This window comes from Phascolarctos cinereus, unplaced genomic scaffold, assembly GCF_003287225.1.
Source record: "Phascolarctos cinereus isolate Bilbo 61053 unplaced genomic scaffold, phaCin_HiC Scaffold_4;HRSCAF=312, whole genome shotgun sequence".
In the NCBI taxonomy this organism is placed as follows: Eukaryota; Metazoa; Chordata; class Mammalia; order Diprotodontia; family Phascolarctidae; genus Phascolarctos; species Phascolarctos cinereus.
In genome coordinates, this window is record NW_027555847.1 from 120,362,932 (window position 1) to 120,435,020 (window position 72,089).

Consider the following 72,089-nt stretch of genomic DNA (forward strand, 5'->3'; position numbering starts at 1 on the left):
GGGTCCTTCTCACTTTAAGCAATGGTTGCATGACCATTTGTGCTCTTTTTCTTTGGATTAACTGCTCTATCAACTAGATCATTTGTCCTCACTGACATGGAAAACATGCCCAAATCTGCATAAAATATACAACTCTGCCTACAGAGAAATCTCTTAGTAAGGATTCTCATGGGACAGACTATATGGCTGAAATAGAGTAATGACCAAACTAAATTAGGCATGCAGAGCATAGATCTAGAAGAGACCTCAGAGACCATCTAGTTCAATCCAATCCGTTTACAAATGAGGAAATTAAAACCTAGTAAGGTTGAGCAAGTTATTGCAAATCAAGGAGGTGGTGTCAGAGGAATAATTGGGGCCCATGTCCTCTGACTCTAGAACCTGCATTCTTTCCATTAGAAATCAATCGTGTATGCTGCCTCCTTGATTCTAGCTGTTGGAATAGCCCAGTCCCACTCAATGTGTTGGCCAATGAGCTTGGTAAGAGGTGATCTGCTGGGACCTTGACTGGAAATTGGTTCTAACCCCAGAGCTGAGAAGGAGGTGGAGGAGGAAGTACTGAACAAGAAGAAAGGAGTACAAAGGTATCCCCAAGGCAGTCTTAGTTGGAAGGGACCTTAGAGGTCATCTAGTTCAACTCCCTCATTTTATGGACAAGGGAGATCAGGACTTGAACCCATGACCTATGATTCTAAATCTAGCTTTCTTTTTATTGAGCCAAAAATCTTTAGCCACTTCAAAATTTTATCAAGGGCTGGCAAGAGGCTGCCTTGCTTAAAACTCTCCTTGAGTAGAGCACCAAAGAAAAGCCAGCTATAAGTGGTACAGCTGGATAAATACGTAGTGTGTAGGACTTGGAGTCAGGAAGACCTGAGTTTAAATCTTATCTCAGACATTTACTAACAGGGGCATCCTGGGCAAGTTACTTAACCTTTCTCTGCCTCAGTTTCTTCGTCTAAAATTAGGATAATAATGGCACCTATTTCACAGGATTGTTGGGAGGATCAAATCAGATAACATATGTAAAGCACTTTATAAACCTCCCAGGTGCAGCCATGAACCAGATTAAAATATAATTAGGAAAATGTTTGACAAAATAAATGAAAATACAATACAACATAGATAATGTTAATGTGTAATTTTTAAGGTCAAGATGTATCCTACAAAGATGTGTTTCTATTTGAGTTTGATACCACTGCCTTAAAACACTGTATAAATGCTAGTTGTTATTCTTAATAAAGTTGTTATTATTAATATATGATCTTTCTAAAGGACAAATCTGACCATGTTATACCCCTCCCCCACACAATAAACTTGGTGGCTTCCTATTACCTCCAGGATTAAATATAAAATCCTCCATTTGGCTTTTAAAGCCCTTTATAACCTTGAATCTTCCTATTTTTCAGTCCTTTTATACTTGACCACTCTCTAGGTATTCAATGATATAGTGACCCTGGCCTCCTTGCCTTGCCTCCCACAACTGGCTATCCCCATGCTTGGAATGATTCCCCTTTTCTCCTCTTCCTCCCGGCTTCCTTCAAGCCTCAGCTAAAACCCTACCTTCTCTGAGAAGCCTCTCCTGATTCCCCTTAATGCTAATACCTTCCCTCTAAGATTGCTTTTCACCCTCCCTGTAGGCATCTTACATGCACTTGGTTGTTTGAATATTGTCCACCCCATTAGAAGGTGCGCTCCTTGAGAATAGAGGCTATTTTTTCATTTCTTTGTATCTGCAGCACTTAGCACAATTCCTGGAACATAGCAAGTGCTTAATAAATGCTTATTGGCTGACTAAGCAGGAGAAAAAACTGTTCTAAGCAAGTACTAATTGGCAGAGAAAAACAGGAAAAACCTAACTTAGCAGGAATTTCATCTAGCCTCAGGGCAGTTGGTGGTGGAGTATGGGGTCTGGAGTCACGAAGACCTGAGTTCAATGTCAGCTTCAGACACTTAACTAGCTGTGTGACCCTGGGCAAGTCACTTACCCCTGTTTGCCTCTGTTTCCTCATCAGTAAAATGAGATGTAGAAGGAAATGGCAAACCACTCCAGTATCTTTGCCAAGAAAACCCCAAGTGGAGTCACAAAGAGACAGACATGACTGAACAGCTCAACAACAACAACCACAACAATTTAACCTCTGTTGATGTTTCATACAGTGATGTGGATCCCAGAGGAGTTAATGGGAAACATCAGCGGGACTGGAAATGGCTGAAGACCATTGTTAATTTTCTTTGTATCTTCCTTTCTCCCCACCCCCACAATACTTTATACATGATAAGTAATTAGTAAATGGTTGGTGAATGAATGAATGAACCTCATACATACACATAATCCAAATGTAAGGATTATAGCATATATACATATACCATAACTTGTCAGCCATTTCCTCCACTTGATGGGTACCCCCTCAGTTTCCAGTTCTTTACCACTGTGAAAAGAGCTGCCATAAATATTTTTGTACATGTAGGTCTTTTTCCTCTTTCTTTGACTTCTGGGGCATAGGCCTAGTAGTGTTATTACTGGGTCAAAGGACATTCACAGTTTAATAGCTTTTGGGATGTGGTTCCAAGTTGCTTTCCAGGATGGCTATACCAGTTAGTTCTGTATGGTGTGAACTTTTTAGTGAAAACTTGTTCACTCTGAGTAAATGTCACAGTTTATTTTAAAGTCCTATAGAAGTCCACTTAGATATATGTTTAAAAATATACCACATACTTAGTGACACCTACTGACCAAAAAGGTCTGGTAGCTGTTGTACATGCTTGTGTCTCCTCATTTAGTAAATACACCAGCTTTCCTACCCACCTACTTCTTTCATGTGTATATTTACCAGCAAAACCTCTCCAGACTTTCCACTTACTGTTTAATAGGATCTCAAAGCATTTGACTACTCTCTTCTGATATCAAGCATCATTGCAATTGTTTTACACTAAAATGTCATTTTTGGTCTGACAGAGAATTATAGAGTATTAAGAAGGAAATTTTTAATGCTAAAAAGTAGAGAGCTAACCTCTAAGTGACCCAGTCACCTATTCAAAGTAGTCCTGCTTCCTTGAATTAAGATTACTATCTGGAAGCTACAGGAACTATTGGATACTCTAGAATCAGTCACTAAGTTCTGAGTGACTACTATAAAGCTGTATGGAGCAGCTAGGTGGCAGAATGGATAGAGTACTGGACTTAGAATCAGGAAGACTCATCTTCCTGAGTTCAAATCTGGCTGCAGACACTTCCTAGCTGTGTGACCCTGGGCATGTCACTTAATCCTGCTTGCCTCAGTCTCTTCATCTGTGAAATGAGCTGGAGAAGGAAATGGCAGACTACACCACTATCCTTGCCAAGAAAACCTCAGATAGGGTCACAAAGAATCAGACATGACTGAGAACAACTGAACAAACAAAACATAAAGTTGTAGACCCTTTAAAGATAGGCTAGGTTACTCAGCATATGCCTGTCTACTACAAAGCTATTGGCTCATGTTTCTCTCTTCTTTTTTGACCATCATTCCTTTTGAGGAAGGGCAGTGGGAAGCCTTTAATAGTCTTCAATAATAGTCTGTTGCCAACAGTCTGATCACTTGCCAAGAATTTTGTAAAGAAGGGTGTTTATTCAGGTATGGATTGGACTAGATGGTCCTTGAGACTCTGTGAAATACATGAAAGAATAAGATCACAGGTGTCCGAAGGGCAGCCATGGCTTAAGTCAAGAAGTATGTAATCAACCCATGGTAGGGTAAGTGCATCCCACTTTCTTAGCAACAGTCAATTATTGTGGGATCTGTCTCCAAAACAGCAACATCTTTTCTTATTCCCCAACATTCCCCTCCTCAGTGTTATTCTCTGCTGGGCAATCTCTCAACTGCCCTGCTTCTGAGAAGGGTACTGACTGCTGAGAAATTATGACTTAACCTCTATCCATGAACTCACAGTAGTAGCTTTACAAGTGCCATTGGGAAAATTCCTTGCCCCACATTCCAAATCTTACCCACTCCCTTTCCCACAGATCACCTCTGGTCTGAGGCAAGACTCCTCAGAGAATGGGCTTTGTGTTTCTGGGTAACGAATTAGAGACCTCCTCCTCTCTTTGCATGTTGAGTTTCCTAGGTTGAACAATTAGGGATGGCTTGTGATCTGCATTGCAGATCTCATCACATTATCTTTCCACTCAAATCCACCACTCTTCTAAACTTCCCTGTTACTGTAAAGGGGACAACTACCTTTTCAGTCATCAGGCTCACAACCTTGGGGTCATCCTCAACTCTTTCCTCTCTTTCACCCCATATATTCAAACAGTTGCCAATTCTTACTGCTTCTACTCCCACAACATTTAGCACATCTGTTCCCTTCTCTTCACTCACACAGCCACCACTGTACCTTAGGCCCTTGTTATTTCTGCACTTGGACTATTACCTCAGAATTGAGGCCTCTCTGACTCAAGTCCCTCCCCCTCCAATTTATCCTCCCAACAGCTGCTAAAGTGATTTTCCTTAAGTGAAAATCTAACCATATCACTCTCTTCTCCAATAAACTCCAGGGACTCTCTGTTGACTCTAGTATCAAATGTTATTTTTTCTTTACCTTTTTTATTTCTACTTTGGTAAATATACAAAATTAACAGCATAGTAATATTTGTATATAATTTACAAATAAGTAACTATATTCATGTAAAAGCAGTGGATTTGGAAGCAGAAAGCCTGGGTTCAAATATTGACTCCCCTGTATAACTGTGGATAAATCTTAATTTTCTTCATTCTCGTCATGTGGAAAATGAGGAGGTTGATATATATGTATCTGTACATACATGCATATATATATATGATATATAGTATATATTTATATATCATATATAAGATATACACACATATACATACTGTGTGTGTATATTATATGTGTATAAAATGCTGATTAAGTCAGCTACATGCAGAACACCATGGTAAGCTCTGAGGGAACTATAAAATGTAGGATAAGACATGGTCCCTGCTCTCCAGAATCTTGTAGTAGTAGACAAAAGAGCCCATCAGTTGGGTTCTGACCAAACAAATTGTGGTTATGAGTGTAATGGAATACTATTATAACATGTATAACCTATAACATTGAGAGGAATAGTTTTAGAGAAATGTGGGAAGACTTGTATCAACTGATACAGAGTTAAGTGAGCAAAACTAGGAGAAAAAAATTACACAGTAACAGCAACACTGAAAATGGAGAACTTTGAAAGACTTAAGAACTCTGATCAACATGATGATCAGCTATGACTCAGAGGACCAATGATGAAAAATGCTACCTATGTCCTGATATGACAGAGAGGTGATGATCTGAATAAATACATAGAATGAGATGCACATTTTTGGATATGGATGATATGGGGAATTTGTTTTGCTTAATTAGCATATTTGTTGTAAGGGTTTTGTTTTTTTTGGGGGAAGGGGCAGCTGGAAAGAAGGGAAAATAAATAAATACTAATTTAAAATAATTTTTACAAAGTAGAGTAAAGGAATAAACACTTCATATTTCCCTCAGTATTCTGTATATAGCAGATGGTGAGTTTTTCAATCAAAGATTGGATGATCACTTGCCTAGTTATCATAGTGGAGATTCCTTTCAAGTATGAGTTGAAATAGAAGGCCTAGGAGATCCCCTTCACCTCTCCAATTCTCTGATTGTGGGACAGTTTACTTGAAATAGCTTAGCTCAGTTCTCTTTTGAAGGAATGTGAGAAGTCTCTTGGTCAGTCTTTAGGCAGGAACTCTCCTTAATTTCAGACTCCTAAAAGCTCTCTCTGTTAGTTATTCCAATATTTGCCAACTCTTATGGGAAAGATTTGAGATTCAACTCTAATTACTAGGAAATTTTTCCTCTTATGCTATCTAATCTATAATATTTTTCAATTACATGTAAAAAATCAATTCTGTAAATTCATTTAAAAAAATTGAGTTCCAAATTCTCTCCCTCTCTTCCTCCCTTCTCCTTCTCCTCTCATTGATAAGACAGGTAATTTGATATAGGATATACATGTGCAGTCATTATGTTATCTAATTTAAACTAAGCACTATGATGGAAAAAGTAGGCCTCTGGAGTCAGTAGATATTCGTATTTCTCCTCTGACATTTAGTTATATGACTGAGGCCCTTAATTGCTTTGACCCTCAGTTTTCTCATCTGTAAAATGGGGAATAATGTATAGTAAGTACCTGTAGTACTTATCACACACTTGTCATGAGGATCAAGTGAAATTTGATAGATAGACAGACAGACAGACACATGCATACAAAAAGTGCTTTGTGAACTTTAAAGTGCCATGTAAATGCCAATTATTATGTTTATGTTTATTGTTGATACTTCATTATATTATTGCTTTTATTATTGTTTCTCTTCATGCTGCAGATTAATGTTGTTTCTTCTTCATCTACACAAAAACTTTGCTGGTAAGTGAAGTGAGCAGAATCAGGAGAATATTGTACACAGTAACAGCAATACTGTATGCTGATCAACTGTGAATGATTTAGGTATTCTCAGCAATACAGTGATCCAAGATAATTAAAAGGACTTATGGTAAAAAAAAATACTATCTGCTTCCAGCGAAAGAGATTATGGAATCTGAATATAAATCAACACATACTATTTTTCACTTTTTGTACTTTTTTAGTGGATTGTTTTGCTTTTATTTTTTGGTCTGTGTTTTCTTTCAGAACATGAGACCAATGTGGAAATATGTTTTACATGACTGCTCACATATAACCTATATCAGATTACTTACCATCTCAGGGAGGGGTAAGGGGAGGGAGAGAATTTGGAATTTAAAAATTTTAAAAACAAATATTAAAAATTGTTGTTTTTACATGCAATTTGGGAAAATATTTTTTAAAATGAAGACTTTGCTGATCTTCACAGTTTTAATTCTCTTGCCCCCTTGAAATGACTTTGAATATATTTTATATTTACTTACTTGTATACATATTATATCCCTCCAATAGATTGTACACTCCTAAGAGCAGGGACTAGGCAGTAGGATTTTGGGATTCCCGCCCTTCCCCCGCCCCCCTCCCTCTTCTCTACAGCCAAAGTGTCTTGCATGTGGTAGACACAGTATTTTGTTGAATCAAATCAAACTAAATTTTTCCTTCTTTTTCTGTTTAAAAGAAAATGAAAAGCAGCTGGCTGAGATTATTTTGGTAACCATCCCACATTTATTTAAACACTTGTTAAGTTACCCCTGCCCCTGGGCTTTATATTCTCCCAAAGGAATAAACTTTTCTTTTTTTTTTTCCAACCTTTTAATTGCTCTTATGTTTCTTTTTTGAAATCTCTCCAAAGTTTTTGCATTCCTTTTGAGTTTTGGAAACTAGAACCAGTCTGACCAGTGTAGAGTTGAAGGATTATTCCCAGGGAAGCAATCTGAATCTGCCTTGAACAAAGGACTGTGTTTAAGCAGTCGGAATGCAGGGCCAGCATTCTTTCCACTGTACCAGGCTGCCCCACGTGGTTACTATATTGGGTGTTTTTGCTTAATTGTTTTTCTTGGTCACAAGGGAGGGTTCCATATGGGGGAGGGGTGGCATAATGACTGGAATGTAAAAACAAAAGGCATCAATAAATTATGCATTATTTTGAAAAGGTTATATTTTCTCTGATGGAAATTGTCTCTGTTCTTAGATCATTGCTTCATCTGAGAGTGTTTATTAGGCTTATAGATACGTATCAGTTCCTTTAGATTCTATCTGGTGTATTCATTGCCAATATTTGAGCTAAATACAACTCTTTAATTGTAAAGGGGTACGCAGTGTGCTCCAGTGGAACCGACATTGGATTTAGAGTCAAATGTTCAAATCCAGGCTTTTTCACTTACCATCTATATGACCTTGTATATTTCATGCCATTTTTGTGGTCCTCAGTTTCCTTATCTGTGAAATGAGTGAGTTGAAACCAGGTAAATTCTAATGTCTTTGAGCCTTTAAATATATTATTTATCTTTATTTTTTAGGTATTTTTGGGGGCATAATCTTTTTATCTGTTCAATATCAAATGCATCAATTTTGTCTAATAATTTCTTATGTTTGGTTGATAAAACACTCCTTTTTCCCATGATTCAGACAAATATAGTATTGTAGTCCTTTTTCTTACAGGTATTTATTAGAGTTATTCCATTTAATTTTATTTTACCATTCTTATATTTTCAATCACACTTTCTTATTGTTCGTTATTAACTAAAACTTAACAAAACTGATCTAAATTCAATTCAATCCAGCATGTACTTATTAACTATCTACTATGTACAGGGCAAAAATTAGCAGATTGGCTAAATTGCTATCTACAGAATTAGGAAGACCTGGATTTAAGTCCCAGCTCTGACACCTACTGATTGTATGACCCTTAGCTGTGACTCGAGATCTAAATATACCCCAAATACTCTAAGACTATAAATTGCAGACCAGGTGCCAAATGTATTGGTAGAGGGAACTTCCTTGTGATAATTCCTTATACCAATGAAATCACAGGTCATTTTTTTTCTTCTTCTTAATGTAAGAGGCTAGATGTTGGGGCTTCAAAGACAACAATGGAACACTCTCTGCCCCTAAGGACCTTACTTTCTACTAGACTAGAGAGATTCAACCTGTATACAAATAAGCAAACTGAGGTCAATATTAATAAATATGTAGGTACTTTTAGTTTGAATTTTCCCTTTATCAAAAATAGAAGCTTCACTTGAATGAATAAATGGATGAATAGATGAATGAATGAATGAAAAAAGAATTTAAGCGTTTACTAAATGCTAAGCACTATGCTAAGGATACAAAAACAAGAAAGCAAGACAGCTTCTGTTCTCAAGGAGCCTCCATTCTAAATTGTTATTGTTCAGTCATTTTCAGTGTGGTCCAACTTTTCATGACCCCATTTGGGTTTTTTTTTTTTTGCAAAGATACTGTAGTAGTTTGCCACTTCCTCTTCCAGCTCATTTTACAGATGAGGAAACTGAGGCAAACAGGGTTAAGTGACTTCCCCAGGGTCACTTAGCTAGTAGGTGTCTGAGGCCAGATTTGCACTCAGGTCTTCCTGACTTCAGGCCCGGCACTCTATCCACTGAGCCACCTACCTGCACCTATTCTAATAAAGAAGACAAAATGTAAGGGGGACCTATAGTTAGAAAGATGGGATGATGAAGAAGCATGGCTTGGAAATTGCCAGGAAGTAGTTCAGTAGCCCATTGGCCACTTCCAAGAGTGGTTGTTAATGGTTGGAAACTTACAGGAATGTTATGAGGAAAGAACTTCATAAAATGCTATAGAAATGTCTATAATGAAGCATGTTACCCGCCTCCTAAGATAGAGGGATGGACTTGAAATTCAAAATGCCATATTTTGGAACATGGTCACTGCATATATTTGTTTTACTTTACTATGCTTATTTGTTACAATGGTTATTTTTTCACTCTCATTTTTAAATTTGGAGATGGGGGAAGAGACTAGCAATAATGATGCATATATATATGTGTATATATATGTATGTATGTATGTATACACACACACACACACACACACACACATATATATATATATATATATATATATATATATATATATATATATCAGTACACCAAAAGGAACAGAAGGAAATGAAAAAGGAAGCACAAACAGGAGAGTTCTGAAAGTAGTGTGTAGAATCACAAACTTTTATATTTCCTTTTTTTCCCCTTTAAAGCAAGCAGCATGAACCTGCCTTTTAGACATCTTGAACTGGATGTCCAAGAGACACCTTAATGTCTTGACATCAACCTGTCCAAAACAGAACTCAATTATCTTTCCCTCCAAATCCTCCCCACCTCTTACCTTCTCTATTATTGTAGGAGGCAACACCACCCTCTCAGTCCCTCAGGCTCTCAACCTAGGAGTCATCCTGGATTCCTCACTATCTCTCAGCCTTCATATCTAATATGTTACCAAGGCCTATGGATTTCACCTTTGCAATATCTCTTGAATAAGGCCCCTTCTCTTCTCTGATACCGCTATCACCCTGATGCAGGCCTCACATCTGGACTACAGCAATAGCTTGCTAGTGGGTCTGCCTGCCTCCAGTCTCTCCTTACTCCAATCTATCCTCCTTTCAGCCACCAAAATGATTCTCCTAATATAGAGGTCAGATCATATCACCTCCTCCCCCCAACTCAATAAACTCTAGTGACTCCTTCTTGCTTCAAGGATCACATAAAAATGCTCTCTTTGGCCTTCAAAATCCTTTAAAACCTAGCCCCCTCTTACCTTTCCAGTCTTCTTACACTTTACTCCCTGAAACATATTCTTCAATTGTAGTGACACAGGCCTCCTGGCTATTCCATGAACAAGACATTCCATCTCTCAGCTCTAGATATTTTCTCTGGCTGTTCCCCAATGCCTGGAGCACTCTTCCCTCCTCTTCTCTGACCACTGATATCCCTGGCTTCCTTTAAGTGTCAACTAAAATCCCACCTTCTACCAGAAGCCTTCTCCAGCCCTTCTTAATTCTAGTGCCTTCTCTCAGTTAATTTCCTATTTACCCTATATCTTCCTTTGTATGTATTTATTTACATGTTTTCCCCATTAGATTGCAAGCTTCTTGAGGGCAGGGACTGTCTTTTGCCTATTTTTTGTATCCCAAGCCTGATACACAGTAAGTGCTTAATAATGTTTATTGATTGATGGAACATGGTTTCCTATACCACCATATTTTGTATTCTGTTGTGTTTATGGAAATATTCTTTTTTTTAAAAAAACCCTACTCTTTCCTTATTCTCTTCCTACAATCTGACTGCTCCTTCTCAGTCTTCTTTGCTAGCTCAACATCACTGTCATTCCCCTTAAGTACGAATGTTTCCTAGCAATTTGTTCTGGCCCTCTTTCCTCTCCTCTCTTTTTTCCTCTCCTCTCTCCTCTCCTCTCCTCTCCTCTCCTCTCCTCTCCTCTCCTCTCCTCTCCTCTCCTCTCCTCTCCTCTCCTCTCCTCTCCTCTCCTCTCCTCTCCTCTCCTCTCCTCTCCTCTCCTCTCTTCTCCTCTCCTATTCTTCTCTGTCTCTGCCTTTTTGTAACCTCACCACCTTCAATGGATTTAATTATCATCCATATGAAAACAGATGAATCTTAGATTATACAGGGTGTCCCAAAAGTCCTACTGCAGTTTTAAGCTATTACTCTATGACTTTTGGAATACAACAATTAGCAAAATAAATAGAGGTCTTGATTTTTAACTCTGTATCAGTCAGTACCTCTAGAACAGAAGTTATCATTGTGAAACTCAGAGGCAACTGTTACTCTTTTAAAGTGTAAAGTTCTCTGTATTAGTTGCTCTTTTTAATCTCTTGTATATATTGTTTCATCTTTTGATGCAGCTCCTTCATCTTTTGCATATATTGATACATTTATATTTTTTTCTTTCCTGGTTCTTTTTTTTTTTTAAATCACATTCATCTTGTGTTTTTCTCACTGGAGCTCTTGTTACATCTTTTGCTATATTTCTTGAATGTGTCAGATCATGTCTGCATGTACTTCTTTTTAATCCCTCCCCACAATTGCTAGTGCCTTTCCTTACATTTAACCTCTTCATATTTATTCTGTATATTTTTATATATTTAATCATTGTTTCCTTGGTATAATTCTCTGCCTTGAGAGAAGGAATTGTTTTATTCTTTATATTTTTGTTCAGCACTCAGCACAGTGCCTGGAAGATAGCAGAATGCTTGAGAAAATATTTGTTGGATGATTGATGGATGAAAGAAATACAAAGAAATACTCTGGGTTGTGGTGGGAGAGGACATTACCAGCAGGGAGAATCGGGGAAGATTTCCTGGAGGACCTGGAAAAGACTGGGTAGGGTTTGATGATACAGAATAGTAGAAGGTAATTCCAGGTCTAGGGAGTTGCACAGGCAAAGCTAGAGAGTTGAGAACTTTGTGACTCCCTCGTGTATTTGGAGGACAAATAATCCTTTTTTCCCTCTGGAACACGCCGAGAATAAAAGTATGAGAAATCTGGAAAGCTGAGGTGGTAACATATTGTGGAGGCCTTTATTTGGCATGTCAAGTCCTTGTAGTGACTTTGACCAGTGGAATGATATCAAATGATTTATGTATGCCTAGGGAAGATTATTCAGCAGGGGTGTGAAGGATAGAGTAGAAGTGGGGAGACTATTACTGTTATTAGACTTTCTGTAGCAGTCCCAGCAGGTGGTAATAGACTAGTGCTAGTGGGAACAGAAAAGAGGAGATGAATGCAAGAGACATTACAGAGATAGAAGCCACAGGGCTTGATCACTGTTTCAGGTGTAATCCTTTTGTCAGAGATTTATGACCTAAAAGGCCAATGTACCAAAATCACTTGTAAAGAGTTTCTTGCTTCTCTTGGCTTGTAGCCAAGGAAATTTGGGAAAATGTAAATATAATACATACTAATTCCACCTCAGTAAGCTGAGCCTGACTCCCTACTTGCAAGCAGGCAAACTGCAGATGAAAAGTTTTAGGAAGAATGGAAACAAGCATTTATGAAGTAGCTACTATGTGCCAAGTAATGTGTTAGGTATTTTTTTTTTTTACAGATATCTCTTTTGATCCTCACAACAACCCTGGGAAATAAGTGCTATTATTATCCTCATTTTACAGTTGAGCAAACTGAGGCAAACAGAAGTTAAATGACTTGCCCAGAGTTCTACAGTCAAATTTGAACTCAGGTCTTCCTGCCTCCAAGCCCAGTCCTCTGTCCATTGCACCACATAGCTGCCTCTGCCTTCTTTTTTTTATTAAGAGAAGGAAAAACAAAGTAGAGACTCTTGAATGAGCAGCTACTAGTCTCAAAGATGTATGTATATTCAGGCACAGACCTGAATATGACAATTCCTCTGATGGAGGAATTCCCCTTCTTTACAGGTCTTGTCCACTCTTCCCTGATGGTTGAAGCTTAGGGAGTGCGGTCTCTCCCCTTTTTCTTTTCCCAGTTTCCTTCGGGGCTCAGCCAGCTCTAAGCAGCTTTCTGAATGCAAATGAAACTCTTATAAGGCTTCACAGTGGTGTATATGAGTGGCAGTAAAGTCCTCTTTCTCCTCCTTGTATCCCACACTGTGCACTTTCACCTATTCCCATAATCTCGGCAGCTGTGAGTGACCATAGTGCTGACTCAGCTCTTAATCCTCAACTTCTTCACTGTATTTGGCCAGGGTACTGACCCCTAGTTAGTCCCTTCCATTTTCTGGGGTTCAGTTTCCTCTTCCGTAAAATGAGGGGGTCATGGCATGGCAGAAATTTGGTTGGATTTAGAATCAGAGAGCCTTTGTTCAAATTCTGCCCTGCCACTTACTATGTGACCTGGGCAAATTTCTTAAGGTCTGTGAATCTTAATTTTATCCAAAAAATGAGGGGGTTGGACAGAATGACCTCAAAGATCTCTCTAATTCCAAATCTATGATCCTGTTACTGAATGATCTCAAAGGGCCCTTTCAGCTCTGACATTTTGGAGTTCCATGTTTGGAAAGGGATTAAGATTAAAAAAGAGAAAAGAACATTTTTTTAAAATTCAATGACAGACAATGGAAAGATGTATAGTGGATGGAAGTAGACTGAAGAGAGTACCTTAAGTGTCATAAAAATATTATCCAAGAGATGTATTTTTGTTATGAAACAAGAGGCCACGTGTTGCACACCACATGATTTTAAAAGACTTGAAGGAAGACCTTTCTCCTGTTGGATGGAGCTATTTCTATGAAAGGTGATACACAATAGTTCCACAGGGTAAAACAGCATGGATAGGTTACAGTCTTCACAATTAGAGCAAACATCCAGATTATAGATTCCCCTGGATATATTGAAGGCAGGGGAAAAGAATCACAGACTCACTTAACTTTCAGAGTTGGAGTTTTGTTAGGTTTTTTGGGCAAGGCAATTGGGGTTAAGTGGCTTGCCCAGAGTCACACAGCTAGTATCAAGTATCTGAGGCTAGATTTGAACTAAGGTCCTTCCCACTCGAGGGCTAGTACTCTATCCACTATACCACCTAGCTGCCCTAACTTTGAGAGTTAGAAGAGTCTAAAGAATACTTTGTTGTTGTTTAGCCATTATTTTTTGATTGTATTTGACTTTTTGTGACTCCTGTTGGGGTTTTCTTGGTAAAGATACTGATGTGGTTTGCCATTTTCTTCTCCAGCTCATTTCACAGGTGAGGAATTGAGGCAAACAGGCTTAAGTTTCTTGCCTGGGATCACACAGCTAGTAGTGTCTGAGGCTGGATTTGAACTCAAGAAGAAAAGTCTTCCTGACTCCATGCCAGATACTCTATCCTCTACATCACCTAACTGCTCTCAATGAACACTACCAGAACAATAATCCCCTCTACAACCTACACAGCTGGAGTCTGGCCTTTGCCTGAAGAGCTCCAGTAATGGGGAACTCACTACCTCCCCAGGGAGTCCATTCTATTTCATGATATTTCTGTTAGGAAGTTTTTCTTTTCATTACCCCTAATTTTCTTTGTTGGAATTCCCACCCTTTGCTCCTCCTCATTCAGTCTTACTGGTCCGAGGAAGTCCAATTCCTCTTCTAAATAATAGACAACGAGGGAGAAGAGAGAAAGAATATGTCCTCCCCACATTATGACCGATGCTGAGTTGATAAAGAGAAAAGTCTTTGGTCACATTTTTACCCTGGTAGTTTGGAGTGGAAAGACAATTGGAATTGGAGACAGGATCTGAGTTATAATTCAGCTTTCGCTATTCACTACCTGTTTGACACTGCACAAATTACTTGCCCGCTTTGGGCCTTCATTTTCTCCTGAAAGGGAGGTGAGGGGATTAGACTGGGTGAACTTTAAGGTCCCTTTCAGCTCTGAATGTTAGAAGTGTTTATTCTTATAGGAGACAGAAGGGAAGAAATGGAGGGGAATGCAATTACCAGGAGGCTCTCGGCAACTAGACAGAAAGGAAGCCATTTCCTCCCGGACAAGCCACACCAGCCTACAGTGTGAGCGGAGAAGGCGGGCAGATGAGTGGGGCGGGCACTGGGCGGTGCGGACAGTTCACTTCCGGGAGGCTAACTTAATAGCATCAGAGCCACCCAGACCTCAGCCTGACCTTTCTGCTGCAGTCAGTCATTCCTGCTTGTGCCGAACCCGGCTGTTGAGATGCACCGGAGTGGCTGCTGAACTAGGCTGGCCCACGCAGGGGCTGGCAGAAGAAGCTGGTGCCTGGTTCTCACCGGACTTAACCCAGGGGCTGTGCGTTTAGGCTGATTGGCAGAGATGGGGTCGACAGGGCGCGCTCTCCTGCGGGCCGTGATCATGGGGCCCCCCGGCTCTGGCAAGGGAACCGTGTCCTCTCGCATCATCAAACACTTCGCTCTGAAGCATCTCTCCAGCGGGGACCTGCTTCGGGACAACATGAATAAGGGAACAGGTGGGAGACCCAGGAGGAGCAGATCCTCAGCATTCCTACTACCCTCCCCGCTTCCAGACCCTCCGTTCCACGGGCCCCTATTCCCTGTTTCCCAGGGAAAGAATCTGTACAAAACTCTGCCTGCAACACCCACACCCTGAGCCTGGAGTCTGAGGCTGGGTCTGGGGCAAGATTTTGACTTACAGAACGCTGAACCGTGCCCCTCTCTCCTCTCTCTTGGAGAAGGGTGGCGTATTGTTTCCATCACTGTAAGTCAGCTGAAATACTCAACGCGAGGTATCTCTGTTAACACCTTTTCTTCCAATTAGTTGGTGTATTCTCCGAGGCCAAAGGCCAGATCTGATCTGAACTTTGTATTTTCCCCTACCACACCCCACCCCCTAGCGCTTAGCCTCGGATTCAGCACTCAAGTTGTCCTGAGTGACCTTTGGCCTACCCCATAACGCCTCGGGCGCTCACTTAACACCTCCTCCACAATAAAACGAAACGGAGTTCTCTAAGGTCCCTCCTAGCTCTAAATCTATGGGTCTTACACGTGGGCACACAATCTCTTTGTTTATCACTCTGAGGGATAATAACCTCGCTCTCGAACCAGAGACCGCTTACTTCTCCTAGTCATTTCTGCCTTCCCTCCTAAACTAATGGCCTCCCCTGCTCCCAGGGTGTGTAGCGGATTGGACCGAGTATCGCCTTAGTTTGCAATAATTTACTTTTCCTTGAATCTCTGGCCGGCCACCGCAGCACTGGAAAGCTTCTTTTTCTCTCTTCAACTATCACAAAGAAAACTCCCATTCCCTATATTAGGAGATAAAGGAGTTAGAGGTGGTGTGAAGAAACCTTAGGAGTTTTTTTTTTGTTGTTGTTGTTCAGTCATTTTTCAGTCGGGTCCGATTCTGGGGTTCTCTTGTCAAAGATACTGGGGTGGTTTGCCATTTCCTTCTCTATTTTATGTTACATATCAGAAAACTGAGGCAAACAGTGTTAAGTGGCTTGGCCCAGGGTCGCACAGCTAGTAAGTGTTTGATCCAGGTTTGGAGTTTTAGAAGACGCTTTTTGCTCTCTCCAATAAATTCGAAAACCATTTCCTTGCTATCTTTGAGGAAGTTGTTCAGTTGTTCAGCCGTGACTACCACTCCCGAAGGGGTTAATCTTTCTTGTGCCCTCATTACTGGAAATTCGGGTTATAAAACACGCTAAACTCGTTTTAGTAGATGCGTCTAGCCACCACACCCTCCTTCCCTCCCCCTCTGTTTTTTCCCCATTTATGGCCCTGGGAGCAAACTAGTTTGAATTTCCCCTCAATTTTAGGTTCGGGTGCTTTTGTTTTGATTCACTTGGTTCTTGTTGGGTTTCCCCTCCCCCTCAACATCGTCTTCGCAGTCAAAAACTTGCCTCTGGATTTCCGGGAGGCTTTTTTGATCAAGGGAAGCTGTTTTCCTTGATGCTCTTCCAAAAATAACTTGTTTTGTTCTTGTGGCCAAGTTCTGCAAACAATCGAAAGTTCCTCTAAATGAGTTTTTCCCGAGTGCAGAACTGCAATCCAAGCTTTTTCAGCTGGGTTGTCATTTAGAGGCAGAATCAGACCAACCAGGGTTCCTAGTTCACTTTTGACACTTAAGTTTACTGTCTTGGTAAAGCAGATAGAGTGTTATTTAAAGTCTTGCTGTGTGACCTCAGTAAGTTACTTAATCTCTTTGTCTTTCTGTCCACCTCTAGAACTTACCTCTTGAGGCATAATTTATGTTTATGAGGCTTTGTCCTACCCTAAAGAAATCTTAACTATACAGAGAAAAGGGCCAGGTTTTTTTTTTTTGTTTTTGTTTTTTGGTGAGGCAGTTGGGGTTAAGTGACTTGCCCAGAGTCATACAGCTAGAGAATGTTATGTGTCTGAGGTCGCATTTGAACTCAGGTCCTCCTGACTTAAGGGCCGGTGCTCTATTCCGCTGTGCAACCTAGCTGCCTATAAGGGCCATCTGTCTTGATCTAATTGGTGCGCTTCTGATATTATTCTGACTAATGACTTATATTGATATTTAACACATCAAAGTTTTCAAATAATTTCCTGTAAGTTTTTAAACTGAGATTTAAAATTTTTTTATGCTACCAAAATTTCTCCAAGCATCTCTCTCCCATTTCCTCCAGAGAACTATCTTATATAACAAATAATATTTTTAAAGATAAGAAAAAGAGGAAGAGGAAAAAACCTCAGTAAAACAGCTAATTAATATATATATAAAAAGTCTGACAATACATGCACTATACCATACCTGTGGACCTCTGGTTTCTGTAAAGGAGCGGGGCATTTCTTTGAAGCCATGCTTGTTCTTTGTAATTTTGCAATACTCTCTTTTGATTGTTTTGTGGTTATTCTTTGCTAAATATTTACACTGTTGTCATCATGGATGTTTTCTTGCCTCTGCTTACTTCACTGCATCAGAATCTGCATCAGATTGTGTAAAATCTTTGCATGCTTCTCTGTATTCATCATTTTCATAATTTCTTATGGTGCAGTAATATTCTATGTACCCCAATTTGTTTAGAAATTCCTCAATGAGCATCTACTTGTTTTCAAAGTATTTTCACATATCCAGTCAGGGCCCAGTGTTCTTTGGCCCTCAAATGAATTATCTGCCCTTTTATTCTTCCATATACAGAGTCCCAAAAGTCTTATTGCAGCTCTAAGCCACTAAAATTTGAAACTGCCCTAAGACTTTTGGGACACCCTGTATTTTGCTTTAAAAAACTACTTCTTTTGCGGAGATCGGTTACTTTTTTAATCATGAAATCCTCCAAGTGAATCCAACTCCTCAGAAAAGTTGCTGGTTAGTTGGGTTATTGGTTAATAATGTCAATTGCTTAATTTTTTAATATGATGATTTGAAATAGTTAAGTAACTCTTTAGGGTACTCACTTCAATGAGCTGAGTTGGGTTATAAAGAGCAGGGAAAGAGAGTAGAAAGAAATTTTTAAGAGGCCTCCAGCCTGGAGGCATGATTATAAATGATTGGGGATATGACTTCAGGCAGACTTGAAAAGCTGAAGTGATTGGTTTAGGACCTTTTGTGGTATGGTGCTGTTTTTTTCTTTTAAAAAATTAACAAAATTAGAAATCCAACTGAAATAAGGGGGTTGGGAACAGGTGGCTTAGTAGATAGAATGGCACACCTGGAGTCAGGACCTGAGCTCAAGTCCAGCCTCAGACACTTACCAGCAGTGTGATCCTGGGCAAGTCACTTAACCTTGTTTGCTTCAGTTTCCTCATCTATAAAATGAGTTGGAGAAGGAAATGGCAAATTGCTCCAGTATCTTTGCCAAGAAAACCCCAAATGGGGTCACAAAGAGTGGGACACAACTGAAAATGACTGAACATTTTTACCAGCTTAAGGATACCAGATAGAGTCTTTCCCCTGAAAAAAAATAGGCGGTAGAAAATTATGACCGGTTCTTTCCATGGAAAGACAGATGATAGTATTTGAAGGAGACTTTGTGGTGGCATTATTTCAGATGTTATTATAGGTCATAAATGGTAGGAAAGCTCAATACACACTTGGTGGATAGTTCCATGGTATGACATGAAAACATTGTGTTTATCTTGTTACCAAAGCTTGAACTCACACTAGCCTCTGGGATTTTAGCCATAGCATGGATTTTAGCCAAACCTGGAGAGAGAGAGAGAGAGAGAGAGAGAGAGAGAGAGAGAGAGAGAGAGAGAGAGAGAGAGAGAGAGAGAGAGAGAGAGAGTGTGTGTATGTATTTGTGTATGGGGGATTAACAAACATTTATTGACGTAATAGGTTTATATTTAGGTAATAGGTATATAGGGTGGCTACTCTTACTGGTAGCATCTTATACCTTTGACCTACTCACATGCCTATCTGTTTACTTTCTGGGCTGACTAAATTAATTTGACCTTTGATCATACTAGCAGGTCTGGGTTCCAGGAGAAGAGCCACTGTCAAACCTGTTAACATTCAAATTTGCTCAAATTCTCAGGGGTAATCTCGTTAAAAGGAAATATGCTCCCCACCAATATAGCACACGTGACTCCTTACTAATGAATTTCTATTTTTATATAGGGCGCCACTCAAAATAATGACACTTTTAGGTTTTAAACATAATTATTTGCTTAAAAATAAGGCAAATAAATGGATAATATCACATACTCACATGTTCAAGTAGTGCATAACTAATATATGCATCACAATCCACAGATAAACCTGAGTCACACCCTTCTACCAATGCAGTCAATATCTGGGGGATGTGTGGGCACAAACTTGTAGAAACCTGCCAGGAAAGTATGTGAGTGGGAAAACCCATGTATTCAGAGTAATTCACAACTCTGTACTTATTCCTTCTTAGGAAAACTGTCCCTAAAAATACCTTGATTAATGCATCTTCTGAGTTGAACCTTCTTCTACCTCTTCTTCCCCTAAAATGAGTTGCTGATTAACATTTGACTAGATGAAGCCTAAACCAAACTAGTTGATCCACTGAGTGACTGCTTTGATTTTCTGTTCTTCTGCTCGGGTAGACATATTGCTTGTAACAACTCTGGTATCTATCGCTCCAACTTCAAACTCAGCTGGTGCAGTTCTGAAATCTGTCCTTTTACCTTTCTTAACCTTTCAAATTGGATTTTCTAAAATGACTCACCTTAACATATGATTAATAACAATGATTATATTAAATATTATTATAATTATAATATTCCATATTTTAAACATCATATCCAAAACGGAACTCATCCTTCTCTGCCAACCAGCTACTCTTCCAAACTTCCCTTTTTCTGTCAAGGGCACCATCATCCTTCTAGTAACCCAAGTTCACAAGCTTGGAGCCTTCCTCAATTTTCCTCATACCTCATATCCAGCTGTTTCTCAAGTCTTGTGAGCATAGGTCTGATCATGTCACTCCCATACTCAGTAAATGCCAGTGGCTCCTTATTGCCTCATGGACCCAGTACAAACAACTCTGGTTTATAAAGCCCTTCAATCTACCTGGCTCCAATCTACCTTTCCAGCCTTATGTCCTTTCTTTCCATAACCAGGACCTTCTTTTGGTTTTTATGACCCACTGAGGTATGGTTTCTTTTGTAGAAATGAGGTCAATAATAGGCCAGCCCTGTATTATTATTGTTATCATTACCATTATTGTTACTAATATTTATTATAATTGGGAGAGGAAACCTCCTTTTAGGAAGACTCATTTTGTAAGTAGATGATACTTTTGTAGTAAACATGGCTTTTGTCATCACTTTTTTACTTGCATACTGAGTTAATAAGCATTCTTTGAAGCATTGCTCCTTTAAGTTTGCTTAGCAGACATTGCGTTCAACTCTTTATGGCCTTGTGGGCCACAGCATACCGATATTGGCTGTAGGGTTTTCTTGGCAAAGATACTGGAGTGGTTTGCCATTTCTTTCTCCATTGGATCAAGGCAAACTGAGGTTAAGGGATACAGCTAGTTAAGTGTCTGAGGCTGGATTTGAACTCAGGTCTTTCTATCTCCAGGCCCAGTGCTCCATGTATTGAGCAACCTAGCTTCTTCTGGTAACTAGAACCTGATCACTTCTATGGCTCTTGAAATTAGTCTCAAAGACCTAGGTCACCTTATAAGACACTACTCCCTTTCCCATACTCTGTGCTAAAGCCAAACTGGCCTTCTTCTCACACATGATACTCCATCTACCATCTCTGTGTCTTTGTACTTGACTGTGCCCCCTATGCCTAGAATGCTGTCCATGTTTACCCCTGCCTCTTAGAAAACCTAGCTTCTTTCAAAGCTCACCTTGCATGTTGCCTTCTTTATGAAGCCTTTTATGATCCCCCTAGCTCCTACTGCCTTCTCCTTCCTTTTTATTTATTTTGGTATATAATTATCTGTATATGTGCTGTGCTTCCAAAAGAATATACGCTTCTTGGTGACTGTTTAATTTTTGTCTTTCCATACCCAGTACTAGGCATATGCTAAGTGCTTAATAAATGTTTGATATTAGTCACTGTGGAAGAGATATAAAGCTAAGTATGTAGTCAGTGTGTTACGGTGGAATGAATGGTAGTTGTCTTTAATCCAGGAGAAATGGGTTCTAATTCCAGCTGGAATTAAAAGAAGAAGGCTGAAGTTGGAGCCAAGCTTGCAACACAATCTGTGATTCTGTCTCTCTGGGCTTCAGTTTCTTCATTTGTGAAATGGGGATGTTAATACCTGAATTTTCTATCTCACAGGGGTTTTGTGAGGAAAGTCTTTTGCAAATCTTAAAAGGGAATAAAAATATGAGCTGTTCTAAATTTGAAATTTCTTATAATAATTCTCAAAACTGGGCATCTACCCTCTCTTCTTTCTCTAACTCCACAATATGCATGTTAACTATCTGACACTCCCACTCTCTGTTTTGCTTGTGCTTATAACTGCAAAAAATTAACTTCTTGTGATAGTTAAATTTCAATAACAAAAAATAACAGCAGGTTTGCAAAGCCCTTTGCAAATATTATCTCATTTTATCCGGAGAAGAACCGTAGGAAGTAGGTGCTATTATCCTCATTTTGCAGATGAGGAAACGGAAGCCAACCAAGGTTAAGTGAGTTGCCCAGGGTCGCACAGTTAGTGTCTGAAGCAGTATTTAAATTCAAGGCTTCCCAACTCCTGATCTGACACTCTAGCCACTGTCCCACCAAGCCTCATGAGTTTTAAAAAAAATTTAGGCAGGGGTTACTTATTAACCAATGGGTTATCCTCTCACCCCAATCTATTCATAAATTAAAGAAAAAAAGCAAAATGACATGTATATATTTCTGCTTCCCCCCCCAACCTATTTATTCTAAAAATCATTTCAGATTATAAGTCACCAAGTATTTATTGTGTATGCAATGGCTGGTCTCAAACTTCAAAGGCTTTGAATTCAAGTTGAAAACTTAAAAAAAATGTTTAAGCCATACTTGAAGAAACTCTGATTTCATCGTTGTGGATATTTCTACCACCAAAGCTATTTTCTGATTTGATAAATTGTCTTCAAGAGTTGTTGTGGGGGCAGCTAGGTGGCGCAGTGGATAGAGCACTGGCCCTGGAGTCAGGAGGACCTTAGTCCAAATCTGGACTCAGACACATGATACTCACTAGCTGTGTGACCCTGGGCAAGTCACTTAACCCCAACTGCCTCACAAAAACAAAGAAACATAAAAAAAAAAGAGTTATTGTGACTGAAAAATTCTTCATGCTGCAGCCAACGTGGTGATGATCCTCCCCAGCTAGTGTCTACCTACCCAGGCACTAAGGACAGTACCTGGCATACAGTAAACACTTAATAATGCTTGTTGGCTGTTAGATCATTCTTGCCCACAGTCAGTTGATATGAAATCTATCATTGGGCCCATACTTAAAACCTTTCTAACATCTTAGGGCCTGCCAGAGCTTGTGCAGTGCTGGCATAGCCTTTGACACTTCAGGGAAGGGCTGAGTTCTCTTCCATGAAGTCCTCCTTCTCTACACTTAAGCAAGGCTTGGATCCAATCCTGAGAGGGCCTCTCCCCAGTATAAAGATCACAGGGTTTTTTTTTTTGCATACTGTGCCTCCTTCACCCCTCCCCCCCACCCCACTCAGGAGTGCTTGGGAAAACCTTTTGAGCAACTTAGGGACAGCTAATGTTAAAGATCTCCACTAAAAAAGATTAACAAGATCCCTTCTAGAAAATGTACTCAATGTACAAAGTAGATATTGGGGATGAGGCAGCTATTTATTTCCTACCACAAAAGACATTCTTTAAAAATGTACATAACAAATGCTTTTTTTTTTTTTTTGCTTTTTGGTGAGGCAATCTGGTTAAGTGACTTGCCCAGGGTCACACAGCTAGTCTGAGGTCACCTTTGAACTCAGGTCCTCATGACTCCAGAGCTGGTGCTCTATCCACTGCATCATCATACTGCCCCTTATAACAAATACTTAAAACATGAAGCAATAACCCATTATACTTACTATGATCTCCCAGGAGATGACTTTATAGGAAACTGCTGAACAGATCTATTTTTCTTTTTAAAATTTTTTTTTACCTCTGTCCTGTACTATCTGCACAACTTAAAAGTCCAGATCTGCCAGTGTATGGCACGGGCTTTTTTAATCCTTTTAGCTTTAGTATCCTCCTCTAGGGCAGCTAGGTGGAGCAGTGGATAGATTGCTGAACCTGAAGACTTGAATTCAAATCTGACCTCAGGTACTTAGTAGGTGTTTGACCCTGGGCAAGTCACTTAACCTCTGTCTGCCTCAGTTTCCTCACCTGTAAAATGGTGATAATATCACCTACCTCCCATGATTTTCTTGAGGATAAAGTGAGATAATATTTGTAAAGCACTTGCAAATCTTAAAGCCACATAGCTATTGTCAGAATAAATGTAAATCACTATCTATATCTATATATAATGAATTTAGTCAAATTTTAAGGAATTATGGTTCATTGAATAATTCACTCATAGAGACTCAAAGGAGAGTTGTGATCTCTCATCAGTTAAGGTTATGTATTTTTTAAAACAGATTTTTAAAAACAGTTTTAAGCAAGCTGGCCCAAAACTTCCTAACTCCTCAGAGCAAAGTTTACAAACCACTGTTAAAATGAGGGGTAGATTGTCTCAGGCAATCAAAGCTTTCCATACATGTAAATGTAAAGGAAAATGACAGAAATGAAAATTTGTGGGTATGTTTTTCTGCTGAATTGTGTACTCTGAGGTCTTTCTGAATTAACCCTTTGAAACTCTAACTGAAAAGATTTGTGGGCGTGAGGGGGGGTCTCTTTAAATTCACTTCAGGAATTCATCAAAGAGCAGAGTATTTAGCTGGTTGAAAACTTACTGAATTTGGATACAAGGTCATTTATGTTTCTTCACAAGGTCCTTGCTTTCATGAGTCTTCTTTCTACTGACACAAATTACAATTTTGTGCCTTAGTTTTAAAGTTACTATGACCATGTCATGAGAGAAATTCTGAGAGACAAAATTCCAAACATGATCCATTTGTTAGTAAGGGTAGCACTTATCAATAAATGGGGTCAATGGCATGTCTCGATGACCAAATATCTTGAGTGAGGGCTGACGGGGTCTTTAAAAAAAACAATTAGCAAGATAACAGAGCAAGATTTTAAGCAACATAGGTATTTCTTCTTATTATTGGCTATTCATGACATAGTCAGGATTGAGATTATATCATTTGGACCTCCCCTTCTGAAACCCCACTTGACCACAGCCAAGATGTGTTATTACAAAGACAAAGGTTCCTGGGCTATGAGATTAGTCTGCGGGGTGATGGAAGTTGCTTCAATAGTTTAAAATGATGAGATTTGACTTTCAAGTTAACCAGGTTTCCCTGGAAAGTGGGTGAAGGGTGGAGCTACAAAGGTGGAGATAATTAAAGGACAAAAGCTTGACCTATAGGCAAGTTTCTCTAGGATGTGGGTAATGGGTGAAGTTTACAAGAGGAAGGAACCACTAAAGAGAATATTAAATCTAGCTTGATTAAGTCTTATCAAAATAGAATTAAAATCAGTTTTCAGTTTTATAACCAACAAAGGAAGTCTTCATCTGCTGGCCAATCTTCCTTCAGGTAACAACACTTCTTTCCAAACTTACTTCTCATGATTCCTGGAAGATTGACCCACAGTGTGTTGCCCAGTTATCTTTTGTTTCTAGCTTGGTAGGACCTTCCTGAGCTTTTATTATATTGACATAACCTTTAAGGATATTTTCATACCACACTGAAGCTTGGAGGAAAATGTTGATGGAGGCTGGGATGATGACTACTTATTCAATCTGAATTGTATTATGCAAACTTGCCGTTAGTGCTTTATGGCTACAAAGTGCTTTAGAGGCATTATCTCATTTCATCCATACAACCCTTGGAGGTAGCTAGTATAAGTGTCATTGTCGTTTTTTACAGATGAAGAAACTGAGACTCAGATTAGGTACCTTGCTCAAGGAAGCTGTGAGGATATGAATTCTGGTTTTCTGATTCCAAGACAAGTGCTCTTTCTACTTTTCCATGAATGCCTTGAATTAGAGGACTAGAATATCTCTATACACATATTAAGTAGTACTTAGATTAGGATTGGATTTGTTCTAGCAAATTGAATCTTTTGTGGAGACTAATAATATTAGGCTCTCCCAGAGGCCCTGTCTGTCAAATCAAGCCACTTGTGGCTTTGGAGGGCATCTAAGCAAGCTTTGACTAATTTTAACTGATTCTCTGGTTTATTTCTCCTACAGAAATTGGTGTACTTGCCAAGACCTTCATTGATCAGGGGAAACTCATACCAGATGATGTCATGACCCGGCTGGCCCTCCATGAACTGAAAAATCTAGCTCATTGTAGCTGGTTATTGGATGGTAAGCGAACCCATTGACTAAATTTCACAGGTGCTGTTCAAAACAAGAACCTAAAAGAATGAACATTTTTGAGCAGGCTATTTCAACCTCAATCCTTTTTCATTTCTCCTTTTTTCAATGGAGGGATACAAATGAGTTGGGAGGAAGGGAGGAAGTCCAAGAAGAATCAAATTTGCACATCTATATGGGTCCCTACTGGAGTCAGTAGGCATTTTCATAGGATCATAGAAAGTTACAGCTGGAAGGAATATTAAGAAATGTCCTAGTTCAACACTTTTATTTTAGAGATGAGAAGATCAAGGCCCAGAGAAATGAAGGGATATATCCAAGACTATAGAATGAATTAGCCTTTGGTTCTCTGCTGCTCTAGCTACTAATTCATTCACTATTTAGGTACTTAGAGCTGGAAGAACATTGTGTTAGCTCTTGAAGGGACATAGAGTTTAGGCAAGACATAGTTCATGCCTTCATGTGATGTGGGATAAGGCACAAACACAGATGGCTATAACATATAATATTGTATGATAAGTGCATGAGAGGTGTAAGACAAAGTATTGTGTAATATAATGAGTACCAGGCAAGATAGAAACATTTCCTGAGCAGTCAGCTGCCACAGGAATAACAGAGCAGCATGGAACCTATTGCTAGGAAGTTTAAAGGGAAGGGAATGAATATTATGAAGTAAAATGCAAGTTAGAAATGATTAGAGATACGTGTCTCTACTCTAGCTTATGAGGGAGAATGGAGTATTCCAGGAAAATATTCCACATACTTCAAAAGGGAAACAAAGAAGGAACAAAGACACGGAAGAGGCTGAGGAGTAGCTTACCATGTACCAGAAGATCAGAGAACGGAAGAATGGGACACAAAGGAAGGAAGAACTGCCAAATGTTAAGGTCTGTAACAAATTTGAGGCTCTTTTTGTAGACAGCAAAGTTGGACCATCTGAAAAAGTGGCTTCTTTCTTGTGTCCAAGCAACTGTTGGATGGATCCATAGCTGCCATCATGCGAAAGATTATCCAGTAACAGATTATTCAAAGGCAGAAGGCAAAAGAGTCGTGGTGGTTGATGATTATCTGTTAAGGGGTACTAAGGTGCGGTTAATATGTATCTAGAATATTACAGGGAACTTCCTGAGAGGTGTTAAATCTTCATACTATCACTCATTCCTGATGATTCATGTAGATACTGATGATATTGATAAAAAGAACCTAGACATGATGGATGAAGTCTTGGGCAGGAAACTGTAGACTTTTGGGACATAAGTAAGGTCTTTATACCACTGTCAGTTAAAAGTAGAAATTTTGGAAGAGAGGAGGGTTTGGAAAGCAAACATCTGGTTAAGAACATGGTCACCGAAAATAGGATTTAGAATTCTGACTTACATGTGGCTTGTATATGTCCTATATATATACTTATTTGTGCTTATTATCTTTCAATTAGAATAGACTATAAGTGCCTTGAGGGCAGGAACTGTTTGACTTTTGTCTTTGTATCCTTAGTCATTCATATAAGGCCTACTACATAATAGGTTCTTTTTTTTTTTCAAAGGCAATTGGGATTAAGTGACTTGCCCAGGGTCACACAGCTAGTAAGTGTCAAGTATTTGGTCTCAGGCCACATTTGAACTCAGGTCCTCCTGACTTCAGGGCTGGTGCTCTATCCACTGTGCCACCTAACTGCCCCCACAAAATAGGTTCTTGATACATTCTTGTTGACTGATTGATTTGAAGAGCTAGTAAGAATATATTTGTTTGGAACATTGAAAATCTGGTCAAAAGGGCTTAAAATGAAAATGGAAGAAGAGAAAGAAAACTGTCCACATATATCCACCAAGCTAGATACCACAAAGTGGTATCAACAGAGGGGATCAGTAATTCATAAAAGAAAATATCCAAGAAGAGATCCAACAATAAAACTCAAGTCTTCAGATGCCTACGTGCAGATGCACAAAGTATAGGTAATAAGCAAAGTAAATAGGAGATCTTATCACAAAGAGATAAATTCAACTTCATTGATATCACTGAGATTTGATGAAATGGGATGTAGTCATATTCCAGTCACACCTCATTCAAAAGGAATAAAAGAAATATAGTATTAGAATACAGTTTGTAATGGTATAATACTATATTAATATTATAATATATTATATATGTACATATATACATATATATCTGAAGAAGATAAACTTATGTGACAGAATCTATGATGAGGATCATTCAGAGACAAAAAGAAACATTAGAGCTATAAAAGTGTACTACAGACCACTTGGCCAGAAGAAGGAAAAAGGCAAGGTATTATGAAATCCAGCCATAAACTTTGTATTAGAAATATACAGTATTGATGGATCATAGGATTTTATAGTGAAAGAGGACTTCAGAAGTCACTTAGTCAACCCCTCTCATTTTATAGGTAAGAAAACCAAAGCCCATAAAATTTAGAAAGTTTGCGTAAGGTCTGTTTCATCTCTATCTCTTTTTCTCTCTCTAACACACACACAAATGGAGCCTGGCTTTAAACCCACACAGGGAGCCAGCTAGAACTCATTCTGTGCCAAAAGCAGAGCAATTGATTAATTCTTCAAAAGTCAGAAGACCATCATGAATTATTAAATGGCCACAGCAGTCTAATCCTGGAAGACACAATTAACTTTTAAAAAAATTAATTTATTTTGATTTACCAACAATCACTTCCATAAGCTTTTGAGTTTTAAATTTTTCTTCTCCTCCCTCCCCACATCCCTCCCCAAGATGGTGCACAAACTGATATAGGCTATACAAATACATTCTCATTAAACATACTTTCATATCAGTGATGTTGTAGGTAAGAATTAGAACCAATAGGAGGAACCACAGGAAAGAGGAAACAAGGGGCAGCTAGGTGGCACAGTGGATAGAACACCAGCCCTGAAGTCAGGAGGACCTGAGTTTGAATGTGGCCTCAGACCAAACACTTGACACTTACTAGCTGTGTGACCCTGGGCAAGTCACTTAACCCCAATTGCCAAAAAAACAAAAAAAGGAAACAACACAACAGAAGAAAAAAAAAGCAAAAACGATGCTTCTATCTGCATTCAAATTCCATAGTTCTTTCTTTGGATGTGGATAGCATTTTCCATCATGAGGCCTTTGGAGATGTCTCAGATCCTTATGTTGCTGAAAAGGGCTACGTCTATCAATATTAGTCATCGCACAGCATGGCTGTTACTTTGTACAACATTCTCCTAATTCTGCTCACTTCACTCAGCATCAGACCATACAAGTCTTTCCAGGTTTTTCTGAAGTCTGCCTGTTCATCATTTCTATAGCATAATAATATTCCATTACATTCATATATCACATTCATAGTTATGATTACTATCTATGTCTTTCTCTCCATCCTTCCCCCACTTTATGCTTTTCTTTCTCCTTTCCCTTCCTCACTAGTGTTTTGCTTTGGACCACCGCCTTCCTCAGTCCTGCCTCTCTTCTATTAGCCCCCTCCCTTTCCTTCCCCTTTACCCTTACTACTTCTTCCCTCTCTTCTATCTCCCTTCCCTTTTCTTTCCCCTTTTCCCTCCTACTGCATATAGGGAAAGTTAGATTTCTATACCTAACTGATTATGTTATTCCCTTCTTGAGCCAAATCTGATGAGAGTAAGGTTCAAACAATGCTCATCTCCCTCCCTTCTTTCCCTCTGCTGTAATAGGTCTTTGTGCCTCTTCAAGTGATTTAATTTAATATAATTTAGCCTTGTCTGTCTCCTCCTTTTCTTTTTTCTCAGTACATTTTCTTAGTTAGATCAGATTAATCCACTTACTTGGATCCATTTAACCCACTTGATTAGATTTTTTTTATCATTACATCAAAGTCAATTTATACCCACCCTCTTTATGTATACCCCTTTAACATGGTATAATAACAGTACTGTTCTCAAGAGTTACAAGTGTCATCTTCCCTTGTAGGGATGTAAACAGTTTGCCCTTATTAATAACATGTTTTTTTTCTGTTCCATTTACCTTTTTATGTCTTTCTTGAGTCTTGTATTTGAAGATCAAATTTTCTGTTGATCTCTGGTCTTTTTATCAGGAAGGTTTGGAAGCCCCCTATTTCATTGAACATCCATCTCCTCCCCTGAAAGATCATGCTCATTTTCCCTGGGTAGTTGATCCTTGGTTGTAATCCAAGCTCCTTTGCCTTACGGAATATTCTATGCCCTCTGATCTTTTAATGTAGCAGCTGCAAGGTCCTGTGTAATCCTGACTGTGGCTCCATGATATTTAAATTGTTTCTTTCTGGCTGCTTGCAGTATTTTCTTTTTGACCTGTTAATTTTGGAATTTGGCTACTATATTCCTCGGTGTTTTCAGTTTGGGATCTCTTTCAGGAGGTGATTGGTGGATTCTTTCTATGGCTATTTTACCCTCTAGTTCTAGGACCTCAGGGCAATTTTCCTTTATGATTCCCTGAAAGGTACTTCCAGGTTCCTTTTTTCATCATGATTTTCAGGTAGACCAATAATTTTTAAATTGTCTCTCTTGGATCTATTTTACAGGTCACTTGTTTTACCAATGAGGTATTTTATGTTTTCATCTATTTTTTCATTCTTTTGTTTTTGTTTGACTGATTCTTGCTGTCTCACAGAGTCATTAGCTTCCATTTGCCCAATTCTAATTTTTAACAAATTGTTTTCTACTATTAAATTTTGTACCTCCTTCCCCATTTGACAAATTGTATTTTTTAGAGTCTTGTTTTCTTCAGTGTACTTTTTTCCAGTTGTCCAATTGTATTTTTTAGGGACTTGTTTTCTTCAGTGTACTTTTTTCCCCCCAGTTGGCCAATTGTATTTTTTTGAAGGACTTGTTTTCTACAATTAATTTTTGTCCTTCCTTTTCCAAGCTATTGACTCTCTTTTGCATACCTCTCATTTCTTTTCCCTTTTTCTTCTACCTCTCTCATTTGACTTTTAAAATCCTTCTTGAGCTCTTCCAAGAAAGCTTTTTGGGCTTCAGACCAGTTCCCTTTTGAGGTTCCAGATGTGGGTTTGTTGACAATATTGTCCTCTTCAGAATTTCTGCCTTGATTTTCACTTTTCCCATAAAAAGAATCTATCATACATTTCTTTTTGCTCATGGTTTTTGCTTATTTCCTAGCCCTTAAAGAGACTGAGCTCTCCTGCTGGGGAACAGAGGGTCCTGACCCAAGCTTCTTGTGTTGGGAATCTAGGGCCTGGTCACTAGCTTTGTGTGCTGGGGCCTCCAATCCTGGCAGTTGGAGGCTATAGGGTTCTGGCAGCTTACCTGGTATTGGGCTGGAATCAGCAACACTGGAACTCTGGGGGTAGGATTGGGTAGTGTGGCTCCTGGAGATTTCCTGCTCACCCAGGCCTTTCCTTCCTTTCACTTTCTTCAGCTCCTTTCAGATGAATGTTGCAGGATGTTTATCTGCTTGGGGCCCCTTGGAGCGATGCTTCCCTTAGTTTTGTTGAGGCACTGGGAGAGGCAGTTGCTGTAGAATGCCGAGGCACCTGGTGGTTTTCCAAGCTGGTTTCTACTAGTTCCCCCTCCCTCACTGAGGTACTGGGGGTCCAAGTGTTGGTGTTTGCCTGTTCCACCACCTGGGTTTCAGGATCTCCTCTTTGTATGCTGAGGTGGGGCTTTCTGCTAGCTTACTAGGATGCCTCCCATTCTGTACTGTTCCTCTTCCCCCAGGGCAAGAGGGGCCTTTCCTGTTGGTCCCTCAAGCTACTTGGGCTATTGGATTGCTATACCCCATCCTTCTTCTGGTTCAGCTGTTCCAGGGTTTTCCTGGGGTGATATTTTCTGGGCTTTCAGAGGTTCCCAACTAACTTCTAATGAGGAAGAAAAGAAGGAGTTGGGTAAAGAGGCCTGTGTGGGCACATAGGAGACTCCTTAACCAACTTTGATTTAGAAAAATAAAAAGACAATAGAAAAGTAGAAGCAAGGACAGTTTTAGCTGAGGATAAATGTAAGAGAGCCATGTGCACCCCACACCTCCAGTACTTATCTCCTCACATTCCTTACTCTAGAACTTTTAGCTTAATTCTTATCCATGAACCCCTATAACTCTTCATTGATGCACCTGACCTCGTTTAATCCCTAACCCTTGTCCTGGACCATGAAAGCCCCTTCTTTGGAAGTGAAGGAACCTTTGTTTCTCTGTCTATCAAGGGAGCAGTGCATATGGGAGATATGTAGAGATATGCTCCTAGCATTTCAGGTGAAACCCTGAATGAATTTCCTCTGGCCATAGCATGTGTTGGTTAGGTTTCATAGCACCAATCCACATACTTCCTGTCTCACACAATAGCTGTGAGGAAAGTGCTTTGTGAACCCTAAAACTACAAAGATGTGAGTTATTAGCATAGGATTGTGTTGGAGAGCTGAATTCAGAATCAGACTTGGGTTCAAAACCTTCCTTAATACTTACTAGCTGTGGGATCTTGGGCAAGCCAGTTAGTCACTCAACAAGGAATGATTAAACCTGAATTCTGTGCCAGATGTCATGCTAAGCCCCAAAACACAGTCTTTGCCTTCAAGGAATACCCTAATGGTATAAATAAGTAAAAAAAAAATGTGTGTACAAGATATACATACTGTGTAAAAGAGTAGACTAAGCTTCAGTGTCTTCATCTACAAAATGGATATAATAACTTCAGTACTTGTCTCACAGGGTTATTGTGAAGATCAAATGGGACAGAAGTATGTAAAATGCTATGCAAACTTTGAAGGATTATGTTAATCCCAGTTACTATTATTTTTATATGTTATGTAAAATAGGTTTTACTGGGCTGGCTTGGGGCCCACTCTAGCAGTCTGAGTTTGTTAGCTAGAATTTGGAATATATTTTCTCATTGAAATTGATGAATTTTGGGATAATAATCCATTGAAAAATTGAGGATTGTCTACAGTATTACAATTTCCTTAAAAAGAATGGGTAGGTCTAATTTCATTCAGACTCATGGGGAAAGTCCAAGGGAGAAGAAAAGGAGATAGAAGGATAATAAGGTGATGATATTGTGGAAAAAGAGCTGCTCTCGTAGTCAGGAAAGAATTTGATAAGCTCCAATGTTTGTTAGCCATGTGACCTTGAGCAATTTAATCTCATATTCTTTCTGATACACTCTGTTCCTGTACCCAGTGATCCACAAGGTACAAAACCAGATTACCTTTGTAGCTAATAATTAAGCAGGAAAGAGGTTTTGTTCTTTTTTTAGGTTATGCATGTACAATCATGTTAAACATATTTACACTTCAGTCATGTTGTGAAAGAAGAATGTGAACAAAAGGAAAAAACCATGAGAAAGAAAAAAAAATGAAAATAATATGCTTTGATCTGCATTCAGACTCTATAGTTCTTTCTCTGGATGGTTAGCATTTTCCATCTCAAGTCTTTTGGAATTGTCTTGGATCATTGTATTGCTGAAAAGAGTTAAGTCTATCATAGTTAATCATTGTACAATGTTGCTGTTGCTGTGTACTCCTTGTTCTGCTCACTTCACTCAGCATTAGTTCATGTAAACCTTTTCAGGTTTTTCTGAAATCTGCATGCTCATCATTTCTTATGGCACAATAATATTCCATTATATTCACATGCCACAACTTATTCAGCCATTCCCCAATTTATAGGCATGTCTTTACTTTCCAGTTCTTTGCGACCACAGAAAGAGCTGCTGTAAATATTTTTGTACATGTGGGTCCTTTTCCCCTTTTTATGATCTCTTTGGGATACAGACTAGTAATGTTGCTGTATCAAAGGGTATGTACAGTTTGGTTGCCCTTTGGACATAGTTCCAAATTGCTTTTCAGAATGGTTGGATCAGTTCACAACTCCATCAACAATGCACTTGTACACCAATTTTCCCACATCTTCTCTAATTTTTATAATTTTCTTTTTCTGTCATATTAGCCAATCTGATAGGTGTGATGTGGTACCTCAGAGTTGTTTTAATTTTAAGCAAGAAAGAGTTGAGGTAGAATATTGAGAACCTTTCCCATGACTGCATTATAATTTTTCAGTGCCATTGATCAGTATAATAACAAATAAACATTTATTATTGTTTATAAGATCATAGTTCTAGAGTTGGAAGTGACCTTAGAGACAATTTGGAGGATCTGAATTCAAATCTGGCCTTAGACACTTACTAGCTGTGTGACCCTGGGCAAGTTAATTCAGATTGCCTCCAAAAGAAAAGGAAAAGAAAGAAAAAGATAAGGGAAATGAATTTTAGAGGTAGGTGACTTGTTTAACATCATACAACTACAAAGTATGTGAGGCAGAATTATGGGCCTTAGAAAAATTATCCAAGTATCTGTGGTTAACTTAACTGGATTTCAGTTGGTAGGTTAATTTTTGGGTGTGAGAAATCCAATAATATTTTTTTCCTCTTCTTTATTTAAATTAAAAAAAAAAGGTTTCCCCAGGACTGTCCCACAAGCTGAAGCCCTGGACAAAGCCTACCAGATAGATACAGTGATTGATCTGAATGTACCCTTTGAGGTTATTAAGCAACGTCTCACCTCTCGCTGGATTCACCCAAGTTCTGGCCGAGTTTACAACACTGAATTCAATCCTCCTCGAAAAATTGTAAGTGCTTGTCTGTGGCAAAACCATCTCTGTGTATATGATATTTAATGTTTCTATTTTAAAGATATGTAACCTCCTACTGTCTCTCCTTACTCTGATAGGGATGTACCTGATCTCCAGGTTTAGCAGTGTTAGGCCTGTTCGGTATTTAGATGAGAGTATTTAGATTCTTAGGAATACTGGGTGTTAAAGATCTTTTTAAATTTCATTTTAATGATACCTATGATTTTTTGTTTATTGGTGAGGCAACTGGGGATAAGTGACTTGCACAGGGTCACACAGCTAGTAAGTGATATGTGTCTGAGGCTGGATTTAAACTCAGGTCCTCCTGACTCCAGGGCTGGTGCTCTATCCACTGTACTACATAGCTGCCCCAAAGGAGCCTATGATTTTTAAGCCACAAATATTTCCCAATATTTCTTACCCTTCCACCTCAATATCGAGCCCTTCCTTGTCACAAAGAAAAACAGCTCGTCAAAGTCAGCCCGTACAGAGCATGGTTTGTCAGTGTACATAGCATTCGGGCCCTACAACCTGCCACTTCTCTGCCCAGAGGAGGCAAGTGTATTTCATCATCTGTCCTTTGGAACTATTATTGGCCTTGAATCTGAGTTATTTGCTTTGATTGTTTTCATTTATATAATTTCCACTCACCCTGCATTTTAGGTGGCACATCAGATGGAGGGCTGGATTCAAGAAGATCTGAGTTCAAATCCTGCCTCAGGTCCTTACTAGCTATGTGACTCTGGGCAAGTGACTTAGCTGCTGTTTTGCCTCAGTTTCCTCAGTTCCTCTGAGGAAAAAGCTCAGTTTGCCTCAGTTCTCTCATCTATATAATGGGGATAATAATAGCATCTACCCAGGACTGTTGTGCAGATCCAAAGAGATATTTGTAAAAGCACCATGTAAATATTGTTGTTGTTGTACTTAGTTCTTTTCTCGGCATCAGTTCATGTCAGTTTTCCTATATTCCTCTGGAGCCCTCATGTTCATCTTTTCTTGTGGTTAATTACTTTTATTTTTTTATGGTTTTTTTTTCATGCTCTAAGTGCAATTTCTTTCTTGTTTTTTTTTTTCTAACACAAAAAGTACCACAATCAATATTTTTGTTTATACAGTTTTCCAAAAGTCTTGGTACTATTCTAAACTTGAATAGTTTAAAGCTGTTAAATAGCTACTATTTACATAGAACTTTACAAACGTTATCCCATCACAACAACCCTGGGAGGGAGTTGCTATTATTATCCCCATTTTACAGATGAGATAACTGAGGCAGAAGTAAGTTAAGTGATTGGTCCAGGGTCTCACAGTTTTTAAGTGTTTGAAGCTCGATTTGAATTCAGGTCTTCCTGACTCCAGGCCCAGTGCTCTGTCCACTTTTCATAGATGAGAAAAGAACTTGATCTTCAAGAGTTTGACTTATCCAAGGTCACAAAGCTAGTTCCTGGTGGAGCTGAGACAAGACTAAGTTATTGGACTCCTAGTTCAGCGTCCTTTCCATCCCACTTTGGTTCCTCATAGTCTTCTAACAATTCTGTATGGGTAAGCCCTTTTTTGCAGTGTGTGCTGTATATTGCAGGCAGTGAAATCTCATGGTCCCCAGAGCCTTAGAAACCCTTACATTTGACCAAAGCTCTTTTTCCAAAGGGTTTGTCCTGAGAGTACTTGGTGTTAGTCAACAAGCATATATTTAATACTTGTTCCATGCCAGGTATTGTGGTAAGTGTTGGAGATACAAAGAAAGGTCAAAAGATTCACTGCCCTCGAGGAACTTACATTCTAATGAGGCAAGACCACTTGTAAATAAGGAGGAACACACAGGATATCTATAGAGAAGGTGGAAGTCAGTCTGAAAGGGACCAGGAAAGGCTTCCTGTGGAGGGTGGGAGTTGAGCTAAGCCTTGAAGGGAGCCAGGGAAAAGTAGGACCTGGAGGTGAATGGGCAGAGCCTTTGAGGCATGGGAGAGAGCCAATACAAAGACTCAGAATGAGATATGGCATGTTGTGTGTGAGGAAGCAAGTAGATCGGGGTAGCAGGAGCATAGAGTGTAAAGAGGGGAGGAGTCTGCAAAGAGGTGAAGAGGTCAGATTACAAAGAGGTTTAAATGCAAAAACATACCATTTTATAATTGACCCTGGAGGTAATAGGGAGCTCTTGGAGTGGTGTTGGAGGGATGTATATGGTCCTATCCATGCTTTAGAAAAATCATGTTGGCAGCTGACTGAAGGATGGCTTGGAGTGCGGAGGAAACTGAGGAAAGGAATCCATTTGGATGGCTATGTATGGTCCAGGTGAGAAGTGATGAAGGCCTGAACTGAGGTGGTCACTGGGTGAATACAGAAAAGGGTAATTGGTTTACCCATGTCTATACTTCCCGAAGTTCCCTCTGAGGGCCAAAGGGCTGGATGAATAGAGATTGTATAATGTTAGTAGCAAAGGAAAAGGATAATATTCCCAGAGTCAGGAAGGCAAGGTTCCCAACCTTTAATTGAAACTGTCAGGACATGAAGTTAAATGTATAGATTAGTTACGTACAGAACAGTGTCACTTTGAAACAAAGGTTTTCCCCCAGAGCTACAGTCTGCAATATTCTCGAGTGATGCTGACAGCTTTGTACTACAGTCACATTGGGTTTCATAGCACCCTGACTCTATCTTGTTGGCCAATTCCATTGTGAAAGACATGGGATGGTGGTGAGATTTTGTTTGTTTGTTTTGCATATCGTTTGGAACTTGTGGCGTATTTGATGGTGAAGAGGTTTAGGTTTCAGACTGGTGGATGATAGTTGTCTGTTTTAAAAGGCTACTGATTGTTTTCTTTCATGACCCTCCTTTTAGGGCATTGATGATATTACCGGAGAGCCTCTTATACAGCGTGAGGATGATAAACCAGAAACTGTTACCAAGAGACTAAAGGCTTATGAGGCCCAAACAAAACCTGTTCTGGAGTATTACCGGTAAGTTATTTACCCACCTCCTCCTTTTTTCTTTAATTCATGGATGTTGACAGTGGGCGAATGTATTCGGTTCTCATCTGTATTTACAGATGAAAAGGTTGGCACAGAAAATGCAAAATGTGCCATTCAAACCCCACTCATTTGGTTCTAGAATTATTTTTTTTTTAAAGAGAAAAGTCCAATAAACTAACTTATGTTAGAATATAGGTGTATTTGGTGTTGTGAGAATTCACAATACTTCATATGAACACAAAATGAAGCAACACAGCTAACATTTGATTTGAAAGGCTAGAAAGTTCTAGAATTTTTCCATTTAATCTCCTTGTTCAGCTTTTATCTACTTCTCCTTGTAGGGCATTACTTCTGAGTATGATACTGAGGACCAACCTCAGGGACTTTCTGTGTCCTTTCCATTCTCCTCAGGTTTTTTGTCTTTGGGTTTTATGACCTTTAAAAAGGTAAGGTAATTAGGCATTTTGATTTTAAAGAAGTTTTACTGATGCCTTTTGTCTATTCAAAATAACATTGTAACAAATTATACAAATAACACTTTAACATTCTAATCTTGTCCTGCCCCTCCTCTTGCACTGAATCTTTTTTTCCTTGTGACAAAGAGAAAGTTAAGCAGAACAAATGGATATATTAACCATGTGTGACAGCACATGTAACATTCTGCATTTGTAGTATCCCTCTTCATAAGTGAAAGGAGGAAAATGTGTTAGAAGTGATAAGGAGCCAGTAGAGTTCAAGTCTGGGAGTGACATGGTCTGTTCCCCAGTCCTCAGAATCAAGACTGTCATCATATTACTCTAGGTTCTGATTTCTTTTGATGTCATCTTCATTTACATGATTGTGGTCATTACCTATATTGCTCTCTTGATTTGCTTTCTTCACTCTTTATCAGTTCATACAAGGTTTCTCGTGTTTCTCTGACTTTGGCATTTGGTATTCTGCAGTAATACCATTATATCCTTATATCACAGTTTATTCAGCCATTCCCCAGTTGATTCATGTCCACTTTGTTTCTAATTTGTTGCTACCACAAAAGTGCTGCTATGAAAATTTAGGTATATATAAGCCTTTCCTTTTGACTTCGACTCCCTTGAAGTATGAGGCCTTTAATTCCTGAGCTTTGAAGAAAAACAGAGATTCTATGAGGCAGACGTGTGGAAGGAATGAATTCTAGGGATAGAGACAACCAGTATAAAGGCATGGAGATGGGAAATGTAGTGTCTTATGTGACAAGAAGGCCAATTTGACTATACTATAGGGTACTGATATTAATAGAAACAGATTCCCACAAGTCACAGATTGACTTAGGAAATCACAAATTAACATTACCTAATTTGTATTTTTTATTTATTTTGTTAAACATTTGCCAATTCCATTTGAATCTGGTTCTGGGGACTCAGAGGTTTTTCAGGGGGTGGCATACCTTTGCCATAGAGTGCATACACGAGAGCAAAGTTTAATAAGGCTGGAGAGGTAGGTTGGCTCTAGTGTGTGAGGGGCTTTAAATACTAAACAAAGGAGTTGTTAGAGCCAACAAGGAACCAGTGGAGTTGAAGTATGGAAGTGATGTGGTCAGTCCTGTGCTTTATGAAAAATCACTCCTCACCGGATCACAGGGCACCACATCTACTTTTAAAACCAAGCTGGTATTCTGGAAAGCAATTTGGAATTATTTTAGCAAAGTCATGGAACTGTCTATACCTTTTGACTCAGCATCACTACTACTAGGCATGTACCCCAAAGAGATCAAAGACAGACAGCAAAGTTTATACAAAAATATTTGTAGAAGTACTTCCAGGCAAAGAACTGGAGGGAAAGTAGATGCTTGGAGACTAGCTGATTAATTTCTGGTGTGTGAATTTAGGGCCGCTAGGCAATGCAATGGATAGAATACAAGGCCTGGAGTCAGGAAGACTCATCTTCCTGAGTTCAAATCTGATGCCAGACATTTACTAGCTGTATGACCCTGGGAAAGTCATTTAACCCTGTTTACCTCAGTTTCCTCATCTGTAAAATGATCTGGAGAAGAAAATGGCAAACCACTCCAGTATCTTTGCTGAGAAAACTAGGTGTTTTTTTTTTGACATGTTCAGGCACAACTGAAAAATACCTGAATGTGAATTTAACGCAGTGTTATTGCACCCTAAGAAACAATAAATATGAGGAGTTCAGGGAAAACAGGAAGACTAATATGAAGTGATGCAAAGTGAGTAGAGCCAGGAGAACAATTTACACATTGACCGCAATAACGTAAAGGAAATCACTGAAAGAAATAACTCTGGTCAATGGTGACTACTGAAGACTAGTAGTGAAGCATGTTCTGACCTCTCAGCAGAGAGATGGGCCATAAAGCGGCACAGTGGATGGAGTGTGAGACTTGGAGTCCATAAGACCTGAGTTCAAATCCAGACTCAGACGCTTACTTTCTGTGGGACTCTGGGCAAATCACTTAACCTCTGCTTGACTTAATTTCCTCATCTATAAAATGAGGATAATAATAGCACCTACTTCACAGGGTCATTTTGAGGATCAAATGAGATAGTATTTGTACCATGTTTTGCAAATCTGATAAGCTATGTGAGTGCTGGTTACTATTATTATATTACCATAGGGGAGGAATGAGGTATACATTGTAAAACGTAGTTAATATGCTGATTTACTTTACTTAACACTATTAGTTTGTTCTAAGGGAAAGTTCTATTGAGTGGCAGCATTATTTGAAAGTGATGGGGATATATATATATAGATTTTTTTAATTTTTAAATTTTATTTTTAGGCAATTGGGGTTAAGTGACTTGCCCAGGGTCACACAGGTAGTAAGCGTCAAGTATTGGGTCTGAGATCAGATTTGAACTCAGGTCCTCCTGACTTCAGGGCTGGTGCTCTATCTGCTGTGCCACCTAGCTGCCCCTGTGATGGGGATATTTAAAAAAAAACCAACAAGGTATTTATTTAAAAAATAAAATGTAATAAAATCAAGATAGAATAATTGATTAGGAAAAATCAAAAGTGTTTATTTGTTGTCTTCTTTTTTCCTTTTAGGAATAAAGATGTGTTGGAAACTTTCTCTGGAACAGAAACCAACATAATCTGGCCCCAAGTATATGCTTTTCTCCAAACAAAACTGCCAGATATAAGTCAGAAAGAAGAAGTGACTCCCTGAAGAATAACAAATCCCAGTAAGAGGAGCAGAAAGCTAGTTTGCTATGTCAAGGAGCTTCTGAATGATGGGATTCTGATATATATATGAATTCTTCTAAGATCATGATCTACTCTCATTTTTGCTGATTTTTCTGGAAAGTGATGAGTCAATCATGAAGACTTGAGTTTCTTAAACCTTTATTGCAGTGACCTGGTCCTCATCTCCTGGTGGTTTGTGTAGTTTTTTTAAAAAAAATCCTATTTATGTCTCTAATCATACTTCATTTTGTAAAATGGCAAAGCCAAAGGATGACTGGTCAATTAAAAACAATGCAGTGTCTGTCCTTTTTAGTAAGCGAGCAGTTTCTAGTATTTCCCTCTTTTTTAGGAAAAGAATCAATGTTTACATAGCACTGAGGTCAAATACACTATCCCCAGGCATTTTCTTCCACCTTGCCCTTTTAGATTAAAGCCATGATAGAAATCCTTCTTCTGACTTTAACTCAGAATTTTCCAGCACTGTGTTTTTTAAGTATCTGAAGGATCTGCCTTAGAGAATCACTGGTACAGAATGTCGATTTATCTTTGTTTCAAATAAGGCACATATGAGTCAGCTTTATTTGATGATTACACTGTGCTTATTTTGTTGGTGAAGATCCTCTCCTTTGAGGGCAGCTAGTTGGTGCAGTGCACAGAGCACTGGGCTTGGAATCAGGAAGACTCATCTTTCTGAGTTCAAATGTGACCCCAGACATTTACTAGCTGTGTGACCCTGGACAAGTCACTTAACTCTATTTGCCTCAGTTTCTCATCTGTAAAATGAGCTGGGGAAGGAAATGGTAAACCTCTCTAATATCTTTGCCAAGAAAACCCCAAAATGGGGCCCACAAAGAGTCAGTCATGACTGAAACCGCTCACCAACAACAAAATTATCCTCTCTTTTAATTCTGCTTCTTTCAAGGGTAACTATAGAGCAGAATACTGGAGTCAGAGCCAGGGATGTGAGTGTAAATCCTGGCTCCCGCTACTTAATAAGCTGTGTAATCTCAGGAAAGATCACTTAACCTCTTTAGGCTTCAGAGCCTTCATTTGTTAAAATGACAAGATTGGACTAGATGACCCAGTGAGGTTTCCTCCTGTTCTAAATCCATTATGATGACATGAACCATTGGAAACTCATTAGGAGAGTATTCTATCTTTCATTCATAAAGTGCTTTAGCATTTAGAAAGTACCATAGCATCCATAATCTCATTTGATTGCAATGATCAACATTTTGTGTTCAGTAGTTCAGTCCTGTCTGACTCTGTGATCCTATGGACCATAGCACACCAAACCTTTCTATCCTCCACTATCTCCCCAAAATTGTCCAAGTTCATGTGTGTTGTTTCCATGGCACTATCTATCCATCTCATCCTCTACCATCCCCTTCTTTTGCCTTCAATTTTTCCCAACATCAGGGTCTTTTCCAATGAGTCCCATCTTCTCATTATGTGGCCAAAGTATTTAAGCTTCAGCTTATGTACTTGTCCTTTCAATGAAGAGTCTGTCTGTTTTACCGGATTAGGAAAATGAGGCTCAGGAGTTATCTCATCCCAGATTACAAAACTACATAGTGCCGCTGCCTAGAGATAACTGGTCATTATGTCTATTGGTCTTTTTTCTTTTGAAAATATTGTTACTTGCACTGGGAGATATGACACGCAAGAGTTTGACATAATGGAATTTCTTTGATGAGCAATAAAGGGGTATAATTTTTATCCCAAATGGAAAGCTCTTAACTAGGAGATTATAATCTCACTTTATTCTGGTTGAGAAATATGGACTTTAGTATATAGTTTCTGGTTTTTCTTCCTTGTTCACACTTATATTTTGCATATCAGTAATGTGACTTCATGGATTCCATGCTAATACACTGAGAAAGAAACAACAGTGTATCCATAGTACTCTGCAGAGGAAGTATGTTTCTTGAAGTAAACACGGGGTTTTGCATGTAACAGGCTTATAATAATCGATAACGATGGTTGTTAGCTTCCTACTTCCTGATTCTTGGGTATCCCTGAAGAAGTAGCAGCTGGAGTAAAGTCCTGGAAGGGTTATCTGCCATTTCATATATGAGGTAACAGACTTAGTAGGAGCAAGAAGATGATATAATTTGGGGAAGAATATTATAATTATTCTTTTTTAAATTTCTGAAAAAACTATGATGTTGCCCACTCTATCTTAATTTTGGGAAAGGAAAAACTTCCAGAATATGTACGTGGTTCTTAAATCATTAAGTGTCTCTGGGTCTCAATTTTCTCATCGTTAAGACAGGAACAATAACGCGTAACCTCTAAGGGCTGGTGTGAAAATCAGATCAGGTAATGTAGGTAGCAAACTTGAATGTGTTTGACAAATGTTAATCATTGGTATTGTTCTTTAGTAGAGGAGTAGGGTAGCAGCAGTAGTAGCCAAAGCTTACATTTCAATGGCATTTTCCTCATGGTAACCTTATGAGTATCGATGGGTAGGATGAGTATTAGTCTTATTCCCACCCCAGTCTGCTAGATGAAGTTGATTTGCCCAGGGTCATACATCTAGTGTCAGAGATAGGATTCAAACTCTGATTTCCGGTCTCCGGCCTTGCTGCCTCACTTACTGTGGCTGGTTGAGAATAGTGGTATGGTGTAGATAAAATGCTGGGCTCAGTGTCAGGAACACCTGAGTTTAAATCCTGCCTCAGACATGTATTAAATCTGTGACCCCAGGCAAGTCATTTTCCCTCTCTCAAGCCTCAGTTTCTTCATCTGGAAAATGAGAGAGGTTGGCCTTAATGACCTCTAAGGTACTTTCCAGTTGGAAATCTATGTTTCTAAGCTGTGGCATGAGAGTGGAACAGGAAATTGTCATGTTTTGAATGACTTACTTGGCTTTCCTTCTCTGCATGCTATCTTTTGATAAGAAATCACTTAAGTGCTGTGTCAAGTTTGCCAATGTCTTTGAAAACTTGACCTCCTCCCCCCCCCTTTTCTGAGATTTTCTTCTAGGCAGTTAAAATATAAAGGCCATTTTAGGAAAAAAAATCCCCCCTTCCCCCATTTAGCATTTCTCATTCACACTGTCATTCTTTTTCAAGATGGATGGAATGAGGCTTCTTGAAAGGATTACCACTATTACTTCCCTTTTTGATATATTTTTCTTTTACTCTGTATAAGACTTCCTGTAATGCCTTATGTGAGTATCATAGTATACCCATTTTTAACAAAATTGTGGAATATTAGACTGATACAAAACAACACTAGACTATAAAGCATACTTTATAATAAAATTAATCAAATCAGTATCAATGTTCCTTCCTCCTTGGCACACAAGACTGTAAGTATTCCATGCTGCTTTTGATACTGCTTTCAAAATCACATCCTACACCTGCCATATCAATTATGTTGATGCTTTGTTATCCTGGTACTTACAAAAGCCCTGTGAATTGAAACCCAGATTCTTATTTTCATAGTGTTTTATAGTTTACAAAATGCTTTTACTTGTATTATTTCATTTATCTTCCTTAGAATCAACTGTAAGAAGAGTGAAGGGCATTATTGCTATTTAACAAATGAAGCTGATCTCCCAATTAGTATTCTCTCTCTTTCTTGAAATGATTTTGTATGTAACTTATATTTACTTGTGTGCTTATTGTATTCCATCCCCCAACCCCAGTAAGGAGATTCTGGGTGGTTTTTGGGGGTCTTTATAGTCCCCTGTGCCTATGGTAGTACTTGGCATGTAGTAGGTGTTTGTGAAATTTAATTCAATGAGGTTGCCAAAGGTTACATGCCTAGGAAACTGGTAGGTCGAGATAAGATGTTGAATGATACCCTCAGGATCCAAAAATAGATCCTAGAATGATGGGCTGAATCTAATAAGAATTGTGGTTGGAGAGGTCCAGGGGATATCAGAGTCATCTGATTCAACCCACTGATCCACCCCATCGCTTTAAAAAAGAACTCACTATATCCTAAAGTAGCCCATTGCCACTTCTGTTTAACTCCAATGATTGTTTTTCCTTCTGTGCAAATACCTTCCTACTACTGTCCTCTGGTGCAAAGTAGAACAAATTTAAATCCCTTTCCCCTATGATATAGCCCTTCAAATACATGAAGACAACTATTATGTCCATTCTTGTCTTCCATTCATATTAAACAGTCTCTTCAGTCCATTTAATCAATTCTTTTATGGCATGGTCTCCAGTCCCTTCAATATCTTGGTCAAACTCCTTTGGATATACTTCCATTTGTCAATGTTTTCTTCGAAAGCAGGGATACAACATTTCCAGATATGACCTGGCCAGAATAAGGTACACTGAACACTTTCTAATAAATCAACGAATGTATCACCTGCTTTGGTTTCCACTTTACATTGATTTGCATCTGAACTCCATTGAAATCCCTTTATCCTCTTGATATGAAATATTGTCTGACCATGTATCTCCCATCCTTTATCCATTCAGCTTATTTTTGAGCCTGAATATAGGATTTGACATTTATCGTCATCAAATTTCATCTTAATAGATTTGGTTCATTTTTTATATCTACCAAGAACTTTTTGGATTCTGGGTTTGTCGTACATTTTTTTAATTATTCCTTTCATCTTTATGTCATATGTCATGTCATATGACTTTTCTAAGGTCACACAATAAGTGGAAGAGCTGGAATTTGAACCCGGGTTCTCTGATTCCAAATACACTTTTTAATACTAGCATATTGTCTATAAAATAAGTTGTGAAAGTTTAAGTACTTATATAAATGTTAGCTGTCATTTTTACACTCATCACTCAAAGAAAATATGCCCAGATGAATTGACAAATGGCAAAATTACATATGTTCAATCTACAATTCTCCTGTGGCTACAGATTTAAACACTAAAATTTTTAAAAAAGACCTAAGTGCTGGAGTAGCTAGACTTATAATAATAATTAAGATTTATATGGCCCTACGTGCTCAGCAGTTTACAATCAAATAGAAGTTAAGTGACTTGCCCAGGGTTATGCAGCTGACGTTAGATTTGAATGTAGGTCTTCCTGACTCCAGGCCCATGGTATATGTGTGTACACAAAGACACACAGACACATCCCTTGTAGACTTCAGTACTTTTTCTTTACCTCCCTGACATGTATCTGCCAAAATTTGTAAATATCGAAAGTATCTGGCATATCTCATCACATTGCATGGATTTCAAAAGGACTAAGTGTTTCTAACACTTTGGATTTATCTTCCAAAGAACTTATTCTGATGTCTCATCAGGGTAAGCAGGTAACCCTGGATTCTTGAAAGTTATGCCAATAGAGCATTAGCTCTGGTAGGCATTACTAAGCTGGAAAGGATTTAATTATAGGCTCTTTGAGAGTTTGTTGTTGGAGAACCAGCCTAGCTAAATTCAGAAAGGCTGTCACCAGGTTAATTATAAAATGATGAATTGATTTTTTTTTATTGCAATTCTCAGAGACCATTTACTAAAATGCAGAGGGGTTGCAATCTGCCTTCTTCTAGGCAGTACATACTGATGAAATATCTGAAATATTGAATAAAGAACTCAGGACAGTATTTAAATTAGAATGATATCTGACTTTTGTCAACCAGATAATTCATCTTTTACATGTCAGTTTAGATACTGATCAGAAAAGGGATGGTGACTAACTTGAATCAATACAAGGCATAATTTAGGAGATGGTTTATTGGTCAGATTTCCTAGTCTAGGCAAAGCTCCACAGAAACAGATAACTACCAGTTCACAATAGGATGAACACTCACTTTCACACTTAACAACCATGAAAAAAATTTCAAAGACATCATTGAAGGGTAAAAGTTTATAGGCAGTATCATTTCAAGTGCACTTGGCAATAAAAGAAAGATGTGGGAGAATGATAGCTATTTTGACTATTTTAAAATATTCTACTTGGAAATATGAAATAGGGACCTAATATACAATTGTCCTGTCTAGTAGGCCAACATGTTCCATGGGGCTTGTTGGTAACTTCAACTGTTTGGTCTAGTTGGTTGAAAACACTTCAAATGGATGTTAACCCAGTTTTTCTGCTGGTATGCCACTATTCTGTAGACATGCCAATTTATTGCTCTGTCATTAAAAAAAATATGTATCAAGAGAAACCCTGCTATTGTCTAAATATTAGTGATATCCTAGTGTAATTTCAAGAAGTTTTTAAGTTAGCACAAAGGCTACCAGCCTAGCTGCCTCAGCACTTTTAACACCAAGTGTGGCCTAATAAGGGATCCCTTGTTCAATTTTGAATAAAAGGACCCTTGATTAAGTTAAAAAAAAAAACTCCATACACTCCTACGTGAGAGTATTTGTATTACTAATATGCATTAAATATTACTGCGTATGGATACAGATCCCTGTGCAATAACTTCATGGCCCAGAGATTTGTCTAATTGAATGGGCCTCATCACTTTTGTGATAAAACTCAGAAGCTTGAAAAAAAATTTCCTTCAGAGCTAAAATACTAGGACCAAATTTTAGAACTTGACTTTGTGGCTTCCAATTGTAATAAACTCCTTTATTCAGAAGGAAATTTTCAGGCTATTCATCAGCCTTAACTTTTTCTTTTCTTTCTTCTGGCCACTCTGATTATTAAGATCCTGTTGCTCAAAAGCAACTCTTGGAAGGCAGTGAAGGTGGAAGAAAGTTGAAGGCAATTGTTGAAATGAAAGTTGATTAAGCTGGCTCTGAGGATTTTAACCCCATATTTCATTTCTGTGTTTGTAATTGATAGCCATGAGCTGGCTTCTAGGAGATAAAAAAAACCTCTTTTTTCATTAGGAAGCTGAAAGATAGAAAGAGAACAAAAACTTGAAAGGCATTTCTGCAAGCCTCATTTAAACAGGGTCCTAAATGAAATGACTGCAGGCTAAGGAGTCATTGAAACTGCAAAATGCCAAAGTTCTGCAATTTAATTGCAGTTCTTCTACCTTCTTCTCCTACCTTCTGTCTGCAAAGACCCAAATCCCTACATGCCTTCATTCTCAATGTGTTCCTGTGGCCAGCACTAAATACATTATATAGGCAACCAACAAATACATTATATAGGCAAACAGTCTATTTGCATAAAGCAGGTTTTTTCCCCCTATCATAACATTTTACCCTGAAATGAGGAGAATCGAGGCACATGAAATATAGTTCTCAAATACAGACTGCAACTTTTAAGAGCAAGTAAGTGTATATGGCTAGTTCCAGAGAAGTGCAAGTCAAAGACCACATTTCTCAAAATAACTCTGAGGTCATGTTCTACTAATAGGACAACTTGCATTTTTATCAAAAGAAAACAGCTAATATTGACACTGACACCAATGAAAATAAATATTACAGCATATTTGGAAGCAAGTACTATAAAAAATAAAAGTCAGAAAATTCCCGTGTTTGGGCTAGAGTTTAATGAAATTTACCAGTGACAAAGTAACCATTTTTGTAAGAAAAAAAACTAGTCTTTATTGAGCAGTTTTAATCACTCAGCTTTGTATGAAGCCACTTAACCCTTAAAGCACTATGTAAATGTGAGTTATCCTTATTAACAATATGCTCAGGGCACTAAGTTCTCATAACAGAATAAAATAAACAAGAAGTCATTTTTTTAAAAAAAATTCAATTATCCTATAACTTGAAGGTACTGTACATGGAGTCTACAGGCCATTTATGGATCCTCCCCTCCCCATCTACCCCCCCCACCTCTGCCCAATATTTTCAGGTCATCTAGTGGAATGAAGTTAAACATGAGAGTTAAGTTGTTCTTATTCTAAAGAAGGACTTAGGTGAGGTTTTTTTTTTTTTAAATTTTGCAGTATCTATAATGAGCTATAATAGGTATTTGTGGTTTGGTGGAGAGAGCACTGGATTTCAAGTTGAAGACCTGGCCATAAATCCAGGTTTGGCCCTTTTACTAGCCTTATGATCTCCGGGAAATTGTTTAACTCTCTTTAATTATAGTTTCCTCATGTGCAAATGGGGAGAAAATAACACCGGCACTACTTGCCTCACACAGGGCTGTTGTGAGGAAAGCACTTCAGTTTTGAAAAGTGCTCTACAGTCTGAGGTTTGTCTTTTGTTTCTAGTGAAGGGTTAGTGTGATAATCAAGTAAAATCACCTACCATTTATTAAATGTAGCACTGAATAGACACTGAGGTGAATTTCTTAAAATATCAAATTATATCCTGGTGTAGTGGAAGGAAGAAACTTGTGTTCAAATCCCACTTCTGATCAACACTTCCTAGCTGTGTGACCACAGGGGGAGAAATTACACGACCTCTCAGAGCCCTGGTTTCCTAATCTGTAAGATAAAAATACTTGCACCACCTACCCTCATAGGGTTATCACGAGGAAAGTGATTTGTAAACCTTAACACCACAGAAAACATGAATTGTTGTTATTACATCCACTTAAAGGCTAGAACTGACAGATATCTTAGAGATAAAAAATAAAAATTTAATCCTAATTAGGTAAGATATTTGTTTTAATCGCTTACCACCCAGCTCTGTTAAGTGGATATCAGTTACTGATTTATTGCTTTTAATATGATAAAACACCAGATCTGACATCTAAGTTAGCAATATGATACAAGTACATTTTATCTTTAATTGTCTTTGTAGAGTAGGACACGAATGTCTATATAAAAAGAGACTGTAGCAGATGCCTCCTAGAATCAACCAGTTTCTTGTAAACATTGTATTTGTGCAGATTTTCATACTTTGATTCCAAAATTGAGAACAATAAGATTAAAGGCAAATTTAGTAGCCAAAAAAAAAAAAGTCCAGTTTCACATCCTGCAACATGTGGTGTACCTCTCCTCCCTCCAAGGGAAAAAAAAACCACCCCTTTCCCCCAAAAGACAAAAACAAAACAAAAACCTAGCAGCATATTTTTCAAAAAAGAGAAAAAAAATTACAAAATGTTTCAGTACTCTCTTCCCCTCCCATCAAAAATCAAACAAAAATAAAGTGCAGCACCCATAAAAGTGTCAAGAAGATAGCCAAGTTCTTCCTTTCTTGTAACAAAATAGCACTTGGCCTCAGCAGTCTTAACTGAACTATACAGTGTCCATCATTTTTGGTTCATCATCCTCTTTATGAACCACTGAGTTTAAGCTGCAGAGCGCTGTATTTGTACAATACTGAAGATAATCTGGATTCTGGAGCAGGGAAATAGAAGAAAAATACAAGAAATTAGTTTTGTGAAAGTTGATGCAATAAGACATTCCAGTTTCACTTTGTTTCTTCCAAGAAAAATAAGGATACAATGATTTCAACTATTCAACAATTTAGTATCAGGTGACGCATGTGATTTTAATTCCATAATTTTCAAAAACACAAATTGAAAAGAATGTGACAATTTCAGAAATCAGTCTTGAATACTTACCTTATTACCACAGTAATATTTTAGCCTAAATGACAAATACCATATTAGCAAACACTGAAAACAATTTGAATTAGAAAAACACTGACTAGATGAGAGAAAAAAGAGCCCTCTTCAGCATCTGAATTTTGTCTGTTCAAAGTCAAACCTCAAAAGTGCTATTATTTTCTTCCTACTGAGGACTAATAACCCACATTAAAACCAAAAACATCAATTGAAGAGCAAGTAAAACTCATTTTTGGCTTCTAAAAATTATTTTTACAGAAGGAGACATATAAAACATTTCACTTATCTACATCAATATTTCAGAATGGAGAACATAACACTCTAGTCAAGAAACACAACAGGTTTCATTTCCTTGATCATTTATAAAATGCCTATTTCATGCAAGATGTGTGCTAAATGGTAAGGATTCAGTTCTATGCCAAAGCCAGAGTCGGGTGACACAGGTATCAGGGAGAGGGAAAGGAACGGGAAGAAAAGGGGTGTGTGGCTATAGAAAAGTGGCACAAAGAGACAGAAAATACAAGACACAGGGAAGTTCATTGACTTTGGACAAATATACAACATGATTAGAGAGTAATCTAATTAGTATACTTATTAAGATGGGAACATTTGAATAGTCATGATTACTCAGAAATTATTCAGTAAGGGAATAACAGGAATAGCACAAATGATTACTTCTCCACACCTACCTGTGGTAAGGATTCTAATACACCTATAGATCCAACACCAATGTGGGGAACATGATTCTGAACTGACATAGGTTGAAAACTTTGTGATTGAGAATAGAGTCTTACTCTTGACTTGAACGCTTCAAGTTCATTTTTGAAGGCTTCAAAATAACCCTCTTCTTCGGCCTGGAAAATAAAAAAAAATAAGCATCAAAGTGTATTTAAAAATTTCAAGATCTCTTAATGTCGAGTAGAATGGATACTGAGACTGCAAGAGAAGAAGGGCACTCATTACATAATACATCTTAGCAATTCTTTAGGTAAGAAAGCTTAGGTATCATCCAGTCTCTGGGTAGAACTGTTTGATACAAGCATTTGATTACCTTCTCCTTCACGTTTTACTTTGTAGCACAGTTATCTGTGTACACTCTATCATTGCTGTTAAGATTATAAAGCTCTCTGAGGGCTTTTTTGTATGCCCAGCTCACAATAAAATAATAACAAATTCACATTTAAATGGTGTTCTCAGGTTTATAAATATCTTTCTTCACAACAATCCTGGCAGGGAGGCAGTTCAGGAACTATCCCCATTTTAGGGATGGGAATACTTGCCCAGAGTCACACAACTAATGAGTTTCAAAGAATCTGAAACCATGTCTTCTGACTCTGCACATTCTCCATTGCATTAAGCTTCCCTGAGAAACTGAAGCTAGAGAGACTGAAACCTGGCCTCCTGCAGAGAAGACCTGAAGACTCAGGGAGACAATTCTTTTCCCTCAATCAGTAGCCTGAGGATGGCTGGGAGTCCTTATTACTAAAACGGCCTTCCTAGATGGTGCCCAAGCTTCCTAGCAGATTTCAAAGAGAGCACAAGACCTAAGAAAGCTCCTTTTCAATGCATGAGGGTTAAGAAGTCAGTAGGAGATCTCAAAAGTTGATGCTTAGTGGCTTTTCTTCAAGCCTGTTTCCACCCTTTTCTGTACTATAAGCCACTGTGAGCAAATTACCTCAGGTGCCAACACCCTTAATACAGGAGTAGATGTTTAGTGGTTTTTGAACGATCTACTCAGAAAGTTATCTTATTTCTTTTCAAGCATAAAGTACAACTATATTCAACAGGCTACGGATAAAACCAAAACTTAACGTGATCTCCCCCAATCAGCCTATCTTCGCATGCATATCCTTTTTGGACCCTAAAATTCACCCTTCACACCCAAAATCATTTCAACCACAAACTCACCTTTATTCTCTTATGGATTTTCTTCTATAAAAACCTCTTTCCCAAATTTTCCTTCATGTCCTTTATATATTTTTTCCCTTTAAAAATTGTACTGAAACTTTTTCTTTGCTTCTTTACATTGCTAACACTTCACAATGACACCTTTTTTCATCTCTATCCAAAAGAACCCTCCTTATATCAGACACATGTTAACTTTCTTCATATTTTTAAAAATTATAATGTAATGGTAATTCCATTTATTCAAATATTGCTATTCACCTACCAACAGTAAGGAGTGTCCTTTGTATTACTGGACTAACTAGCCACAGATACTTATAGTGTTCTCCTTTGCCCATGAAAATGGTCTATCTAGCCAGTTTCTGGAAGGCTAATACAATGCTGATGTGAAGTTGTTTTTTGGGTGGCATTAAAAAAAAATTTAAAATTAATTTATTTTGATTTATCAACAATCATTTCCATAAGCTTTTGAGTTTAAAACTTTTCTCCTCCTCCTTCTCTAACGCAATGCATGCAATCTGGTAAAGGCTATACATATACATTTTTTTATACACCTCCAAATGAGTGTTTTTTGGTTCATATTTACTTTACAACTGCACCCTAGAGAAAATATGTATCTTTTGTGAATCCTCCTCATTGTCTTTGAGATCCCAGTATCTTTCATCTGTCCCAGGATTGGTGTATATTTTTTCTTTCAACCCTTCAGAGTTACTTACAAAATAGATGAGGGTACATACAAACTCAAAGAAGTCTGGATCATGGTGTTCATCTAAAAAGTACTCATATCAAAAAGAGAATCTCCACCACAACATACCCACTAAGTGGTCTTTCAGCCTCTACACGAAGACTCATGTGCAGGAAACGATTCTATCCTGAAGCAGCCCCTTCTTCTTCTACTCAGTAAGAAACTGTAAAGTGTTTTCCCCCCTCAAGTCTCAATGTGTCTCTTGGCAACTTCCCCTCATTCCTCCTGATTCTGTCCTCCAAGGCCAAACACAAGAAGTTTTTACCTCTCTTTCATATGAAACATGAGATGGACAGTATGGTCTACAGGGTCACAAAGAGTCAGACATGACTTAACAACCTCTTAAGTCTTCTATAGATAAAGTAATTGCCATTCTTTTGTGATCCTCATATGGTATGAACTCAAGGCATTTTCTTATCCTAGATACCCTTTTCTATGGGCTCTCCAGATTTTCAAAATTCTTCCTAAATTGTAGTGTCTAGAGCGAATCATAATACTCCAGGCAGAGTCTGACCAGGGCAGATGACAACAAAACTCTCACCTACTTATTTTTGGCAGCTATGGCCTCTCTTAAATAATGACAAGATGAAATTAGCTTTTTTTTGGTCACCATATGCAGTGCTCAGCATAGTGCCCGGCACATGTCAGGCAATTAATAAATGTTTTTTTGATTGATGATTGACTGACATCACACTGTTGACCATACTGAACTTGAAGTGCAGTGAAGCCCTCAGATCTTTTTCAGAAAACTGTTGTCCAATTACTTACCTGGATCCTTTATTTATGTAAAGATTTTTGAACTCAAAGGTAAAACTTGGGTTTCCTATTAAATTTCAATGTATTAGATCCAGCTCAATGTTCTATATAAATAAAATTAAACAAATTATAAAACAAAACTAAAAACAAACCCAGCAAAAGCAAGGTATACCTCAATTTAAACTCTCAATCCTTCTATGTTCTATTGAAGAAATAATCTTTAGTACTTGTTAGAGTAATTTCTTCATTAGTTTTTAATCTACTTACTACCTATTCCTAGTTACTCTAATAGCTTAGGCACCATATCTTTTGGGGAAATTCCTGGTACATGAAAAGCAATGAAGTGAATACTTCAAATTTTGGCTTCTTTACCATAAGAATTTATTGTTTTGGCTAATCAAGGTTAACTTATTTTTTAACTAGTTGAGAAGGGACTGAAATATAATATGCGCCTTTGGTTAGAAAGAGTACTCTTTGGCATTAAGACCATAAGATTGTAAGCCAAATCCTAAACTTAATGCCCTGCCCTCTCCCCACAATGGGGAATGCCTGCTCTGTCATGGCCCTGACACTTCCAATGCGTAAGTTATTGAACCTCTCTGGACTTTCTTTTCCTCATACAACACAAATCTTATGGGGTTTTTAATGAAGCAAAAAAAATTTGTAAACCTTAAGGTGATATAAAAAAATGAGTTATCAGCAATACTACTTCTAGGTCTGTATCCCAAAGAGATCATAAAAAACGGGAAAAAGACCCACATGTACAAAAATATTTATAACAGTTCTTTTTGTGGTGGCAAAGAATTGGAAATTGAGGGGATGCCCATCAATTGAAGAATGGCTGAACAAGCTGTGGTATATTAATGTAATAGAATACTATCGTGCTATAAGAAATGATGAGCAGGCAGGCTTAAAAAAAAAACCTGGAAAGACTTACATGAACTGATGTAGAGTGAAATGAGCAGAACCAGGAGAACATTGTACACAGTAACAACCACACTGTGCAATGACTGACTTTGATAGACTTGGCCCTTCTCAGCAATGCAACGATCTAAGACAACTTCAAAAGACTCATGCTGGAAATTGCTATCCATACCCACAGAAAGAAATATGAAGTCTGAATGCAGATGGAAGCATGCTATTTGCTCTCCTTTTCTTGTTTTGTTTTATTGCTTCATTCTCGTGGTTCCTCCCATTAGTTCTAATTGTTCTTTACATCATGACTTGTGGGAAAACATGCTTTACATGAATGTATATGTACAGCCTATATCAGACTGCATGCCTTCTTGGGGGGGGGGAAGAGGAAGAGGGAGAAAATTTAAAACTCAAAATCTTATGGAAGTGAATGTTGAAAACTAAAAATAAATTAATTATAAAAGAATAAGATAAAAAAATGCGTTATTTACAAACCAACTCTGTTTCTTCATGAAAATTTCCTCCAGTGCGTGACACATTAAGGAATGATATAATTGTGGCACCAGGCCTGAGGGTCATCGCCACACTGTGAGGGCCTGACTTCCTTCCAGAGCAGAATGAAAATCCAGCTTATTGGTGCCCACTACTGATGACCTACACTACTTTGTGTCACACACGCATGTGCGCAATCTCTCTCCTTCATCCTGGTTTGAGAAAGAGCCCTGTCCTTGTTCCTTTGCCTTCTTGTAAGAGTAAGACTTACCCTCCATCCCTCCTTAAGAATTCTATCTGCTTCAAATGATATGGTTCTCACTTCTTTGACCGATGACTTGATCTAACCTAGTTGGACAAAAGCCGCCCCCTCCAGCCACATCCATGGCTACTAATGCCCTTGTTTTGAAATCAGCTCTACCATATAACTCTAGAACAAGAGTTCTTAACCCTTTTGGCAATTTGGGGAAATTTAATACTAATGTAGTTTGTTGCCTACATTCACAAGTGAAATACTAAATTTCAGTTGGAAGTTGGTGAAAATAAAAATGCAATGTTTTTCCCAACCCAGTTCACAAGTCCCCTGAAATCTATCCCCTTGTGAGTCCATGGGCCCTAAGCATAGAATTCCTGCTCTAGAGTGACAAATTCTTTCCTTTATGCTCACAGTATGTCCCCCACTTCCTTTGAGGTCAAAGGGTCTATATTTCCATTTTACCTCTCCCTGGGTCTAGTCCCACCATTCTGCTGCAGCACAGAATTCCCTGTCTGGTTGACCTTCCCTCCCTAGAGATGAACCTGAGACCTCTCCTGTATCTAACTCTGTTCCCATTCTTTCAGGTCCTAGTTAATTAGGTAGCTAGAAATACAAAATATGATCTGGGCCTAACTGATAGTGGACAATTATCCTTGGCTCTCCCTACTCCCCAGTAAACTCTTATTCCCTGAGACATGTCTTAGTTCTCATCTCTGGAGACTGGCTAGACTACAATCTTCACAATAATAAAAGAGAAAGATCCTCGTGAAATTTATTCTTACTTTTATGTACTTTTATCATTTGGGTAATGTTGTAGGTAAGCTATGAATTTCCCATCACCGAGTTACCAGCCATTTTGGTTAGTGTCTAAATCTAGAATATTGTAAAGATCAAGAGCAGTCAAGATTTGAATCATCCACATGTCTCAACTTGGTTTATGTTTCACAGCACAAACCTGGTGAGCTTCCCTTAAATCTGCAGAGTAACAATTTCAAGATTCTGGTGGTACATTTCTCTTTACCTTTCCCCAGCTGTGCCCCTTTCCTGCCCCCAACAAAAAGAATCCTTTCAATGCCACTGTCACAGAACCGATAGTGATCACAACAGCAACATCTAGCCCAGGAAGCCTTTGGACAGGGTCATCCCAGATGCTACAACCTACCGAAAGTTTCGATTTAACACTTTCCTTCAGCTACTTACTTTGGCTTTCTGGAAAAATAAACGAAAACACCCTCGTGGATCCACATTACAGTTTTTGGCCATTTCCATAATAAACTGCATTACGACTGCTTGATGTGCTACTTGCTCCATTAGAGCTCCTTTCTGAAAAGAAATTGATTGAACTTATAAGCAACTCTAACAAAAAATATAGTTAACATGTGTCTACTGAAATGGCATAATGCTTTGCCTTTAGAGGCATTTTAGTCTTTGCCCTTTGTTACCTATCATATAACTAATATTGTATGATTTTTACAAGAACCTTAGATTTTGACCAACAGACCAGACCTGTTATTAGCTTAACTAAATCTAGTCAGTGATGTTAATTTAAATCAATATTTAACTGCTATTTGGACATTAAAAAAATGTTTATTATATAAATTACAATAAAGGTAATTTTGAAAAGCCATACCTTTCTAAAGAATGTTTCTATTTATCAACTGGAATATGAATGAATCAACTCTCCTTTACAATTATGTGTAAATGAATTCCAGAAATACATGTGGGGCTTCCAATTTATTGACCATGAGTGTCTCTTTAATATAGATGCAAAAAAAAAACCAAACCAAAAAAAACCTAAAGAAGTTAAACTAAAGTATTTCCAAGTTTCCAGAAGGTTTACACAATACCTTTTCAGCTTCTAGATGAAAACACCACAAGATGAGATACTTAGCAGTTTCTTCACACACAAGGTATGGCTGGTCAGACAAGAATCTCTGACTATCATCCCATCGACTTAGCATACCTTTAAAAAAAGAATTATAGTGCAAATGACAAACACTTTGTGTTTCTGTGGGATGAAATGACATTTTAAAATTATTTCATTTTAAATATTACTAGAGAAAATAGAAAACAATTAGGTGGGCAAAAACAACCTAGCCATTTCTAATTGCTTATTTTTGTTTGTGCAGGTCAAGATAACATTTTAATATACATAAAAACTCTCTTCAAACAGATGCACGTTGCTATGGAAATCATTCCAGTGGTACAATGCCTTACATCTCAGATCATTAATCAGGTCAAACTAAGTATGAAGGAATTAAGAAACATTGTGGAGTAGGAGACCAAACTCTAAACTTCAGGTCAGGAAGACCTGAGTTCAGATCCTACCTCATACTCTTATTATTTGTGTGACCCTAGGGAGAGGAATATTAACCTCTCCATGCCTCCGCTTCCTCAGTAAAATGAGAAGGTTGGATTCTATGGTCTTTAAAATCCTTTCCAGACCTAAAGCTATGACCCTAAGTTGTTTCAACCATTTGAAGAAGTTAGGTTTTCCTAAATGTCTAAGTAATAAAACTGTATGCATAAACAAAGAAGAAATTAAAGTCTCATGGATCTAGATTTGACCCTGTGATACAAGTATCATTACTTCCATTTTATAGATGGAGAACCTGAGGCTCAGAGATTAAGTGACTTGTTTAGGGTCAAAGCTGAGACCTGAATCCATTTCTCTTGCATATGGAAACCCCATCAAAGATTTGAAAATAGTTAAATAGCTCAGAATTAAGGATTCAACTAAATCTTAGTGACGTAGTATTAAAAAAAATGATATAGTGTTGTTTAAAGAAAAACTGGCGCAGTGTTGTGGAAGCAATACTGGATTTAGAGGCAGAATCTGAATGAGCTAGAGTTTGAGTCTTGGCTACTTATGTGATACAATTGAAAGTAGTGACAAAAACATTACCTCTAATATAGTATCTTTTCCCTCAGGCTTTAAAAGCCCATGGCAATGCTTTCTGGAATTGGTCATTTGTCTCCTCCTACTTCACTTCTTCCTTACTCCCCCAGACAAGTTTCTAGAGACTCTCTATCACATCCCAGATACCCAGACAAAGTAGGCAAGCAAACTTCTCTACTGGTCCTGTCAGATTACAAGCAGCTGCTTCAGCAGGGAGTTATTAACTACCAATACTTACGCCTTTTTTTTAAAAAAAATTTCTTATATTTTTCTGGGAGGCTTATGATCTTTTTTTTTCTTTTTGGTGAGGCAATCGGGGTTAAGTGACTTGCCCAGGGTCACACAGCTAGTAAGTGTTATGTGCCTGAGATCAAATTTGAACTCAGGTCCTCCTGACTTGAAGGCTGGAGCTCTATCCACTGCACCACGTAGTTGCCCCCTCAAGCCTTTTTCTTCTAAGTATTGTTAGAGGATATCTTTTCTAGTGGCACCTGTGGATCTACCAAATCTTCCTTCCTTGAGGTTCAAGGAGCTGCTTCCTCCTCACAGTTTAGCTCTACCTCTAAGAAGAATGTCATGTCTGCTGTATAGCTTGCTCAGTGCTCCTTTACTCCATGTTCTCTGTGTCACATTTATCTACCCCTCAGCTTTCAGTCATAAGTTATGCTGTTTTCTTACTCTTCTTTGTTTTTCCTTTGACATTTTTCTTTCTGGGAAAACTTCATTTTCCCCAAGAAGCTGGAGAACAGACAACGCTTTCACCTTTTTCTCTAGCTGGGAGATCAACTTGCATTTTGTTAGTCCTAGCTGTGATTCAGCAACGACAGACACAAACATAGTACATTCTCTGCATGTAGCTGTAAAATTCTCCTTTCCCTGTATACGTGTTGGAAGTACCTTAGTTCTCAGATGCTTTTGTGTCTTTTTGCCATACCTGGCTGATGAATAGAGGCTCAGTTACCCCACATAATGATGCTTTGAACTTCTCTAATGTCACTGTCATTTTAATACTATTATCTCATTTTTTTCGTTAGATCAAGTTCCACAAAGACAAGACTATGTCTCCTGAGTGAATGTTTACTTAGTTGCTTTTGACTGGCTATTAGTAGATATCTTCCAAAGCCTCAATGTTCAGTTTTTTCCATTCCTCCTACTCCTTGACAGAGACCAAGTTACCACATATTGAGTAAGCCAATGATGATGGAAAAATTTGGGACGAACAATAGGTTCTTCCAACACTCACATCAAAAACATGCTCCAACTAGTAATGTGCTAAAAATCAATCACTAGAAGTCTAACAGAGTTTGACTATGTATACTGGTTCTCTATGTATCTGGGATGAGCCGTACTCACACATAGGAAGGGAAAGGAAGACACACAGAAGCACCTTAAAGCCTATCAACATCAGGGATCCAACTACTTGATTCTAGAGCAAGATTTCTAACTCCAACACAAAAAAACACCAGACTGCATTTTATAAGTGACCAAAACAGTATCAAAGAATAAGTAATTCAGAAATCAAAGCATAACTGCTTTCAGAAATTCTACAAATTAATTTTCTTCTTTTAGTACAGTCTCATACTATGTTTACTTAAATAATAAGTGATCTGGTTATCTGTAATGTTTCATCAATACTATTAAGGCCTCCTCTTATACTATTAAGCACCTGCCCTTTTTATTCCCCTATCTTATTTGGGCCCTAAAATTCAGTTCCTGAATTAAATAGCACACATTTTTCATTTCTTTATTTTGTTCCTGATTTAGAAAAAAAAATTAGACAAAAGCAAATTTAATCTTTTATGGAGCTAGTGAACTTCGAGGAAATAAACAGAGCTCAAGTCTCATCTACTAACATAAGACAAGTATAACTGAAGTTCTAATCATTCAATACAAGTACTTTTCATAATAAATGCTCACAGTTAAAACTTTTCAAATTTCTAATCAATCAAAAGTTCATCAACACAGCAGAAACAAAAATAATTCTTAATAAACACTCACATCCAAGGTTCATAAGAATATGTGGAGCCAAATTTACATCTTTAACTCTTTTATGATGAAAACTGCATGGGATTTTTCCAGGTTCTTTTCTTGCCTCTAAACTCTACAGTAAATAGCAGCATTGTTTTGAAGGAGCAAGCGGCCAAGGTGCTCCTCTCACTTCAGTGACTGAATCCATATTCATTATTAAGTCAGAATCCTGGGGGAAAGATCACTGGCGTCTCTCAATTTATAATGAAAATTCTTTGGGTACAAATACTCTTTTAAACAACAAAAACAAAACTATAACCTACACTCTTAGACAAGGACAGTATCATATGGACAACAGAATTCAACAGATTCATGATCTAAGAGCATGTATTCTTTCACTAGTACACATTACAAACCACTCATGTCTTTTCATTCCATATGATTCTTTACTAAGTGTTTCAATAAATGCTCTATTAGGAGAACTGCCCAAACACACAAGAGATCTTCTGGTTTTCAGTATTTTGTGGATATCAATGAAGCACTTGGGCTTTCCATGTGTTATACATAAGCTACTTTACCTTCCAGTCAGAAATATATTTGATGGGAGGGAGGTAGCACAATAGCTAGAATGATGGGCCCGGAGTCAAGAAGATTTGAGTTCAAATAAGGTCTCAGATTCTTACTAGCTATGTGACCTGTCATTTAACCTCTGTTTGACTCAGTCTCCTCAACTGTAAAAATGGGGAGAACAATAGTATCTCCCTTCCCGAGCTGTTCCGAGGATCAAATGAGAGATTTTTAAAGCACTCAGCTCGGTAGCTGGCACACAGTGGGCACCTAACAAATGCTTGTTTTCCTTCCTTCGTTGTTTTCTTATACCACTACTTGTACCCAAGCCATCTTTGGCATTAGGCAATTTTGAATCTAATCAACTAACAAGAATTTATTCTACACTACAAGGTGCTGGGGATACAAAGACAGAAAAAATGAAACAATCTTTATTCTCAAAGGAATTATCTTCTATCAGGGGAGATATCACATACACATAGAGAATGCAAAATAAATATCAGTTAGGGAGGGATGGATCAGGAAAGGCTTTGTGTACAACACTGTGCTTAAGTTGGGTCTTGAAAGACACAAGGAAGAAGTACATTCCAAACATGAGAGTCAGCCACTGCAAAGTTCCAGAGACAAGAGATGGCATGCTGGGTATGAGGAACAGAGAAAAAGAACAATTGGCTAGAACACAAAGTGAAAGAAGTAGAGTGATATATAATAAAGATGAAAAGTAGGTTTTGAAGGGCTTAAAATGCCAGAGAAGTTTGTGTTTGATCCTAGGAGCAATAGGGAGCTACTGAGAAGGAAAGTGGCTGGGTCAAATCTCTGAATAAGGAATATCATTGGCAACTCAGTGTTGGATTGAAATAGTGAGTTCTGAGTCGGGAAGACTAATTAGGAGGCTACTGAAACAGTCTAAGCAATAAGGGATGAAGGCCTGTGGGAATGGAGTTACATGGAAGAAATACTGTGGAGGTAGAAATGACAATATTTAGCAAATGAATGAGTACGTGGGAGGAAGGAAATTGAGAAGTCAAGGACAAAGCTGAGGTTAAGAACCTGAGATACTGGAAGAATGACTGGTGTTTGGTACCTTTGACAAAAATAACAAAATTCAGTAGAGGGGTAAGATTGGAGAAAGGTAATGAGTTTTGTTGAATTTAAGAGGTCTCCAGGATACCTAATTTGAAACAGCCAATAGGCAGTTGGTGATGCAGGACTGAAACTCAGGACAAAGTCTGGGGCTGGATGATATCTAAGTCTAGGAGTCATCTGAAGAAATAAAAGTATTAAATTCATAGTAGCTGATGAGGTTAACAAAAAAGAGTGTAGAGAAAGTAGAAAAGATGGCCTTGGAAAAGCCTTAGGGAACATTCACAATTAAGGACTTTGATACGGATGATGAGCCAGCAAAGGAAACTGAAAAAGTTTGGTCAGTCAGGTAGATAAACCAGGAGACAGTAGTACCATCAAACCCTAGAGTGAAGAGAGGATCCAGGAACAAAGGGCAGTCAACAGTATTAGATGCAGCAGATGGGTCAAGAAGGCTAAAGACTGAAAAAGGTTATTAGATTTGGCAATTAAGAGACTGATGGTAACTTTGGAGAGAACATTTTTAGTTGAATGATGAATTAGAAGCCAGATTACAAAGAATTGTGGAGTAGAGAGGAACTTGAAGAAATAAGTGCAGAAAATTGTTGTTTTTTGAAGAATTCCCTGAGAAAGGGAGGAAGGATCTAGCATAATACCCAGAAAAAGGGATGGTAATGTATAATTAAGGTTTTTTAAGATTGAGGGAGACTTGGGCATGAAGGCAGCAGCAGAAGAATCTGTATATAGGGAGAGATTAAAGATTAGGAAAGAAAAGGGTAAAATATGCCAAAGACAGGTGGGGAAGGGATCAAGGTTACACACAGAGGGACTGGTCTATGTAGGGAGAGTATCATTAACAGAGACTAGGAGAAAGGAGAAGAGAAAAATGATGGCAAAGGGTGTTGAGATGAAGGAAAGAGAAAAGAAGATAATGGTGAATGGGCTCAAATTTTCTCAGGCAAATTAGAAGTAAGGTCTTTAGTGAAAAGGGCAGGGGAGAGGGAGGAACTGGAGTCTTGAAGAAAGAAGAGAAAGTCTGAAATAGTTTCCTTGGGGAGTGAGGTAGGGAATCAATTAGAGAAACAAAAAGATTGCCTACTGGCAATATGGGCCCAATTGAGCTTAGATAATAAGTTTAAAGTGTGCCCAGTCCACAAAATGGGGTGACTTCCTTTACCTCTCTTGAGCAGTATGTGAGGAGAAGAGATAGACAGTTAGAATAATCCAGGGAAAACTGAGAAGCCATTTTTGAAGGATCTGCCACTACTTGGATATGGAGTCCTTGTTCCACTCCTACCTCCAGTCAGTTGTAAAAAACACTCAATAAATCTCTTTTTGGATATGCAAGTCTTACCCACCTTTTTAATGCAGACGATGAGCTACTGTGTAATAACCTGGCACTACTCATCTAGATAAGAATTCATAATAAAATGAAAGAATTGAAATGGGGAGGAAAAACTAAATCTCATTTTAAAATTCCTCAAAGTTCTCATTCCAAAGCTCAAGTGAGTAGTCCTTACTTAACTCTTCTCTTTCCCTGTAATCTTCACTCTCTCCCAATTTACAAGCTTCTTCCCTGTTGCTTACAAAAGGGCTGCATCTCTACCTATCTTCAAGGAAAAGAAAATACCTTCACTTCACCCTACCATTATGAAAAAAGTGCAATACTTTAATGCACCCTTCTCAATCCCATCCCCATCACAAGAACCATTTTTTCCAATAAATAAGTACAGTCAAGCAAAAAAAGAAAGTGATCTTCATTCCACAACTATAGTTCACCTCCATGGCCAAGTGGTATTCTTTGTCTACCCTCTGAAGTTACAACTGATCACTGAACAGATGAGAGTTCTGTTACATGTTTTTTTCCTTTAAATTATTATGGGCATTGTATAACTGTTCTCCTGGCTCTGTTCACTTTGCTTTTCATCAGTTCATAAAGTTTCCTCAAGTTTCTTTGAATTTTTCACATTAGTTATTTTTTACAGTACAGTAATATTCCATTACATCCACATACCACAAATTATCCAGCCATTCTACAGTTGGCTAGTTCTTACTTGCTTTCCAGTTCTTTGCTACTACAAATATTTATCTATATGGGAACTTTCCTTCTTTTAACCTCCATGAAGTTAAATGCCAAACTGTGCCATCACTGATTCAAAGGGTACATACAATTCAGTGACTTTGTGGGTATGATTCCTAATTGTCTTTCAGAACTGTTGGACCAATTCATTAAGTGTGCCTGCCTTCCCACAGTTTTGCCAACATTGACCATGTTTGTCTTTTTTCCATATTTTTCAATCTCATCCACTTCCTGATTTGTTCCAATGTGGATTATGACTTTGCTACTCAATTGAAACAGTTCTCTCCAAGGATGCCAATGATCTCAATTACTAAATCCAAATGCCTTTTGTTTCTTCCTAATCTCTGTAGCATGACACTCTTGACCACCCCTTCTTCCTAGATACTCTCTTTTCAGGGTTTTTGGGAAATTGCTCACTCCTTGTTCTCCTAGGTCTGTAGGGCCATCCTTTCTCCTGCTCCTTTACTGGACAATCCACCTCTTGCCCTCAAGGCTTTGGTCTTAGGCCTTCTTTTCTTGGTAAGCTCAGTAGTCCCAATGGATTCAATTATTCCTATGGAGATGACTTCCAGATATACATATATGGCTATGTATATCTCTCTTGAGCTCGCCTCATACCACTAATGACTATTGGACATTCTACCTAGATATCCCATAGGCATCTCAAACTCAATACAACCAATACAGGACTTCATGTTCACTATGGTCCAGTTATAATGAATGTGAGGGGAGTAATGGATAATAAGACTAGAGCCAGATTGTGAAGGACTTTAAATGCCAAACAGATATTTGTTGTTTTTTATCCTAGGTAATGGGGAGCCACTAGAGTCTACCGATCAGGGAACAACATGGTCAAACCTATGCTTTAGGAACATCACTTTGCCAGTTTTGTGGAAAAGAGAGACTAGTAGCAAGGACACAAATTAGGGGGCTATTGTAGTAATTTCCTGCACAACTGCTGAACTAATCTTCCTAAACCACATGTATAAGCATGTCACTGCCTTGATCAATAGATTCCAGTGTCTCCCTCCTGCCTCTAGGATAAAAACAATATAAGCTCTTCTAGTTGGCATTTAAAGCCTTAACACAAAATAAGAGTTCCAACCTGTCAATTCAGACAATTCCATATTACTCCGCTGTAGACCCTCAACATTTTAGCCAAACCAGCCTACAGTTCCCATATACACATTTCATCCCCCAGTCTGGTGCCTTTGCAGGCTATTCCCTGGGCCTAGAAAGCACTCCCACCTTACTGCTGCCTGCTTCCTTCAGAGATGAACTTAAGTACCATCTTACACGAAGTCTTTCGGGTCCTCTCAAGCAGTCAGTGTCTTCCTTCACACCAAAATGACTTAGCATATATTTCAGTGTTCTGCTTAGTTACCTAAGTAACAAGAATTTGAAAAAAAAATACCTAGCCAGAAATCACAAGATATTAGGGACCAAGGATGAGGAAGGGCTGAGAAAAGTGATCGGAGAGTAGCAGGAAATGTATAAAACTGCATATAATAAAGAAATGGTTTTATCTTAAAGGTTAGTACTATGAAAATTTTTATTTTTATTAACTGGGTGGTTTTGCCTATCGCTCTGCTCTATCTTTGACAAATTAAACAAAGCAAAACAAAACAAAAACCAAACACTCTGCAACCACAGCCATATAATTATGTCAGAAATAGCCACAGAACTAGCGCCTGGTTGGCATTTACCTTCTTTTGTTCTCCATATTTTATATTCCCATTTTTAGCATAGATGGTACCAAGAACTACAAAAGAAGGAAATTCAAGTAAGGTACTTACCAAAATGTCTAATCTTTTGTTCATATTTCTGCATAAATGATTTGGATTTATCTTCATCTTCTATTTCTTTACTTTTATCTTGATTAATAAAACTCTGAGAAAAATAATTTATAAAGTGATCAGAATATTTCTTTGCCTCATTTGAACTAGAATATCTGAGTAGGCCACTTTTGATATTCTTTCAAAGTTCAGTCATCATACATGTCTAACATCCTTCTTTTGGACAGGAAACTCTATCACTATATCAATCCAAGTCCAAGTCTTAATAGATTGCCCTTAAAACCAATTCTCCCCTACCCCAGCATTTTAGTTTAAAAAAACAAAAAACAAAAAAACAAAAAAACAAAAACACAAACAAACCTATTATTGTCTAAAGTCACGTACAGAAAACAGAACTAAACTTGAATTTTGAATTCCTTAAGTTTAGAAGTAGATAAACTTGAAACAAACCAGTCAATTCAATAAACACTTACTAAACATGTATACTCTAAGCACTGTGAGAGATAAGACATGGTCCTAGCCCCAGTGGGAATATTCAGCTTACTTTTTAATCTCTCTTTATAATACCACTCCTTACTCCCAGCCTCATGATCACTTTAGTTGTTCTTTTCATCTTCTCCATTTCCATTCTTTCTTTTTTAAGGTGTGGTGACTAGAAACACACAGTATTCCAGAGTAGACACACATTCAGAAATAAAATGGGTATATACTTATAACTGCATTAATTTCCTATAAAGATTTTTGACTATAACCCTAGTTAGTTCCAATTGAAAATGATCCCAGAAATCCTGATCAAAATAAGGTAAGGTTATACAATCACTTTTAAAAATCTCTGACAATTCCTGAACACGATGGCAAAATTTAGCTGAAATTTCTAAAAAACTTTATGGGGCAGTTAAAAAAAAGTTTTGTCCTTAAAACAATTTGAAAGCTCTATTAAAGGACATTTCTTTCAGTTAAACAAAAAAAAGGGACATTAAATCAAGTTCTTATTTAGCTAGGAAAACCATTGAACAATTTTTCAGAACATTCTGTGACCACATTGATACGCTGAGATCATCACTGCCCTAAATAAAAATCGCATTCTACTTTTCTGCCAGCTCTTAGAATTAGCAAGTATTCAAAAACAGATAAAATATGAGTATTTTCTGCTAATTCTTTTCTCAGTAAATTCTGTCATCCAGATTCCATCTCCATGACTTTAATCACTTTATAACAAGTATAAATTTAAACTAGAATAAGTCTATATAAAAAGCACTGTTCACCATAAAACATTCCTAATTAAAATCTGACAAATTCAGGTCAGGTAAGAAACTAGGCTTAAAAAGAAACAGCTGATAGAGTTGAATATTATTGTACGTCAGGTCTGCCACTTCCTAGCTGTATGACCTTGGGCAAGGCACTTCCCCTCTGTGGACCTTAGCTTTTTATCCATAAAGCAAGGGGGTTGGTAGATTGTCTACGGCCCCTTTCAGCTCTAAATCAATGATCCTATGATCTTCTCCCTAGATAAAACACTTGTGACAGAACTAATGTTCTAAAGAAGCCTATTTTTAAAGGAGCACTTAATAGATAATTCACAACAATAACACAAAATAATTATCCACCTTTTCTAGAACATGCATTCTATCATTATTTGGCATTTAGTTAGACATACACCCTTGCCCTTTATCCTGAGATGGGTGTCCACTCTAGAATATTCTATGTTTCTAGTCACTGTGAGTCAAAAGAGATATAATGGAGATGAAGGAAAAGAGTCAGAGAAGGGCAACTAAAGTAAATAGTCATGGAGAGCAGTCTTAAAACGATCAAACATAAAAAGTAAAGACAATTATATATGAACAAAGGAGACATAATTTTTAGCTTAATCAAGCTTAGGACAGGATAACTGAATAAAAGTACTATCTTTATATCCTGGATATGCAAAGTTATTTTTTAAAAAATTAAATCCATCTTCTCTTCTTTCCACCCACCCTCACCACTGGGAAAATAAAAACAAAACCTTTGTAAGATATGGGCATAGTCAAACAAAACAAATTCCCACATAGGCTATATCCAAAAAAATACGCGTCATTCTTCACCTTGAATCCAACACCTCTTTGTCAGGAGATGGGACAGCAAAATAAGCAAACTTTTGAAACATTCCCTTTCCCCTAAACTTTTGGCCAAAAAGAGAAATTCAAAAAAGATTTAAGATTCACTCTTGATTGAATGAACAAATATTTATTAAGCACTTTCTATGTGTCAAACACTGTGCAAAGCACTGGGGATACAAATAGGAAAACCAACAGTCCTTGATCCCAAGGAGCTCATGCACTCTAACTCAGGGAGACAATACTTAAAGAGTTCAGTTGAAGGAAGGATGGAAAGGCTGTTAAGTCCTAAGCATGAAGCAGCATGTCATGGGTAATATAGTTCATAACGGGTCATTAAAGGAAACTGGTATATTAGGGTATGCCCTAACTTTTACATCAACTGAGAACAATTATGTCTTTCTGCAGGACAATTCATTATTATACATTTTATCACATTCATCTTATGCTGTGGTGTCAATTCCAGTCTGTCCAAAACTGTAATCTAATATGGAAGTTCTTAAGGTATTTGTTAATGGTGAGAGCAGTAACATTTGCTCTAAAGCTAAGGTTTTTCATTTTCCAAAAATCCATTCTCTGTAAGTACATGGCATAGTAAATCAGAATTATCTTCTATGCTTTGTACTTAATTACTGTGTTTCTGCAAAATAAACATTACTGCTATAGCTCAATCTGCTAACAGAAGTATTCATTTGCTGTCAGATAGATAATTATGCTATATCACTACTACATAGAGAATGATAACCTCAACAATAGTCTGGCCTTATTATTAAAGGTTTTTTTGTTAACAGATATTATTTAGCAGGCAGGTAGAAAGTAATAAAAGGCTGCCTAGGTAGCTAAATACCTCAACTTCTTTTCATAATAAGAGAATCTGGCTCCTCAATTCCTTAACTACTGCTCTGAGAGTTTCAATATAATGCCAACTGATGCTTGTTATACTGATGTTTCTTAATTCTTATTTGTGAAAGGCTGAAATTATGGACTCATATTATTATGAGAATGTGTTTAACAATGATCTTAGATGAAATCCAACAACTATTTCAATAGATTTATGTGAATAAGAAATATCCAATTTTGGAAATCCTCAAATCATAGGGTAACAGATTTTCAAGGTCATCTAGTCACAGGATTTAGAGTTCAAAGAAAATTTAATCTAGTTAAACCCTCGAATTTAACAAGAGTAAACAGACCTGAAGATGTTATAAATTACTTGCCCAAGGTCACAGAGGTAGTAAGTAGCAGGCCTGGACTTAAATCTAGACATTTTGACTTCAAAACCAGCTCTTTCATAATGCTTGTTTATCATCTCTCTGTCCTTCAACTTTGTTATTTTCCATAAAAATTGATATCTATTCCATTATCAATGCCATGTAGGGAAAGCTATCTAACTACTGTCCTAGATTGATTAAATTTAGTTTCTTTCAGCTTCCAGTGTCAGGTAATTTTACCTAATCTCTAACTTACTAAACAAGGGTTGTGAACTTTGGCACCCTTTCTTTCTCAGTTGCTTCTTCAGTAAAATAAGGGGGCTGGGCTAGGTCACTATCTTACCTAAAAGTTCTTTGTCTCTAGGATTAAATCTAAGCTCTTGAATGAAAAGCACAGTCAGAAAGGTTTGATCGTGGGCCTTGGTGTATATAGTGAGTCAGTCAATGGCACAGTCAGGAAAAGAACTGCTCCTTGAAGTTAATTGTTGATCCCCTTGCTTACACTCTAGCCTTGATTTTTATACAGTCTTATGTACAGTATTTTTTTTAAGAGAAAGAATTGCTAGATTATTTGAAATATTCCTTCCAACACTAGTGATTCTACCAGTAAGTAAAAGTTACTTAACTAAGAGTTTACTGCATATAAGCTAGTACACTAAATGGAAAAGGCTATTTACTGTTAAACACATTTAGTAGCTACACATTAGTCTTATACAATCAACACTGTAACTTACAGCTATTATCAAGAATTGGCTACATTAAACACAGTATTGGGGGGTATTTGTTACTGGTTTTCTATAAATCCTTATTGAATTTTGGGGAAAAAATTGGTAGATAATGAGTACTGTTTTGTTAATACAGATATTCTAATGCTAGGATGTTAAATGTCCACAAACATACCTAAGTGTATTCATAGTTTTTACTTTGTATTCCTCAATAAAAGCTTGTACCTTATTAAAAACATCCTTGCTAATGGCATCCATATTCCACAAACACATTCTCTCTCGCTGCACCAGGGCCTCTTCTTTTTGTCTCCACTCTTCTTCCCTTTGCCTTAGTTCTGACACCGCTGTTTGTGCTTTGGCATGTTCCTGATCCAGGGACTCAGAGTTATGCAGTGCTAAACTACCAAGTTTCTGCTGAGCTTCAGCTAGATTCCATTTGCACGCTACAGAGCTTTTCACAAACTCTTTCTGCTTTTGGCAAGCCAGTTCAATCCCTTGGCTATACATCTGGATGGAGAACAAAACATTATTTGTAACAATCAAAGAAAACAAAGCATATTTGTGAAGTATAAACATAATTTCACTTTAGATTGTATTTCACAGTGGTCAAACATTTCCAATTTTCATTAATAGAGATTACCCAAATTTTCCAAGTCAGTTAAACTTTTTTGAAGTTTGCCAGAAAATAACTAGGGAAAAAACCTCCAACTATTGCATCTTTATTATATGTACAACTCGTTCACCATTTAATATATATGACCTTCCAGTGTTGTCTTCTATTCCCAGCTACAACATAAAACTTTTAAAGGGTAGAGATTTTTGGTAACATATGCAGCAATACAGAGCCTCAAGCAGTTTGATCCCAAACATTTGCATATTATCTTGTAATAATTAAAGTAACAGAAACAGAAGCCTACAATTTCTCTCCTCCTTAACACAGTGAAAACAAAATCTTTGGAATTCGCTACTGTAGAGAATTTCCTTATACCAAGGAATACCAAGAAGTGATTCCTTCTTTCTATCTGTATGTATACTTGGAATCCTAGTCCTTCGTGACTGAAGTCTCTTACTTTAAAATACAACAGTATTTATATTTCTCAATTTGAAAAAGGTTCAGGTGTTGCTTTCATTTAGCCCAATGCAAAATGTAAGTGTTTTCTTTTTTTAAGAAGGTATGTTGAAGGACTCATTAAAATTGTTTGATCAGTTAAGAAGCTGTTCATTAATTGCAAATTACCTAGCCAAATGTGCTCCCTCAACTGCAGATTATCTACATTTTAAATACTATGTGCCTTCAAAAGGCAAGGAATCCTCAAGCAAAGCCCAGCTTCTGGCAAACTTGGAAGATGAGACAAATGGGAATACTCTTAAATCCAGATGTAGCACCCACTCACCACTTTAGGATTTTGTAAATGTTCACCCCATTCTTATATTCTAATCCATAATACTTTACATGTATACAACACTTTGCAAACTAAAGCACTTTGTTCACAGCACTCCCATGTGTAGGTAGTACAAATAACTACCATTTTAAAGAGAGGTTAATGACTTACCCACAGCCATACACTTAATAAATGTCAAGGCCAGACCACAATTTAAGTTTCTAAGCATTTTACACTTAGGAAAATAAAATCTTTGTTCTTATTCAGTTTCAGAACTACTATTCGTAAAACCTAAAGAAGGTAGCTATTAGAATTAGAGTCTTACTTAAGTCAACTGTTTCCAGTTGGACTAAATTTCTATTTCTTCACATAACGAATCTGAGGACTCATACCCCCTCAGATACCTTGCCTCTTTCCCACTGGCAAAAACTGAACAAGAAATTTAAGACTTTAAAAATGTTTACAAAATATAATAAACATTTTCTTCTTGCTGGTTCTAATACAGAAACTTAAAAGTTTTAGAGCCAGAAAGAAAAACAAGCATCTTAAGTGTGCTTAGAGCAAATAAATAAACAAAACTAGCACTAATGAAGCTACCACTTTGCAAACTGAAATATCATTGATAGAGCATTTAATCGAAATAAGGTTCAGCTGTGCCTCACACAACGTCAAAGTAGACAACCCCATCCGACCCCCAAAAGAAAAAAAAACCCTCTACTCAAAATAGATTTTCTTTTGGGAGTACTTTTGTGAAGCAATCTCTTTGAACTGAAATTCCTCTGAGAAACTTAAATGACCTATTCTTTCTTGTGCCTACAAAACTGATTACAGAAGTTGCTGTATAATCTTTCTTCAAGATATGTTACCTTTCATGTTATAACGATGACATTATTGGTTCCTAATTAATAGGGTGCTATTGATTCATCAATTCTTTCATATTGTTTCCATTTCTCAGGTGGCTGGTGGTGTCTGTGGTTGTAAAACTGAATTCTGATCTATTAGCTAGGGGATGGATCAGTGGTTGGCTTCTTTGTAAGCACCATACTTTTAAATAATAAATTTTTATTATCATATGCAAAAATGAGTTTAGGGAAACAAAGTTAATTTTCTGTAAAGCATCTTTAGGAATCCATTAATTTTGCAAGAATGATGGAAGGTAGAACATTTTAATTTCATTGGAAATAATTACAACATTGCCTACTCTATGGACTGGACAACTCTTCCCAAAACACTTCCAGGTAAGGAAAAAAACAGAGTAAGGTAAACTGGGACACTGAAAAGTACTTCATAAGACAAGATTCAAAAATCTTGAAGGGTCTACTTCAGGTAGTGACTTATAAGGAATGAGTGCCTGCCA

General features: G+C 37.9%; 2 protein-coding genes across 4 annotated transcripts in view; one reads left to right on the top strand and one right to left on the bottom strand.

The window, feature by feature from the left end:
• Positions 1-15,030: 15,030 nt before the first annotated feature.
• AK3 (adenylate kinase 3) lies at positions 15,031-43,778 on the top strand. Of its 3 annotated transcripts, XM_021006318.2 has the most exons (6): positions 15,031-15,397; positions 25,640-25,759; positions 34,173-34,345; positions 37,184-37,302; positions 37,656-37,760; positions 40,357-40,444. In XM_021006318.2, exons 1-5 carry the CDS (start codon positions 15,244-15,246, stop codon positions 37,747-37,749), a joined length of 660 nt encoding a protein of 219 aa, XP_020861977.1. In that variant the 5' UTR covers positions 15,031-15,243; the 3' UTR covers positions 37,750-37,760; positions 40,357-40,444. The 3 variants fall into 3 exon arrangements, with proteins under 3 accessions (XP_020861977.1, XP_020861978.1, XP_020861976.1); XM_021006319.2 differs by lacking the exon at positions 40,357-40,444 and having other exon boundaries at positions 37,656-37,761; XM_021006317.2 differs by lacking the exon at positions 37,656-37,760 and having other exon boundaries at positions 15,035-15,397; positions 40,357-43,778.
• Positions 43,779-47,857: 4,079 nt separating this feature from the next.
• CDC37L1 (cell division cycle 37 like 1, HSP90 cochaperone) overlaps positions 47,858-72,089 on the bottom strand; it is a 26,429-nt gene continuing 2,197 nt past the window's right edge. Inside the window, exons 2-7 of the mRNA XM_021006268.2 lie at positions 69,576-69,857; positions 65,322-65,415; positions 56,776-56,891; positions 56,129-56,251; positions 50,549-50,713; positions 47,858-49,629 (exon numbers count right to left, since the gene is read on the bottom strand). Of these exons, the coding sequence (XP_020861927.1) occupies positions 49,528-49,629; positions 50,549-50,713; positions 56,129-56,251; positions 56,776-56,891; positions 65,322-65,415; positions 69,576-69,857 (882 nt within the window). The 3' untranslated portion in view covers positions 47,858-49,527. The remainder of the gene's footprint in view (positions 49,630-50,548; positions 50,714-56,128; positions 56,252-56,775; positions 56,892-65,321; positions 65,416-69,575; positions 69,858-72,089) is intronic.

Excerpts from the sequence above, each read along its gene's own strand:
- AK3 (XM_021006317.2), top strand. The coding sequence starts at position 15,244 with ATGGGGTCGACAGGGCGCGCTCTCCTGCGGGCCGTGATCATGGGGCCC. Across the intron at positions 34,346-37,183 it reads TCAATCCTCCTCGAAAAATT|GGCATTGATGATATTACCGG; the intron begins GTAAGTGCTTGT and ends CCCTCCTTTTAG. Across the intron at positions 37,303-40,356 it reads CCTGTTCTGGAGTATTACCG|GAATAAAGATGTGTTGGAAA; the intron begins GTAAGTTATTTA and ends TTTTCCTTTTAG.